General features: G+C 41.5%; 1 protein-coding gene across 4 annotated transcripts; it reads right to left on the reverse strand.

The window, feature by feature from the left end:
- Positions 1 to 3856: 3856 nt before the first annotated feature.
- CACUL1 (CDK2 associated cullin domain 1) lies at positions 3857 to 57445 on the reverse strand. 4 transcript variants are annotated; one of them, XM_065672369.1, is made up of 9 exons: positions 56923 to 57392; positions 50435 to 50561; positions 45353 to 45455; positions 34736 to 34831; positions 28120 to 28222; positions 13756 to 13845; positions 10737 to 10875; positions 7380 to 7423; positions 3857 to 6835 (listed from the first exon to the last, which is right to left on the reverse strand). In XM_065672369.1, exons 1-9 carry the CDS (start codon positions 57215 to 57217, stop codon positions 6795 to 6797), a joined length of 1038 nt encoding a protein of 345 aa, XP_065528441.1. In that variant the 5' UTR covers positions 57218 to 57392; the 3' UTR covers positions 3857 to 6794. The 4 variants fall into 4 exon arrangements, with proteins under 4 accessions (XP_065528441.1, XP_065528437.1, XP_065528440.1 ...); XM_065672365.1 differs by lacking the exons at positions 3857 to 6835; positions 7380 to 7423 and adding an exon at positions 7430 to 8343 and having other exon boundaries at positions 56923 to 57445; XM_065672368.1 differs by lacking the exons at positions 3857 to 6835; positions 7380 to 7423; positions 34736 to 34831 and adding an exon at positions 7430 to 8343 and having other exon boundaries at positions 56923 to 57445.
- Positions 57446 to 72089: the final 14644 nt, after the last annotated feature.

Raw genomic sequence — 72089 nt, forward strand, 5'->3', positions numbered from 1 at the left:
ACCTATGTGCTGCTAAATGGTGAGCTATAAAGTATGAGTGATGAGGGCCTGTTTCAGCATTTACGGCATTGATACATGGCTTCAAATAACAAGAAATGCAGCTGAGTTACAGTAGGGCAGATCTTTCATCAAGCACATGGTGAGTGAGATCCTTTGATATGGATTTCCATGGGGTGTTCAGTGAGCTCGCTCATCGAAAGCTCTTCACAAAGCTACCATGAGGTAACAGAGCAGCTTTATCACATGTATAAATCATCACTGGAAAGCTACAGAGCAGGAACTGACAGTGCTCACAGCAGAGAGAGGTCACCACCAGAAGACCCAATTGCTGGGGTTACACTGGTTGTTGTGCTCATAAAAAGCCGAGAACAGTGAAGAACAGGGCTCATGTGCCATCATCCAAGGAGGGAATGAGGAGGATTGACTACAAAGAGCTACAGGACCGCACTGCACTGAGCGATGGGGTAAGAGATCCAGATTACAAATGCTTACATTGACTGACAAAATGACGCATTGGGAAAACACGACCCTAGTTTTGCTTTCACAAGGAGGAGTTACTATTACCCACAAATGACATCTCGGGATTGTAACACAACTCTAAGAAGTGCTAGTTTGATATACAGCAGTTATTAAGGCAAATTCAACACTGGGAATTATTAGCAAAGAAAGAATAAAACATGATTAAGCCAAAACATAAATGAGGTGAAGGATTTTGAGTGCAGTTTTTCAATTCACGATACATCCCTGGAGGGAAATGTAAAACAGAAGTATGCATGGAGAACTGCATTTTATTCTATGGGTCTCTCTCTCCCGTGGATCTGTACTCAGTAACTACAACATTCTCTGAAGTAGAAGATTGGAGCCATAACCAGAAAGTATATTATCTCTTGAGCACACATTCTGAAGCTGCAACTGAGGGAACAAATAGGATAATGAGATTATTTTGATTTCAAGCAGATAACCACCAGCTATGATGCATCTCTGTAATTTGAGGGAAATGGTTCTATAGGTCCAATGAAATTCTGCCTACGATTCATTCCAACAGACTAAAGCATCAAAACTGTATTCCTTGCACAACTCAGGCTATCCAAGCAGCCAGGAACAGCAGGCACCTGCTCAGTCAAGGCTCCATACCAAAGTCATTAAGGAAAAGAACAGATCAGGCCTGTTTCCCTTCTGCTCTCGTACAGGTAGGTCAGGTCCTGTCTGGCAAGTTCTGCTTCCAGCTCCTTTGTTGAGATGGTTCAAGTACCAGCAGGCCATGGCTGGTAACAGAGACCCATAAATGGAAGTCTTCAAGTATATCCATCTGGTGCTGTGTAGTGCCTGATGAAGAAATCTTTTGCTTCATGTTGCCCATACAGGCAATTTAAGTCAGGCACCTTAACAAACAAGCAATTTTAAGACTTGACATGTTTCAAATGTGAGTCATGTGTCACTGCTCAGCCATTCCTGCCATAGAAACAGATTATTACGAAGACAAGGCATGAATTTGCAGTCCACCAGCTAACCAACCCTACAGAATTGGCAGTGACTTTTGGGGTGTACACAGAGCAATTCACTTCAGCATGAACTCAACCAGATGGACCACCTCAGCTCTTTGGCTGTCTTGATACCTCTGCACCTCTTGTACTCCAAACAGGGGCTCTTAACCAGACAACACAGCTCATCCAAAGGGTACCATCTACCAACCATCTCAAGATACTCGTTTATGAACTGTTCTCTGTACATTCAATTTGCTGATAGATGGCAAATGGCACTAACAAATTACCTGCTGCCCTCTAATAGAAACCAGTGATGACCCAAGTCATCTCAGAAACTGTAACAGTTTTTCTTAAGGAATGATTAGTTGAAAAGCAATACTAAAGACACAATGAGTGTTATTACTAAATTCATTCTCTTATCATTAGGGGAGTCAACTTTCCTGTTCTATGCTAATCAGATCAGTTTGCAGAAGCTCAGAAAGAAGAACATTAACCAAGTGCATCCCAGGGACAGAGAGAGACAGCCAGGAGGGATTTCCGAGCACTCACTGCCTGTGAAATTTTGGAATCCCCTTAAACCAGTCATTCAAGTTAGGTCAAGACACATGGGTTTAATCCTTCCATTCCCTCTGGCAAAGTACAAAGCACTTTGTCAAGGAGCTTTCAACTGAGGCCAAATCAGCAAGTTTGTCTTGTTCTGCTAATGCAGTAATGCTGATGGATCTGTGCCTCCTGCCAAAAGGTAAGGCTTCCTCTCACATGTGATTCTGCTTCCCATTCAAAGCCAATATATTTTACTGCTGATAAAGATGAAATTTATTCTTCAACATTATTTTCCTAACAGGCATATGGGTATAAAAGCATCTTGTTGGGCCAGAATCACACCAATTTATGCTATAGAAAGTAACACCCTCTGGGACAAAATAACTTTCTCTGACCTGTAATTACTACAATGAACCTGCCAGAGTAAGTCCACTCCCGACTCATGCCTTCAGTGATTACCAATACCGGAGTTTGTAAGCTCACTGAAAATAGCATTGGTTACCCTAGACTAAATCCAGAATTACAGTCTCACCATGCTATAAGCATAGTGCACTCATGAATGACTGTACTGCACCACATTGTGCCCTGGAGACCAGCAGGCAAAAATCACACATAGATAACCCTTTAACATAGAGGAAAGAGCCTTCTCCTCTACCAGCCATAGAAAGCTCCAGAAGGAAAGACTCTACCTGCAAATTCTCCTCTATCTTACGTAGAAATAGGCTGAACAGGGCTGAGACCTAAAATTTCATTTCATAGATCAGACTCGATGCTGGTAATGTGGATGATGCAAGGCACGTATCTGTTATCACAGACCCCTGGGTCAGAGAAAGGGGGACACACAAAGCCTGACCATCTGTATTTTCCCTGCCTGGTGACAATGTCGGGAGCACAGTTTGCAGCTCAGTATTACACCATGCAAACATCTCCAAAAAGATGCAGAGATCTTTCATGTGTATTTAAAGGGTTCTAGTGGAGGTGCTCTAAGTGAAGGAAATTCAGAGCAGAAAAGCAAACACCACTGATGCAAGCAAATACTATCATTAATAAACTTAGAGCATTCAGCTGTGAATGCAATTTAAAATCAGTTGTCAACAGAAGACATCCCTCAAAAAAAAAAAAAAAAAAAAAAAAAAAAAAAAAGGAATTTTCAACTAAAGTGGCATCAGCACAGTGCCTATACCCATACCATCATAGTCCCAGCAGACCAGAAAGGCCAGGACATTAACTCAAGCAATGACCGTTCCTCCCTGGCTAGACCTTTTTGGTTGTGATCCTAAGGGTCTGCACTGTGAGCTCAACTAAGAACCCTCTGGCCACCTGGTGCATGTCAAGGCACAAAAAAAAAAGGCATCTTTATCTTCTCTCTACTAGAGCTGGGTTGAAGACAGGAGTCAAATTCAAGCAGCTGGTTCTTATTCTGTAGATCTACAGAATAGTCCTTTTGCTAGGGTCAGTGTACATGAAAAGCATTTCTCAGTCACTCGGAACACGGCCTTTGTAGGTTCTTTCCTTTTTGTAAACCTGTAGAACGTAAACAACCATTGTCAAGGAAAAATTAAAAGCGATGGATCTGGCTGATCATATTTCTGTCAAACAATAGGAATGAACACTTTTGCTTCAAAGTATTCATTCATAAATGCTTCCTCAGCAACTACACAAAGGCACCAAGGATATCCAACTGTGGGGGAACTGAATACTTACCTGGTTAAGACCCCTCCGGCTTTATCATTTGTGTCAAAGACCATCTTGACCAAATATTGACACTTGCCTACCATTACAGTAGGATGAATTCAAATATTTCAACTTCTCAAAATCAAGAAATGAAATTGATCTAAAAATATTTTAATGTAGCAAGTTTGGCTGTGGAACCAGTGCAACATGAAGACGACACCCATTGTATAACCAACTTTACTGCTTAATCTTAACAGAGTAAGCTACAAATGCAATGGATTTATCGCAAGTTATCTGGTTAAATTAAATACTGCAGTTAGGATCATGCTGTTGGTAATTGTGGCTTAACAGGACCAATGCTCAAGTCGGCCGAGTTAGTTTTACTGTAAGTAAAAGTTTACAGAGAAACAAAATGATTTAGTATCGTAAGCTGTATTCTGTTCCATGCTCAGTCACAATGAGAACGTCTTCAACAGATAAAACAGTATTTCAGCATTATGTTAATAATGCCAAAACATACAGGAATTTTAATGCCAAATTTACAACATAATACAGTGCTTAACAAACAGATTTCTCTGGTACGGTGGCCAAGTGAGAATGCTACAGAGGATTGAGGAATATGCAAACACTACTTATGGCGCACGAAGTGAACCACGCCAACAGGAATGCTTTATCTTTACTGTTCAAGAAGTTTGTGTCCCAAACATAATGCAATGTAAAATGAATGTTGAACCCTTGCCTCAGACAATGAAGCAAAAGCACATTATTTACAAACTTGACCCAGTAAAACCACTTTAAGAACAGAAAAAGATTGTGATCATTTGACAAAGACAACAGAGCTTGATTACTGTATTATATGAGCTAGAATGGTAATGAAGTTGTAAACAGGCTTTAACCAAGTCAGGTTAATGCATCTATTCTTTACTCAGGAATATCATGATTTCAGTAAACAGTGATTATTTTAAAGCTAAGGATGCTATCAGAGGTTTTATTTTTGTTTAAAGCCAAAACTGACAAAATCTGGAAGCTGGCAAATCATTTTGTTCCCTACAAGCCTTCATTAATTTATCCACTGTGTATTTTCAAAACCCCTGTTTGTATCTAATTCTGCTTCAACTTAAGTACCTGATAGCAAAGTTGAAGCTCTATCAACACTTGAAAAATCTCTACTGAGTGGTCTGGTTTTCCATTACTGGGCATGAAATTAGATTGCTGGCATTGTTCTACATAGAAAACACCACAACAAACATTCATTTTTCATTCTAAAAGAAAAGCTTCCTCAAAATTAAACAGTCCTTGCAAATATGCAAAGAAACACACAGGTAAATCAGATTAGAATCTGTCAAACACAGCAGCGTCCTTCTCATTCTTCCTCCCTGCCACCCTCCAAACTAGCGGCATTGCCAAAGCGGCTGATGTGAAACGGATTGAATTAAATTCATTTACATGACTCCTGGACACAAAACAAAAAGACATTTTGTCCCTGCAGCATCTATTTTTGTCTTTTGCCTGCATTTTGTAATGAACTCATGCAAGCATAAAGGGGGTTGGTGGGTGTCTGTGTGGTGTTGGTTTTGAACAGGCGTAAGAGTTGTGCAAGACAAAACTGAACAAAGTTTGTTTCACTTCAGAAAGACTTTATATTACTAACTCATTTCTCTTCAGAACTAAAGGTACTGAAAATAAATCCATAGTAATAACAAAAAAAACCCCAAATAACAGCAAACCCTGTAGTCAGACTGCTTTTTCAAGTATATGTCTCCCCTCATGAAAGAACTGCATTAGCCATACCACTGATTAAAACCCATGTCACAATCACTAGGATTTAGACCATCGGTCCAGATCTCCCAGAACTGGGCTCAGCTGGATCTCCAACTGAGTCTACACAAGACTGGAAGGAAGAGGCTGCATTACTCCACTCCTCAACTCCCTGATTCTGACTACACCCACCATCATACCCATTCACATTCCCAAAACAGAAGTGGCACAGGAGCCACAAAGTGGTCTTGGACTGGTACCATTGTTCGCAGATCAACCAGGTGCACATCTAGTTTGTGCTGACAAAGATGCACACTGCAGACCTACTAGACTGGAGAATTTTGTCCACAATGTCTCTACATAGCACAATATAAAACATGTCTTACTATTTCATTCAATCTGGAATTCACATCTCGATCTACTGCAATTATGGAAGCCAATGAAAAGTCAATGAGAGGGGTTCTACAAGAGTTGGTCCCAGCATTGAACACAAATACATATGAAAATTAAAAAGGGGACAAACTTTCAAGTCACTGTTAGCAAGGGTGACAGGTTCAACTTTTCTCCCTTCCTCATTAAATCCACCTCCCATTAATGCAAGAGAAAAGTGCAACTTTGCAGCATGTTTGTTCACATCAAGTTTTGACTCAAGAGCACATTTTGCAGTAAACAAAATATGGTATCTGAAGTTGCAAAGTGCACAAGCTGAAGGCACAGAGTACAAACACACAGGAAAAGAGATTCAAAATACCAAGTAACAAAAAAAAACAAAGAGAAAAGAAAAATCTGGAATGTTAAACTCCCTGACAGAAGATACATTTACATGGGACCAACTCTTAAAAGGTGACCATTTTTAAACTAACAAACAAATACTGTAAAATAATGAAACTTTATTATTAAGTAAAAGCTCCAGAAAATACCTTGAAGTTTAAAAACTAATACACTGACGTGTTAACTAGTTTTAAGAACGTCCTTAATATTAAGAAAAGAGTGCAAAAAAGATTCTTCCATTCTAACGCTTTTGGAAGCTGCTGATTTCGCTGCCCGTTTCCACTTTGAAAGGATCGTTTTTCAAGGTGCATTCCTCACAGAAAAAAATCACTGAACATGAACTTGTCGATAGGCTAGACCAAGGAAACATGTCTTTCAAAGTCATCCCAATTGTAGCAGCAACTGACATTTTATTACATAAAGAAGAAAGTCCAAAACTCTTCTTTGAGGCATAGCTCGTGTCAGAGCTCGAGTATCAGCAGTTGCCAAAGGAGGCTCCGGATACCACCTGCGCTCCTCCAGTGTCTGTTCTGGCTAGGAATAGAAGCTGATCCAGTATATTCACTATCTGTACCCCCTGGAGCTTGCACAAGTTGATGAGCCATCTGAAATTACATTAAAAGTTCAAGAAATTCTCTTGTATTAAAACTTCTACATTATGTCCTTTACCCCCCTTCCCCCAACAGCCCAAAACCCAGCACTGCTTGCAAAACACCAACAGTGTAAACGGAAGCTGGTATAACATATAAACATCCATTCATTCATTTAGGGTTGTAATAACAGTTCATCATAAAACTGTATGACATTTTATGGTAGGAAATAAAGCAAACAGCTGAAGGCACAGGAGAAAACTTGGTGGAAAGAATGCAGTAACTACAGATATTAATCCCCAGTCTCCAAGACTATTTAATGACAATCAGGACCCTGTACTTCAATCCCAACCTGGAATGTACAGGACTAGATTCTCTCCTGGACAAGTATTTAGTCATCGCAAAAGATGGGACTTTCACTACACCCAGATAGCTATACGTGGAGATGCAGTCCCTGATAGCTCACCACCCCTGAGAAGCCAGAAGCCCACCACTACCTGTATGCCCAGCCTCTCAGGGACTGCAACACACTGGAGGGCAGGGTTAGATGCATACTTACTGTACGTTAACTCTTCTCCAGCTCTCTTACGTGACTGGTCACCCCTAGGAAAGAAAGGGAAGAAAGGTATTTTTATGATGATGTGAACTAATTGAAGATGCTCCCGCTTGTAGCAAGGAGGGTTGGATAAGACCTTTAATGGCTCCTACCAACCCAAACCATTCAATGATTTTTAAAAAGGGAAATGAGTATGAAATACCTCAGCACAGCCATCAACTTTCACAGACTTCAGAATAAAAGTTCAAACATAGCAGCAATAACACATGACTACAGGATTCTCAATTTACTAGAACAGAAGCATAAGCTATATTTTTTTGATTTAAGTAGCTCATCCTTCCGTTAAAGTCTGTTTGATTTTATAGGATAATTTTGTACAAAATTAAGATGAGGAAAACTGCTCGTATGTAGGGTGGTCTTAAGTCACGCATAAAATTGTTTTCCTTGCTTCGAACTCCTTAACCGAACTTTATAGAGCTACGTGAAAAACTCTGCATCTATCACTATAGAAAGGTATGATGCTGCTGAAAACCCAACAGACTCTAAGCAAGTCTGAGCTGACAGTACTCCCTCTTCAAGGGGAAAATTTAAATAAGTAACTATAAAGTTGCATAAACACTGGTTGACGTTATTGGTACCAAAAACCCAAAGTCGAATTCCCATTGGAAAACATGGTTTCTTTCCTTTTATTCTTACGCACATGAACTCTTAGAAGCTGGAAAATACCTATCATCCTTGTGGTGATAGATATGCTATTGATGCTGTTAGAGAAGAGAGATTCTAATATATTTTCATCACAGTGGTTATAATGTCACATTTATCTGCTGGAAGTTGGCAGAAATTATTGTTTTTTTTCCAATAATATGAAATGTTCTTCCCTGAAGAAACTCTTAAGATGACTGACCTGCTGTGCATGCCTTGATTAAGGTCCTTCACAAGAGAAATACTGCCAAGCAACTGGCCTATCCTGCAACAATAGTATTTAATAGTGTTTATTACCTGACTATTTCAACTAGAACCTGACATGCCGTTAATACTGCAGAAGAGACCTCACTGTGTTGTGTTCCTCAAGGTTATTGCTTTACAGGGAAATGCAGCAGCAAAGACTTCACCATTTCTGGTGCAATTGGAGAAGAACAGATGATATTTCATACTAATCTAGAAGAGAATAGACTTGGCACAGTACTTGCTAAAAGAGAAAACAACCTTTTTTATGCATAAATATATACATCTATATGTGTAGGAATATAACCTCAGATCAATTTTGAGTTATAACTAAGTTATATTTATTTACAACACAGGAAGAAATTTATTTCAAGATGTAATACGCAAAGCAAAATGTGTTTTCAAATGCCACTGCAAAATGCCATGTAGCAAATATATTACCTGTGTTTCAGTTTTCTTTTACCTGTATTCTTTTAATGATGACAGACTCCAACACTTTATATGACCTCCATGTTTACCAGACGGCATTGACCCCTTGACAGTACAACCATATAAATATGCTGTGCAAAACATTCACCAGAAACTAAATGGCATCCATCAGTTATTCCACTGCAAAGGTTTAGTTTGCATTTTTATGTAATGCACTGGAAGCAGTTATGTAGAAACAGCAGCTGCACAAAAGCATGGGCTAGGGTGGGCCAATTTCCTAAACCTACAAGGCATACCAAAACTCTTCACATGTTCAATACCCATAAGATGCCATACTGCATAAAGCCTGAAGGAAGAGAACTTGTAGAAATTAGACTGTGCCAACAATATGTAGCACTGAAACCTTAACTAATACTTGGTTCATCCTTGTATGAATATCGTCAAGCCCTAATCTCTTCTCTGTCCCCACTTCACACACAGGACAGAAACAGTTTCCTATGGATTTGCAATAGTTCCAGTGCTAGAGAATTACTTTTCTGCACAAACCAGGGGTTTCTAAAGTATATTCTGAGGATCCCCCCAAGTCTGTAACAAGAGAGCACCACAGAGGCATCTAGCCTTTGCAGTGGTCAGTATCCTTCCTAGCCTTTTATACAGCATCTTCCTCACAGCACCAGCCAAAGAACTTCACAGCCAGGCTAACGAGCCTCTTTTATTTTCAGGTACCTAGGGAAAAATGTTTTTGAGACTGTTTTTTGTGGATATGGACTGTTACTCCTTGAAACTTGATTTTTAGTTCTCTATGAAGTGTGAAACTGGTGAAATGCAGTTGTAAGCAGAATATTAGAAGCCACCTACAGAATCAGTAATACTGAAAGACAAAACTAAAATGTTCCCTTTTTTGTTCTGTACATTGCATTTTTTTATCAGCATTATAGGCCAACTCAGTTTCCAAGTCTCAAACTTCTGTGTCTTGTGCCAGCTGCACTGCTCTTTTCAGCTCAAGCCCTTATGGCTTGTTGTCAGTGCCTTAACTCATGTGTGTACTTGCCAAAAACATCTTTTCCTCACCAGAAAACCTTACAAGGAGTGAGCCCACAATACCATTTGCATTTGGGTCAGTAGTAGAGTTTTGAAGCTCAATAATTTACCAAGCTTTGAAGAGAGAGAGATCGCCTTTGAGGAAACCTATATGAGAGTATGAAATCGAGGAGTATATCTTACACTAAATATACCCATGTCCAGTGGGTGTTCAAACTACAGGCCCAGATTCTCAGCATTGCACAGGTAACAAGAAAGATGAAGACTTATTCCCTTCATGCAGAAATGATCCTCTTGGGAACAGAGCACAATGGGTTCACCGGATTGTTAAGACTACTGCAAAAGTGGTCCACTGCTGTGGCAAAAGCACTGTGCTTCCATCTAGGCAGTTAAATAGAAGAGCACGAAGCAACAGGCACTGCCCACAGGGCACAATACAGGCCAGGAACATTTTCTGCTCTTTTGCTGCTTTTTCTTTCTCGCCCTCCCTAATTCAATACTTAGATGAGAAAAAGACTATTTAAAATAAACACCTTAACTATATAAATAGCTCTGTGAGTGGAATAAGGAGAAAGTCGACAACTGGCATTTTCAGAACCATCATGAAAAGTCAGTTTATAGAAAATAAAGAGCCGAAGTAAAGGCTGAACAAGGGCACAATCATACATTAGAAACAATCAAAACACAGAGAATTGTGTTTTGAATTTATGAACTATAAGCAATCTTTTTCATGCAAATATTTCAAGACTTCCAATCATCTTTCCGGTATCATCTGCAGGGTTGGCCATGCTCAAAAAGCATGGAAAATAAGGCCATTTTCAAATACTGAGTTGTGAAGGTTATTTATTAACTCTTGAATTATTTCTTCAGTATTTTTAGGTGTACCCATTTTTACCATTTCAGCACTGTCCAGCACAATTACTACTGAAGACTAATAACTATTACCTAGTAAATCCATTCTGCATAAGCTCTCTCTGAAGTTTCTGGTCTTGAGCAGCATATTCCTGAAGCTCAGATTCCACAGCAGGCGGTAGAATATTTGGGATGAACTTAGAAAACAAAGCTGGTGCCATCTGTACCCATTCTGTAAGAAAAGGGGAAGCAACAACAAAACATGTGGAAAAGATCTTTTGTGAAGACTTTACTCCTTGACAAATGTAACTTTGCTCTATTTTAAACACATTTTAGGATCTTGAGTTTAAACAAACAAATAGTCCACCCAAAAAACCCCAAACCAGCCCCAAACTCCACAGAAACCAAGCCTTAAAGCAGAACAAAGAATCCGATGTTTACATGTAGATAGAAGAATTACTGTTTGTCATCAACCTCATCATCAAATTGAAATTCAGTTCTTGATACATCTCACAGGTCCTGTTGAGTCTCTGCACTCACCTCCATACCAAGTTTGATTCTCAACTCACCTTGATAATCAGCTCATTTGTAACACTTTACTCTGCAAGTGTATTCACAGAGCTTACATCTCTCTTCCCTGAGCCTTCCTTCTAGAAATCACACTAATGTCACCATACAACCCTGCTTCTCCATCCCCCATTTCAAATGAATTAATGCAATTCTCTTCCCGATCTTCCAAGGCTTAGATGAACACTTTTCTAATCTTTATTATGTAATATTAACCTCTACTAGTTCAGCTTTAGCATAGAAATGTGATTTAATTTCACTATACTGAACATTGCCTTACAGGAGCAAGATAGTTTACCTTAAAGTTGCTTCAAGGCTGATTATAGGAAACACAGAATGAGTCAGGGATGAAAACTGGGTTTCTAGCAACTGTTCCGAGAAAAATAAATACTTCTTGAGTATTTCTGAAGCCTGCCTTCCCAGAGGTTATAGCAGTTACCTTAAACTCCATCTTTACTTGGAAAAAATGGATGCTTTTAAAAGCATTCACTAAGGCATATGACAAGTTTTCATCCAATTCCCACATATGTTTACATGGTCAATGCCAAACTTTACTCTTCACTCTAACTGACAAACTTAGAAAATCCTCATTATTAGTGTACAGGGGGTTTAAATAAAAACCAATGCACTAAATTCCCTCATCATAGAATCATTTAGGTCGGGAAAGACCTTTAAGATCATCGAGTCCAACCATTAACCCAGAACTGCCAAGTACACCACTAAGCCATGTCCTTAAGTGCCACATCTACACATCTTTTAAACACCTCCATGGATGGTGACTCAACCACTTCCCTGGGCAGCCTGTTCCAATGCTCCACAACCCTTTCAGTGATGAAATTTTTCCTAAATACCCAGTCTTTGGGTTCAGCCATCCAGACAGTTTTATCCAGGGAAGTGCACTCATCCAAACCATGAGCTGGCAGTTTCTGCAGGGGAATGCTGTGAGAAACAGCGTCAAAGGCTTTACTGATATCCAGGTAGCCAATATCCACAGCCTTTCTCTCATCCACTAAGCGAGTCACCTTGTTACAGGAGATCAGGTTAGTCAAGCAGGACCTGCCTTTCATAACCAATGCGGACTGGGCCTGATCACCTGGTTATCCTGCATATGCTGTGTGATGGCCCTTGAGATCTTCTGCTCCATGACCTTCCCCAGCACCAAGGTCAGGCTGTCAGGCCTGTAGCTCCCCAGATAAAATGAAAAGCAAAACCAAACCAACAAACCCCCCCAAATTCTACAGACATGAAGCAGCATTCTTCATTTAATGAAATACAGGAAAAAGGTACCATGTAGAATGTGTTACCTACTAAAGACTTAATGCTACTGAATCATTTAGCCAAGCTAATAAACTGACTTGGAATTCACAATATGAAATACTGTGGTAGAATATTTCATGCCACTACCAGATCATTATGGGTGAGGTGAAAAGAGTATTTCAGACTAAATCCAAGTGGGTCAACCAGCAGCCTGAGCACCTGCCCAGGCTCCAGTGTTTTCTGATGCAGGCATCACATGCTGGAGCTAGAATTAGAAGACAGTCTTTTCTGGCAACATTTGAAATCTAACAGCCTGTCAAGTACTTTCTGCCTGAAGAGAAAACAAGAGAAAGCCCATGGCCACCAGCCACATCACAGCATCACTTTTCCTTTTGCTCTTTACACTGCCTAAGCAGACACTTCCTAACGCTGCTCTAATACTTCAGCACATCACTGACCACATTTTTCTGCTTTACTTCTCCAGTTATCTGCTTGCCAGACCCATAATACATCCAATGGAGCAAGTCCCACAGAATGAGTAGAAAAGCATGGCCTCAGAGAAACTGTTGCCCCGACTGTTTCAGAATTCGTCCTCAAGAACCAGCACCACCAGAGAAAGAACAGCCTTTTACATCAAGAAGCCTATCCTGTGCTCTTTTGGTTGGAATGACATTAAAGTTCCTTATTTTCTCACAGGCTGAGAAGCCTGAGGAGCAAGTAACCAGAGAAATTATGTATTGTTTAAACAATAGCTTAAAGTCAGCCACTTGGGTCTTCCTACCAGCTGTGGAAAGCAGGCAAGCTGTAGGAACAATCTTTATACTTAAGTATCTTACAGACATAAGACAACTATTCAAAATCTGATTATGTGCGTGGTACCAACTCAAACCAGTATCTGTTGTGTTGTGAAGTAGACAACACAACAGTGATCATCTGAAATGGAAAACTGGGAAATCACAAGTCCATCACCTATAAGAAAACCACACTGAGCTCCTTTCAAAAGAATTATACTTATCTGTACACCCTTCTTTTCTTTGGTGCTGAACAGTTCACAAAAATAAAATCAGTATTGCCTTAAAAATGATGGTACAATGTTACTTTTGCTGTTGTAAAAATAATCCTTGCTTACTGAAAGAGCTTTATCCATGCAATTTGTAAATGGAGGGTCTACCCCATTCCTGGCTTGCTGCATACAAGAACTAGAGCTTTTTATAAAGCTTTCCCATCTTCATTTCTATTTTTATATCAACTAAAGTGTAAGAGACTTGTGGAAGCTTTCCTTCTTTACCTGGTCGTAGTGTATACAGGCCTTTCACAATATTTGCCATGGTTGAAGGAGTTATTTGAAACGGCGTTGACTGAGCTTCCAAAAGTAAAGCTGAAATGAAATTAAGATAATTAACAGGTTTTCTAATTAACAGATACAGGCTCTCACATATACATTTTTATATCAAAAGTAGTTGTGCTTTGTTATCTGATGTCCTCACAAAGAAAACAGGTATATGAGTGATAATGCTCAAAAGTAATACAACATCACGTTTAATAGACATATTCTGCTCAAATTATAGATGATGAAAATGGGAAATAACTTGGTTTTCATCCATTTTCAGACAGGCAGCAGGAGTCATGAGGAAAAACCAAGCAAGTGATGGCTCTAAGTATTCAGATGCAGAACTCAAGTAAACAATTTATTTTTAGAAGCACTCCCATACTGTGTGCCGAACACCTGGAGAGCCACAAATCCTTGCTTTACAGTACTTCGAATCTTGTACAGAAAACTAAGGATGGTTTGAAGTCTATAAATGAAGTACAAGCAATGTAAAAAAATATGTAAAGATCAAATAAGATAAGTGGTTCTTTTAAACACAAGTGAGTATTTTTATTTCATTCTTGGTATCTTCTGTAGTAAACATCGCAATAATTGCATTTTCCTCTTGTGGAAAAACCTGGCAATAGCACATTCACCATTTATATTACAATATACAGGCCTTTACCCTGCCTCGTAATTTATAAGGCTTAAGAGGTTTAAACTTATATCTGAATTATAGAAACACCATGGAGAAAGAAAAGAAATAAGTTAGGTTTAAACCAACTGCTGCCTCTCAGTTCTTATTCCTCTACAAAAGAGTTAAGCAATAAATACACCTTTCTGTACCCATTAGATAGAGGAGAAATGACTCTTACAACTCTACCTAAAGGGCATTATCTCTGTGCTTACATTGTACAGACTCTGCTTTTTAAGTTTCAGAGCATCTCCAGATCTAGCTGCAGCATTTGCCACTATAGTACCATAAAATGGAAAACAGTGTCAGAAAGAGAAGCACATGCTACTGAAGATTTAAGTGGCTCACGTAATAGGGAGATTTAAAAAAAAAAAAAAAAAGTACTTTTTCTACTCTCCAAGTAATCAAAGTTGTTATATTTAACTGTTGCAGATGACTTTATTTTACAAAGAACCATCTTACAAGCGCTTGCTCATTTCAGCTGAAGCCTTGAGGGGGCAAGAACCTGTGATTTGTTTTGTAGTGACTTATTTACAGCCTATTTCCTAAAGACATTTTTCAAACAGCCTCTTGGCAACCAAGACAGTTGCAAATCACAGAATTAAGAAGGAGATAATGCTTTATAAGGAAGCTAGGCAACAGTAACAGACAATCCAAAGAACGTGTGGGTATATATATATTTAATCAGACCATAGCTACTTTAGCCTAAGCTTCACCAACAGATTTGCACTGTCCAGAGAACTGCAAATTTGTTCTTCAGATAGAGACATCAAATTATATCCCTAAAATATGTATAACCAATTATTTAAAACAAAATAAGCCCAGGAATTAACAATGACATAGAAAGCACAAAGTCCAGAGATTACTTGAACATTTAGTAAGAAAATTAAAGTAGCATAGCTTCTTGAATTTAATCCTCACAAACAGAAAATTGTGCTCTCACTAGTGCCCAAGTTATAACTAGCAAGAGCAATTAAAAAATATTTCAGAAGCTACTTTATGTAACTTTGTATATAAAGGACATATTGTGGGAGAAAATGATGCTGCTGAGAGTTTTCTTCCCTTCCAGGTAATGGAAACCCCCCCCACCAGTGGTCCCTTAACATGATCAAGGTGTTGACCAACTGCATCATCTGTAGAAGCAATAGTTTAAGAGGATAGTCCACGTCTTGAGTATAGTTTATCATTACAAACATATAATATTACTTGTCACCTTTGTTAAGGTAATATTCACTAATGAAGCTCATTTCAATTGTGAACCTTTGAGGTCATGTGAACAGATATATTTGCAATATAAAGCATGTATAGTAAGCAGCCACTTGTTTCTGTTCTAGATTATCGGTCACACTACCTGTCTTTAGAAAGGGATTTCATGATTAAAATCAGTGGAAGAATTCACCTGGAGATCATCACATGCTACAACACAAATTGAAGTCACTCCCTGATTACAGCCAAATACAAGCACGATGGCATTATATTCAACAACAGTATAACAAAGTAATGGCATACATTTCCTGTTTCTCAATAAAGGAAAGTGAAAGAATATGCTATTCATTAAATCACAATCCAGCCTACACTTTCTCCAAAAGCTAGATATCAATATCTGATACAAATAACACTGCTGTAGGATATGTCTTTTCAGAATGATTTCCATAAGAATGAGTAAGACTCTTCTCTTTGGATAGATCAAAAAAAAAAAAAATCTCAGTTCAGGTTTATAGACAAAGATGTAAATGGATGGAAGACGTAAAACTTTGCCTTCAGTTTTGCAATGAAACCTACCTAAAGGTTCAATCCTGGATTACTTCTTAAATGAGGGTCACTTAAACAACTGTGCCAGCCATGCTGAAGTTATCCTGTTGTTATTTTACAGTCTCACAAACGACCTCCACATATTAAGGCTTTGGCTCTTGTTTTATTAAGAGTAATTAAGACAAAACAGAAGTTGCACTGACTCCTCCCTACTCTCAGAAGCTCCAATAAAACAACCTCAGATGACTGATGGCTGTACCGACGCTATGATACTGACCACCTCCCCAGTGCTTGTGAACTAATACTGCATTTCCCAGACTAAGTAACCAATATGCTAAGAAGTTAATTAACCTGAAAACAGTCTTGAAAACAACTTATGGCAGAATCAAAGAAAAGGCTGGGTTCCCAAGATGAAATGTTTTGATTCCGAAACACACAAGATGCTTTGAAATACTGTTGAAACTGTAAGACACAATACCTAGAACAACCTCAGGATTATTTTGAGTTACAGGGGATCAACTATACTGGAGTAAGTGAGGCATGAACCTGCAGCACTTCAGGTACTCCACAGTAACTGAGTTACTCCATTATTACACAGTAACGCTGGAGAAGCTTGTCCCTCAATGAAGGTTTAAGCTACTTCCTAATTATGGGGGGGGGTACGGGGGGCAAGATCTGGGACTCCAGTAATTCCAGGAATAGCAGATGACATCTCAAGTTCAAAAATCACTAGTTCATAACTCAAGGTTCTCTTGAAGAAATTAAGAGTTAACTACCCTAAAAATCCTTTTCTATCCTTCAGCATTCCTTTAAAACAGATTTATTTTGCTTGACAGAAAACTGAAACTTTTGCATGTTAGCACGCAAGATTTTTCCCTCCCTTTCCAGTAATTTAATAGAACTTCAAAGTAAGATATTTTAACAAATTATACATAAGCATGGCTTAGGCAGATGTGTTCAAAGCTGTAATTATTCAGGGATGCACTTAAAGTTTATTCCAATTAAAAGCAACTCCAACAGCTTCCACAACTAAGGTGTTAGTCAGCTGCTGCTTTCCAGTCTTCAGCTGAAGCAGAACTGATTGCTTAATGAAGCTGCAAAGTAGAATGAATGTATTCTGGAGATCTTTATCCCATTGTACAAACTGTGCTCTTTAGTACTTAATTCCAGTAAACAATACTTGTATTATTTTGCAGAACAACAACTTTAACATTTCCACAGAATTTAAATCCTTACACAACCATAAGTAAGATATACCTGAGCTTTCCAGTACCCAAAGGGGCCAACAAGAAAGCTGGAAAGGGATGCTTTACAAGGGCAGGTAGTGACAGAACAAGAGGAATGGCTTTAACCTGCCTGAGGGGAGACTGAGATGAGCTCTTAGGCAGAAGCTCTTCCCTGTGAGGGTGCTGAGGCGCTGGCACAGGGTGCCCAGAGAAGCTGTGGCTGCCCCATCCCTGGCAGTGCTCAAGGCCAGGTTGGACACAGGGGCTTGGAGCAAGCTGCTTCAGTGGAAGGGGTCCCTGCCTGTGGCAGGGGTTGGAACTGGATGAGCTTTAAGGTCCCTTCTACCCAAACAGTTCTATGATTCTATGACATACAAGGATATGCAGTGTAATGATGAAAGTGTCCCCAGTGCACAGCCAATACAAACCCAAACAGCCCAGGCTCACCTGGCAGTTCTGCCCTTTAGGAATATCATCAGATCACACACATTCAAATCTATAATTGAATAAATTACCTTTCTCTCAACCAAACTGCATAAGGTCCATCTGACCACACCTTGAACATGGTTCCTGTATCCCAACCTTTACTCCCAAATCCAGCCTGTGCAAAGCACTTGATTAAAAGCCACACACCAACAGCTAATAGGAAGGGAACCACTATGGCTGGCATCCAAAATGCGGCTGTAGTTTTATGTTACTGTTCTGTGTTGAGGTTTTAGGGGAGGCTGGCTGGGTTTGTTCTGGGCTTATTTTGGAGGGGGGTATCATTATTTGGAGTTTTGGATTTGTTGCTTTATTATTTATCTGCTGCCTATTTTATTATTAGAAGTACTGATCACTTTTCATTACTTTAACTGAGATACAATTTGTACATGTTAACTTCAACAGCCTTTTACATGAAAGCCAAACTTTCCTCTGGCTTAACCCTTACATTTGCAGTAACAAACTGCTCACAATTCCACATTTTTCTTTTCCTTTAAATAGAACTAAAAATAGATTTTTAGTACCTGAAGTTCTTCAAAAGTTTGTAATGAATTAAAATGTGGATTAGAAGAAAAAAAAGACCTAAACGTATTTATTACTAAGCATTTGCCAGTAAGAATTTCACAGAGCCACAGATTATGTTTAAAATATTCACTGCATAGCCCAAAAGCTTTAAGTATCTAATGAAAATGCTACAAAATAAAAATTCCAAAGTTTTTTATCACATGGAAAATATCCAGTGTTGTTAGAAAAATAAATATGAAAAGCAAAGCTATAAATGCAGACATACATACTTTTGGATTTCTATAGTTGGAAAATAAGGTGATATTCTTCCGTTTGCTATTTTATGTTAAGGCTTATTGAAATTGGAACATTATTCCTACTTTTTTACCAAGGCACCAGATTAAACATGAGTCATTACTTCAGACTGTATTTTCCAATGAGAAAATGGTGCTGCAACTTAACATGAAACAAGGAAAAATAAGAGATGCAACTTTGGCTTTTTAAAATAGCCTAGTTCTTGGGTGAAAAGCTTAGTTCAGTGATAAAACTGTGTGTAGATTATCACAGAACAGTTAGGGTTGGAAAGGACCTTAAGATCATCAAGTTCCAACCCCCCTGCCACAGGCAGGGACACCTCACACTAAACCATGTCACCCAAGGCTCTGTCCAGGCTGGCCTTGAACACTGCCAGGGATGGAGCATTCACAGCTTCCTTGGGCAAGTGTTACTCAAGGAATTTAAGCATATTCTCTCATACTTAGTAACAATACATACTGTTTCCAATATGGTTACAATACAATTACTTAGTCCTTAGCTGACAAATTACAACCAGCACTTCAATAATAGTGCTATCACCCTTAAACTGGTCAAGCTTGCCATTCTTGATCAGGTCTGCAGAGCACAGACAATTTAAGAAAGATTAATAGCTACACAAGCTATATCCCACATAGCCCTTGAGTGTGTGGGGAACTGCTGAGGTCTAAGAATAGACTGACATTGATGTGACAATTCAGTGTTTCAAAGGGAGAGGAATGGTCGATGCAGATTCCCAGCTGAGTCCCCATATGCTGGAAAAGGACTGGAACATCATGCACTTGATTTTCACTATCGGTTATCTGTGTCTACCAATATTTGGAAGGAAGATAGGAAGGAAGGAAAGGAAGGAAAACATTTTTTAGGGTTAAAACTGGGACCCTGAAGTGGAGGCAATAACATTAACCTATTTGCCTACATAGAATAAGACAGAAATTAAACACAATCCCGTAGATGCATAAAAATCTTTTATAAGTAATTTTAACAAAGAACTCTACAATAAATGCATCCCTTCCCTACATCTAAAAGAAGGACCCTTTATGCTACAAAACCCTCTTTCTCCCCTTCCCCAAACATTTAATGTCTCAAGCTGGTATTTCAATAGCTTTATAGCTGTGGAAAAAAGAGTAAAACAGCTTTTTGTTATAGAGAAATTCTAACAGAACTCACTCCCATTTAGTCTGGTACAAATACACTGGAATCAGTCAGAATTTCCTAGGGCTCTGATACCTTGCTTCACTTCTAAGGCCCTCAGGAAGCAATCTCCTAATATTTTACCTATCCAGACACATAGGCTGATTCTAAAGACAGAGAGCAAGGCACTGCATGTGAGAGAGAGCAAGTAATTCTGCCTTTTAAACTATTTTATTCTTTTAGAAGAGATTGGTGGTTTTCTTTTTCTGTATCATTCTTAGAAGCAAGAAACACCTTTATGAAGGTAAAGTAAGGTTATGCAGATTTTTTTCCCCATACTGATTTTGCACACTTGAAGGAAGAAAAACAAGCAAAGCAGTGTCTAGGGGCTGAGTAACACCCCGTGTATTACAGAAGGAAAGAGCCTCAGCAATCAAATGGGACTTTTTGATTAACAACATACTGCTTCTGCCATCACAGCAGTCACTCTGCGTCTCAAAGAAAAAAGGAATGGTGATTTCAAATGCTTAAGGGCAGATTCTCTATTAATGCTTTAGTCCAGATTCGAAATGTGCTTTTGAAGCAAATTCACTGATCATCCCCATTTATAGCTCCTCGGTTGGTACGACAGAGCTGCCTTGGAGCATATCAACTTCATTCCTTTTGGGCAAGATTAAGCCAGATGTGCTCAAACTCCTAACTGGCATTCTGTCCACAGGACCAGACATTAGCAAGTGTGAAATAAAACTCTCCCAAATGCATGTAAAGGTGAATACTGGGTCCTCAACAACATATAGGTGTTTCGTCTTGTGTTCCCTTTACACCACACCACTTATTAATGTAGATATAGCCTAAACCATGCAAGGAAAACTTTGGCTCTTCCTACAGGACAAATACCTTCCAAGATACAAACCCATGGTCACCAAACTTCAGCTGCACCAAAGGTATAATAATGCTGTATGCATTTCTGTCAAGACCAAGACACAGGGACACTGACTTTGGATCCAACACAGTACAGCTATTAAAGAACAAGTTCATTTATGAAGCTAACTGCTATTTCCTCATGAAACGTAAGCATTGGATCAATAAGGTAGTAAGAAGCACAAAGAACAACTTCTTGAATGTAAATGCAGAAGAGCAGCATACAGAAAGGGTAAGGGCAATGCCTTCTTTAAGCAGCTGAAAGAGTGTTTTCTGCCTTGGCAGGGAATTTTCTCTGCAGTTTGTGCATCAGGGCAGTAACAGGTTACTTCTCACACACAGATTATTTGAGATAGATGTCAAAATAGAGGGGAGGAAAAAGAAACACCAGCTCAAGCAGGGAAAAAGTCAATCCAATCCATCTTTGTCTTGTCTATCTCTGCCAAAGGGTGAGGCAAAGCAAGTGAATAACAAACCCAACACATCAAAAGAAACCCTGTGTTCTTTATTGTAGCTGCACAACCAGGCCATAAACCTAGCATCTATCACAGCCTTTTGCACTGCTGCTCTTCGGGTAGTCACGAGAGCTAGATAAGGAATTTATTAACAATAGGCACTATGTCTTAGCAGTACAGCGCCAAAGTGATAAGGGTCCCTTGCTCCACTGACATCAGCTGGTTTCTGGAAGTCAACACAGCAAAACACATCAGCTAAACAACACATTAGCTCTCCTGCTTACCCACTGTAGAAGCAACAGGAAACATGCTGCTCGGTACATTTATCAACTCTAACAGCTATAACTAGATTCATTCTCTATAATTTTGTATTAGATCTGTACCTGCTGCAAGCAACAAGGACAGCTGGACAATTTCATCCTTAGGAAGCTGTTATCAGCCTTTTCCAGCTTTCAAGTTAACTTTTCTGGTCCTTTTCAGAAAGCACAGTGGAAATTCCTCTCCTGACATCTGTCTTACATAAGACACTTCAGAGAAAAGTTTTTCCCAGTAAGCTATTAGAAACTGCTTATGTAAGGAAATAGGCTATGAGTCCTCCTTCTCCTCCAGGCTTTTTATAATGAATTTTTTCTTGGAAAACCATGAGAACTGGTATTTTTGGTGAATGGAACAGGAAGGGATTCTACAGGTACACTGTGAACAAAAGACAGACTAGGGACAAGGTAGAACCCCTCCAGAAGCCATTGGAAGAACTGGATACCCTGGATTTGGAGAAGGTTGAGGTTCTTAATGACTTCTTTGCCTCAGTCTTCACTGGAAAATGCTCTGACCACACCACCCAACTCTTGGAAGGCAGATGCAGGGACTGTGAGAATGAAGACCTCACTGTAGGAGAGGATCTGGTTCGAAACTATCTTAAAATCCTGAATGTGCACAAGCCCATGGGACCTGAAATCCATCTGCGGGTCCTGGAGGAGCTGGCGAATGAAGTTGCTAAGCCACTGGCCATCGTATTTGAAAATCATGGCTGTCGGGTGAAGTTCCCAACGACTGGAAAAAGGGAAATATAACCCCCATTTTCAAGAAGGGGAAAATGGAAGACCCAGGGAATTACAGACCAGTCAGTCTCACCTCTGTGCCTGGCAAAATCTTGGAGCACATTCTTCTGGACAGCATGCTAAGGCACATGAAAAACAACAAGGTGCTTGGTGACAGCCAGCATGGCTTCACTAAGGGGAAATCCTGCCTGACCAATTTGGTGGCCTTCTATGATGGGGCTACAGAATTGACGGATAAGGGTAAAGCAGTTGATGTCATCTACCTGGACTTGTGCAAAGCATTTGACACTGTCCCACACGACATCCTTCTCTCTAAATTGGAGAGACATCAATTCGATAGGTGGACCACTCGGTGGATAAAGAACTGGCTGGATGGCCGCACGCAAAGAGTTGTGGTCAATGGCTCGATGTCCGCTGGAGACCGGTAACGAGTGGTGTCCCTCAGGGATCGGTGTTGGGACTGGCCTTGTTTAACATCTTCGTCGCTGACATGGACAGTGGGATTGAGTGTGCCCTCAGCAAGTTTGCCGATGACACCAAGCTGTGTGGTCCAGTTGATATGCTGGAGGGAAGGGATGCCATCCAGAGGGACCTTGACACGCTTGTGAGGTGGGCTGATGCCAACCTTATGAAGTTCAACCATGACAAGTGCAAGGTCCTACACCTGGGTCGGAGCAATCCCAGGCACAGCTACAGGTTGAGCAGAGAAGAGATTCAGAGCGGCCCTGCGGACAAGGACTTGGGGGTGCTGGGCGATGAGAAAATGAACATGAGCCAGCTGCAGTGTGCACTCGCAGCCCAGAAAGCCAACCATATCCTGGGCTGCATCAAAAGGAGCGTGACCAGCAGGTCGAAGGAGGTGATCCTGCCTCTCTACTCTGCTCTTGTGAGACCTCACCTGGAGCATTGTGTGCAATTCTGGTGTCCTCAACATAAAAAGGACATGGAACTGCTGGAACAAGTCCAGAAGAGGCCACAAGTCTGATCAGGGACTGGAGCACCTCCCGTATGAAGGCAGGCTGAGGAAGTTGGGGCTGTTCAGCCTGGAGAAGAGAAGGCTGCGTGGAGACCTCATAGCAGCCTTCCAGTATCTGAAGGGGGCCTGTAGGGATGCTGGGGAGGGACTCTTCATCAGGGACTGTAGTGACAGGACAAGGGGTAACGGGTTAAAACTTAAACAGGGGAAGTTTAGATTGGATCTAAGGAGGAAATTCTTTCCTGTTAGGGTGGTGAGGCACTGGAATGGGTTGCCCAGGGAGGCTGTGAATGCTCCATCTCTGGCAGTGCTCAAGGCCACACGGGACAGAGCCATGGGTGGCATGGTTTAGTTGGAGACGTCCCTGCGCATGGCAGGGGGGGTGGAACTTGATTATCTTAAGGTCCTTTTCAACCCTAACTATTCTATTGAATTCTATGAATATAAATAATACATTTTTACACTGGGTTTTAGCTCTGAACTCACACAAGCACTGACATGGAAAGCTACACTCAACAGTTGCCTACATGCTATTAAGAATCTACAGACAGATAACCAACTGCTCTGTATGCTCAGGTTTCAGTAGCTGATTCTGTACTTATCTTGATATACATCACACACAAAAATCTGAGACATTCAGCAGCTGAAACCTAATGCTTTAATCCTCAACGATCATTCTGCCTACACTTCATATTTTCGAGCCTATACTCTAGTTCTGAATCAGTAAGTTTCAGGGAATTGCCTCATTCACAGGTGTCACGGTTTAAACCCAACCACAAACCTCGTTCACTCACTCCCCCCCACTTATTGCCCTCCCCCTGCTCCTGGAGGGACAGAGAGGAGAATCGAAAAGAATGCAACTCCCACAGGTTGAGATAAGAACAGTTTAGTAACTAAGGTATAACACAAATCACTACTGCTACCACCAATAATAATAATGCTAAAGGAAACAACAAGGGAAGAGAATACAACACCTCAACACCAGCCGACCAATAACTCACCCCACTCCCTCCAGCCAAGTACCGACCGATACCTCATCCAACCCTGCAGTCCCTCGCCCTTCCTGGTAACTCCCCGTTACATCCTGGGCACGCCGTGCTGTGGTATGGAATACCTCTTTGGTCAGTTTGGGTCAGGTGTCCTGTCTCTGCTTCCTCCCAGCTTTCCCTCCTCCCTGGCAGAGCATGAGGCTCAGAAAGTCCTTGGTCAGACCAAACGTTTGAGCAGCAACTGAAAACATCATCGTTATCAGCGCTGTTCCCAGGCCAAAAAATGAAAACATAGCACTGCACTAGCTACTAAGAAAGAGAAAAATGACTGCTACTGCTGAACCCAGGACAACAGGCCATGTTCTCACCATGGATCCTGATAACAATGTTCAGACTCATGAAGTCTTGGTCCCTCTTTATTGCATAGCATTTTCACCATGGCCTGAAAGATTTCCTTTCTTCTGGGAAAAAAGGACCTGTTTTATGATCTCTTCCTGACACAGCAGATCAAAGATGGGGACACAGGAAACTCAGGTCTAAGCTACCAGAAAAGACAGTGGCTGCATAAGAAGAAAAAATCCCATGTATATCTGAATTTTCCTGCTTATAAATCATCTCATGCAGGACTCCAGCAGGAACAAAGGTAACATTCTCCACCACCCCTTCCCTAGTGACAAGGGGGTATTATCTGCACCTTCCCCCCATCCTATTTCTGAATCTTCTTGTAAATAAGATGCTGTATCTTTCCTTCTTACATTCAGTTAAGTAATTCTGCACATAGCAACTTCTCCCAAGCCATTTAACACCGCAGCCTTATCTGCAAGAGCCAGCTTTGGCTTTGTAAGGAAAATAACCAGGTTATATTCACTTAGTTCAAATGTATCCACTTTAATTTCAAGAGCATTGACTCAATAAGTATGTGTGAATGTAAAAGTGTTTCACAAACACAACTGTGTATATGGATCTGTGTATTATTTCTTTTTATGTATTAACTGCTCATAAGTGCTCTAGATAAAAGAGCATTGTGGAGGTTTTTTAATAAACATTTCCTCTATCAAATAAATGGAGCCAAATCGGTGTTTAGGCAGGCAAAATTTGTTCAAGTAAAGCTCACTTAAGCAATATTTCTTCTGTAGGTAATGAATTCACACCTCAATCACTCTATTTCTGCAACTAAGTGCTCAGGTAAGTGCTCCCACCACAGAGACCATTTTACCAGGAGTTCATTTTGCATCTTCCTGTACTCAACCACACAGCATGGGGACTTGGGCTGTCTCAACGAGTGGGAGTTTGAGCAAGATCAAACACTAAGGAAGAGATCTCTGCTGCACTGCTTCTCTGACTTTATTTATCCCCATCTTTTGAAGTAGAGCAGGAACTTTTTCTTTCAGAAAAAGAACCTGAAATGTACTCACAGTCCTCCCTGAACACAACTTCAAATACAAATGCCAGCTTGCAGGCTCTGACAGAAAGACAAGATACTACAAACAAATCTTCCTTTGTTCAAAAAACACAGCAACAAATTTCAAGAGCAAAAGCAGATGCTATTCTTGTCCTCTGAGTCCAGCCCACAAACAGATTAAACCTATTTTGTTGTTTGCTTTTCAAAATAGAGGCAAGGCATGCTGCTTCTCACTCAAGTGGCAGCTGCAGCATCTATAAAACAGCCCCTGGATTCCATTTCTCTATATAGATCACAATTTCAGTGACTTTCATTTCCTAAGCATACCCACTCTAAACCTTATTCCTCCCCTCCCCATAATATAAAAATCTATTTTCTGTTGAACTAAATCTATATAAAATGTCAGGAAACAGCACCACACACTGACAATGTGGCAGTAATTAACAAACACTGACTTGCATGCTATTTTCACATAGCCCTCACACTTCCGAAGATTAAGGTAATATTCTTTCCTATTATGACCTGAATTACAGCAAGCGAGAAAGAACAGCCAAGAATGGCAGAAAATAATACAAGTTTTTCAGCACCTCTACAGGACAATAATAGAGAGGGACCATGTGCTACATGTCCTTAATAATTTCCCAGGGAACTGATAGCAAGCTTAGAATTTTCTTTATGCATACTTTAACTCAATTTAAAAACCCCATTATCCAAGACTTAAGCAAGTCAGGTCATGGTCAGGAGTTTATACACACCCATATGTATCAATCACCTTACTTAGTAAGATAAAAACCTAAATAACTTAGTTTTAATAAGCTGATGGTAAGACTCAAATGAAACCCAAGGAAATTGCTCATTAAATAACAGACCCCCATACACAGCAACCCCACTGATGATAGCTTACTTTTCCAATTATTTTCCTTCTGCAACTACAACAGAGCTGGATAGAAGTATTTCAGATTTCATGCACACACAACCACAGGTATTTCCTTTCAATAGTTCCACCTATAATTACTATTTGATTTTCATACTTATGTTCTAAAGACGTGACCAGCATGACCTTTCCTTTGTCACTGAAAAAACCCAAATCACATTAATGTTTTCATTGCCTGAAAAATGCATATACTTAGAATTAAATGTACTTAATTTTACGGCAGGATCAGCTGAGTTTTCCATGATCTTGTTGCAGCAATAATCTTACCAGATTTCATGATACTCTTTGGCACACAATAAAACATCAGTCCCATGGGTGGGCATTCCTCATTGTCCTGCTACTTCCAAAGTAATCTGATCTGCTACATGGCTAACGGCTCTTCTTAGTGATTTTTTTCCAAATAGGAACAACAAGATGGCATCAAAGCTGATCATCTCACATCATTCCAGGCTACCAGGCTCCTTGACCTGAGGGTAGGCACCTTGTTCACCCACTCTTCTCCAAGAAGGCCAAAACACACTGACCCTAAGAAGCTTAACAAAGCTCCTCTCCTCCAGCTCTTCACTGGAGAGAGAAAGGCATTGATACCCAAAAGTAAAGACAAAAGAAGGAATATACTTCACTCATCGTCCACCCTTTGGTCTCTGTTTAGCATACAGATAACTGCTTCAGAGCAAAGAGGAGGGGACCAGCTAGATGGAAACAGAGATGCTGCAGCAGGGGTGGGTTACAAACGGGAGTACACTAGGCTAGGTACTGAACTCAGCCCAGGACACAGGAACTATCCAGCTGCACAAAGCATCTACAATTGCAATTCTCTCAGCCCTGCTGCTCAACTGCTCACCGCTTTCTCAACTCCATGTGTGATTATCTCCACCTTTGCTAACTGCCCTTTCAAGGGACTAACCAGGCCACTACCTAGGTCCTTAAGCTCACACAACCACATAGAGAGCATGTTGTAAGCTAACTCAGCAGTCCACCACAGGGGTTACCCACAGGAGCACTTAACAGGAAGTTTCATCACTTGAAACATATTCTATTTGCATTAACCCATTAGCTTCACAGAGAAAGTGCTGCCAGCAGTATGCACTTCACTAACTGGCAGGGAGTACTCGAGTACATCATGTCAGTAACGCCAGTGGTGTCACAATTCTCTGACCACATCACATTCTTAACGATACCTGTCAATATTTTGATGCTGAAATTAAAGAGTAACAGCATAAGCAACAGCACAATAAAACATTTGTTGTCATCATCAGAAATCCTAAGGGAAAACGAAGATTTGTTCCCCCAGATACCCAACAAAACCCTGACTTCATACAAGGTCATTCTCTGAAAAAGCACGCCACATTTTTTCATGTGGATGACCTAAAAAGGAATTTGTATTTAAGTTTACTAACCATTCGTCATTTTCTTCCTATTTGCTGTAGATTTCTGCAATATCTGAAAGCACTGTGGTTTTCCAGACTCCCATTGTAAGAAAAATTCAATAGGTTTACTTACGCATTAGGTTGTAAATGTGCTTTTCTGCAACATGTTCCGTAAACAGCTTTATAAGGTCATCTTTTAAGTCTCTGTTAAGCTTGGTTTCTATGTAAAATTTATTCTGGAAAATAAGACAGAAGTTTCCAAGTTTGTTTTTCATAACAGCAAATAAATTACACTTACTTATCCAGAAATAAAAATAGAATTTAAAGCTGCAGAATATTTGACCTGTAAAGTGCTTCCTCAGTGACTGTATTCATACTAAATAGAACATTCCTGTACAATAAAAACACCCCCAGGTATTTAAAATTAAGAATGTAAGTGGTACTACTGGTAACAAGCATGCTTACAGACAGGGATGCGCGCCCCCCCCCCCCCATCTACACATGTATCTCCATACTGATCCAGACTGGGGAGTTTGTAGGAAAAAACACTTCATTTTAGAACTTTATAAATGCTCTAACTCCAAAATAGGGTTGGAAATAATGTTTGCAACAAAACAAAGCATTTTTTACCAGTATCTAAAAGCAACTAAGCCATCAAAATAGGTATGTTACAATAACAAATCACCAGTACAACTATTCACTTCTGTCTGGTTCATTGCTAATCCCAGAGAATAGCTGGTCAGAATTCATCAACTGTGGCAATAAGCGACACATACAGATCTTTACAAAACTGAACTACATTGGAATTTTTAGGATTCAATTACCTCAACCCATTCAGCATTAATAATAAATTCACCTTTTCAACTACATTGGAATTTTTAGGATTCCATTACCTCAACCCACTCAGCATTAATAATAAATTCACCTTTTCAACCTTCAAAGGAAATTCTATTCTTGAGTTCCTTGAGGACCTCTATAACTAATGTACTATTTAGTGTTATTCCTCAGTTCCCAGCCTGCAATTAATAGTAAGAGTTCTTGTCTGTTATTTTATTCATAGGTGGGTTTGAAATGCTGGGAAAAATAATTGTTTCAAGATAAATCTCCCATTGTCACAACATTAACATGGAAGTAGAACAACTGAAATCATCTGGACACCATGTGTAAAAGAGTTCAATAGATACTGTAATGGAAAATCAACTTAATGAAAAATAATGCACTGAAGCACTTAACAGATTTACTAGAGGAAGGGACCTCTTAAGGGAGAAAGGTTTTTCCACACTTTAAATCAAGTTGTTCTCCTGTTCACAAACACATTTAGCATAATTGGAACAAGCCCTTGGAACACTATTAGAGAAATCCCGAAATTTCTTTTTGTGAAACCCATTTTCTTGGCCATTACAAAACTGTACACATAACATAAACTGACCACGCAGAAACCACTTACATTTTCAAGGCAAGTATTCAGCAGCATTTACCTTTAATGAAAACTGAACCTACTGGAACAAAAGCAATGTGAGGGCTGAATACCTGCCCCTACTGAAGTTTAGGTTTGTTGCAGTAATGGGTAACAATCGAGACTTTTTTAAAGATATAGTAGCTTCCTACTGACAGTTCCCTCCCTACCAGCAGAGGTGTTATCAAAGGCTATTACTGAGTTGTTTTCCCCCTCACCTTGACCTGTTCTTTGAGCAGAGGTTGAGAGAAAGGCTGTAGTATTTTTGGTCAATGGTGAATTGCCATTGCAAGAGAAATTCACAGCAAGTGAAGATACACATCATAGAATCATAGAATAGTTAGGGTTGGAAAGCACCTTAAGATCATCCAGTTCCAACCCTCTGCAGCAGGCAGGGATGCCTCACACCAGACCATGTCACCCAAGGCTCTGTCCAACCTAGCCTTCATCTCAGAAGCATTAAGCTACACACCATACTACAGTCTTTCATCAGACCTAGCTTCCTAAACCATTTCCACCTTGAGCTTCCTGACCACATGCTACCATGTACCTACCGGTGCCACACACAGGAGTGACCAGAGCATCTCAGCACAGGTCTACTGACATGAACCAAACCTGACAATGCCAGACTACTGATTTTCATGAGTAGTTAGCTTAAGGAAAGAGCTTACTCTGGTCCCTTCCCAGGCTAATGACTTTTTTACATGAAAATCAGTTGGCAACAAGTGCAAACTGTGATGCTTCCTTTTGTTCAATTGAAAAGCCTATGCCTTAAGTTTCATAACTAGAAAAGCAACAAAAATCCCCAGCAGCTTCAAGCAGAAGAGTTACAACAGAGTGCTTAACATGGAACAACTGTAAAATATTCTTCACGTTTGCTCACTTGGAAGCACCTTTCCAAAAAGATGTTACACTTGTATGAATGAAAAATCATCTAACCTCAGTACTTTGCTTCCAATGCACAGGGCTGAAAGGAGATAGCAGAAGAGTTGTCAGCTTTCCTGTTCTCTTTAGTGGAGATGTCACTACCTAGGCTGTACCAGTATTTCTTTAAGTGTATTAAGTCACCTACAGGTCTAACTGACAGGAGAAGGTAAGCAGGTATCAGTAACTGAGAAAGTCAGAGACGATATAAGCTTTTTTCCACAAAACACCATATCACATAAGGCAGATGTTAAAAAATGCAGTTGTGTTAATATTAAGAGATCAATAAATACTTGAAAGAGAAAAAACAATGTATAAGAACACTTAACTCATCCACATGTATATATACACACACATATATTTGTGTATACAGACACACATGAAATGCCCTCTAGATAATAAGCAACAAAGTGATACCACCCAGTAAGAATAGTAGTATTTTAAAGGTAATGAAAACATTCTTAACTATTCTAAAACCACAGTGCTCACAAACATTAGGCTCATTTAAAACCACAAGATCATAGGTTTTCAGCTCCATCTCCAAGTATAATTAACAACTGAGAACCTATTAGAAAAACAAGTACCTCATCTAAAAGCTGATTTTAATTTTTCCTGAAGTGGAAATACGATTTTTATCCATTCATGTGTGCAGCATGCTGGGATAGGTGCAATCTGTGAGCATGCAGAATAACCTCATTTAGATTTACAAAGCAAACACTTATCCACTAGGAATCATTCTTATGAATAAAGCCCCATGTGCCGAACTGCTTCTAGTTTAATTTGCTTTATTTGCAGTTACACCCTGGAGCTTCTGAAGGACCTGAAGCATTTTGAAGGGACAAAAGTGCTTCGAGTCTCCATGCTTTCTTGAGAAGTCCACTGTGTTCAGCCTCAGAAGAGAAGGCTGCGTGAAGACCTCAGAGCAGCCTTCCAGTATCTGAAGGGGGCCTATAGGGATGCTGGGGAGAGACTCTTCATTAGGGACTGTAGTGACAGGACAAGGGGTAAAGGGCTCAAACTTACAGGGGAAGTTTAGATTGGATATAAGGAGGAAATTATTTACTGTTAGGGTGGTGAGGCACTGGAATGGGTTGCCCAGGGAGGTTGTGAATGCTCCATCCCTGGTGGTGTTCAAGGCCAGACTGGACGAAGCCTTGGGTGAGGTGATTTAGTGTGAGGTGTCCCTGCCCATGGCAGGGGGGTTGGAACTGGATGATCTTAGGGTCCTTTCCAACCCTAACTATTCTATGATTTGGGTGTCCTCAACATAAGACCGGAAAAATCCATCACCACATGAAAACATAAACCCATTGGTGTGACTTGCAGAAAAAGGAAACAGAAAACTCCCTCAACTGCGAAGTCAGCCCTCTCAACCATCACTCAGGATTTGAAACACACCTTGGTCACCATATACAAGCAGGTTAACAAAACACCTTTCCTGTATTCCCACCATTCACACACATGAATATGGTTTGGTACCCATCAGGAAGAAGAACAGTGCAGGTGTTGACATCAAAACACAGAAATAAGCCTAAGGAAAAATTCTTGGTCTTTTTTGGCCACCAAGGGACAAAACCATGTTTCAGTTGTACAAAAAAACCCTTTAGCTTTCCCTCAGCTTCATTCATTTTAAATTTTTAAACGCATATTAAAAGTTTTCCTAAGCAGCAGCATAATCATCCTTTCAGAACTAAGTTTATCAGTGCAACTCAACAGCCTTGGAAACTCCTGATTACTGCAATCACACATCAGTACTGAAAAAGGAAATCCCTGCATCTCTGCTAAAGAGGCAGAGCCCAACAACTTAGTCCTCTTCACTTAAAAAGACACTGAAAATAACTATTAAATAACTGCAAAGCTGCAATTTGTACTGTAGGATAATCAGACTTTTACCTCTTGCAATTGTTTTTTAATTCTATTTTCTTGTCTGAATAAAGGAAACTGCTGAAAGAAAACTTGATTAGACCCTAAAATATAAAATTGCAAGAGTAGCTGTACATAAAAGTACTTCCAAACACATACAAAAAAAAACCTGAACGCTTTTCATCCTGACTTCCCCAAGTATATTTTCCATATCATGTACAGCACTGATTAATAAATTATTTTAGAGAACAAGTATGACACTTAATTTGACATCACTCTTCAAAATTAGCTATATATCTGAGCCAGCTCAGTATTGCATACGGCAGCAAAAGGGACTAATATGTAAGTCACCACCTTTACTTCAAAAGGGCTTTTAAGAAAGATGGGGACAGGCACTGCAGCAGTGCCTGTTGTGATAGGACATGGGGTAATGGTTTTAAGCTGAAAAAGGGTAGTTTTAAACTAGATAAGAAATTCTTTACAATGAGACATTGGCACAGCTGCCCAGAGAAGCAGCAGATGCCCCATCCCTGAAAACATCCAAGGCCAGCTTGGACAGGACTCTGAGCAGCCTAATCGTTGAAGATGTGTCTCCTCATTGCAGGGGAAGTTGGACTAGATGACCTTTACAGGTCCTTTCCCACCCAAACCATTTATGGTAACTCTCAGGCCTAACTTGAATTAAGTCAGGCCAGGATGGACAGGGCTTGGAGCAACCTGCTCTAGTGGAAGGTATTCCTGCCCATGGTGCAGGGGTTGGAACTGGATGAGCTTAAAGGTCTCTTCCAACCCAAACCAATTCATCGATTGTATGAAATGGAAAAGTGTTTGCAGAAACAGAATTTTACTGCTAGAAGAATTCACTAGTCATGCTTTAAAGAAGCTTCTCCTTTAAGTCAAGAGAGTACTTTCTCTTTTCTTCATTCTGAAATAAAATATAAAACCTCTATTCATTTTACAGGGCTGTTTATTACCCATTAACTATTTTTTACAATGTTTAGATATCAGACTCAAACTCTAAAAATGAAAGGATGAGATACAGACTCCTCATTTGAAGATACAAACATGATATCACAACTGTGCACAAAGAAGGATACAGAAATCCATTCAGCAATTATACCTTGCCTAGTCATATAAATATAGCTTATAATGATAAAACCTGTCTGATTATGTCTATCATGAACATTGTCTAGATGATTGTTACACAGTCTTAATTGTTAAAGATAGATTTTGACCTCTGTGATGGAACAGCTTATCTCCATTTGTAAATGGATATTAAATTATGAGACCTCTTAAACACCTGCCTGCAATAAACAAGTTAAGCACACATGGGTGAATAAATGGCTAGAATATAAAAATATCTGAATGCAACAGAGGGGAAAACAGTCTCTTCCTAGTTTTTCTCCAGGATTTTATAACAGGAACAAGGAGAAAAATACAAAATCAGCACCAGGGACACAGCTCTTTGCTTACAAGTAAAGCTGTGGCAACTGCATTTCATTCTGTATTAACGAGAGAAAAGAGCAATTAGAAGACATCCAGTTCAAGGCAGCCAAATTCCCCTTTTAATGCAATAAACCTGCATGGCTGCACTATGCCAAAAGACTGTAGCAAGTTACCCGGTTTCAGACACTTTCTGTGAGACAGTATATCCTTCTAATAGATAATGTTTCCCAAACTTTGGGAAGCTGCCAATGAGAATAATTTCAAAGAGTTTGAGATTTATTTAATCTAAATCAGTTTAAATACTTCCTTTTCTTTTAAAAAAGTTTCTCTCCCAACAAATATTTCCTTTCTTTCTCTTACTTCTAAGTGTTGCCAATGCAAGGATGGTTTCCAGGAGAAGGGCAAAATTCAAGCTTAAGTTATTCACTACATTAAAAAAAGGCAATAAAAGTCTTCACACTTTGGCAAAAATTATGCAAACCATAAAGTTCTTGAAACACGTAGAAGACACTGAATTACAAATTCAGCATGACAAACATAGCCAATGGTTTCTGAACCTCTGTGAGTAATGCCTGACAGTGCTATGAACTTAACTTTGTCTTCCCCCAGTCAAGACTCTAAATTGCTTTATCAAGTGACACACATTTCCAAGAGACATTTCTTTCTGTTTTGTCTGAATCTATGCAATTTAAAAGCAAGAGACAATCATCTTTGCAACCCGCCCAAAGTACTAAGCCAACACAGAAACAAGCCACTAAACTATCTCAAATAATGACCTAACTATTTGGACAGCTTTTTTTCCAAACAAAATAAAAACCATTCCCCTCACTCCTAGGAAAGAAATATTAGGGCAGAAAGCAACTGCAAAATGCTACATTTAAAAGCACAGCTCCCCTTTCTTCTCCCCACAATCGGTACTGTTATGCAGGCAGCAAAAGCAGGCATGAGTCATAAGCGCTACAAGTTACAAATCATTACAGCTGCATTTTATTCTTTTCAGTTTCAGTCAATATCTTGTGTATGGACATACTTTATTTGAAAAGAATTTTCTAAAACTTACCATATATATGAAAAGAGGCACAATGCTCTGCAATGCTCCCATATACTGTCCAAGAGCTACGTTAAATCTTTCAATATAGAGATCTGGAGGGCTGGCCTGCAAGAAACCGTAAAAGTCAGGTTGTAATTTGAACAAGAGAAAGATCTGGAACAGCATGGGCTATGCTTTCATAGCAAACTCAAAACACTACAAAGTATTTGATACACTAAGTCCACACAAAGCAAGCCACACATCATTCCAGAGTTTCTGCTAGAACTCCCTCCAGCAAAACAGGTTTCTTCAGCAACTGATTTTTGCCTAGGACTATATGTCAGTGCCCAGCAAAAGGTCCATCCTATAGGAAATACAGTATTCCTGTAACAAACTAGCAGTTAGCATATTCAAATAAAAGCACTTATTAAAGACCAGACCTTTGTTTTGAAATATCTATCACTCCTAGAACCCATAAGCAATATGCAACAAGTGCTGCAGTGTGTGTTCCTAACCCCTGGGGGCTTCTACCCCAAGACAGCTGGGTGGCATTAAGCTGCTGCTTTGCATCTGAAGTGGCAAGTGGCACATCCTCCAGCTCCAGGGAATGCTGTTCCTCATAGAAAACACGTATATTTTTTGGTTGGGTCACTTAAGGCAAGACAAGTATTCAGGGAGCTGACCTGGAGGGACTATGAAGCAATGTCTTCAGACAGAGCTCTGCAACTGGCATCCTGCACTCCAGATGAGGCTCTCTAACATCTACTGCAGCCCTGCAAAACACAGCATTACCCTGTGGCCCCAAGCAAAACTCTGCTACATAAAACCTGAATGTGCTAACTTTATAATAGTGCTTGTAGAGCCCACATCGACAGCACTGCTATTTTCTGTGTACAATACCATCTTTCCCAAAGGAAGAGCTAAGGGAGCTAAAAGGATCTGTTCTGCAGCAAACTAAGTTGAAGTGAGAAGGGAACCAGACAAATGGGAAACACAAGCCACTGTTTCTTTCATAAATACTTATTTGGAGGGATGCAGGGTTGCTGTGTAAAGAGCATTCAGGAGTGCACTTACATGCCCAGGGATAGGAGCGGAGCTGGGGTAACATGTTCCTCACATTGTGCTCTGCCTCTGGCCCAACTCCTGCTTCCCCTGTTACAGTCTTTTCAGAGGACTGTGGGCAGCTGCCTACATTTCTACTGTTCATACACGTACACACACCTACACACTCGCAAGGACAAAGCATTGCTTGCTAATGAGAAATAAAACTTCTTTTCCCTCACACCACTTTCCTCTTTGACAGTGCCAAGCCAGAGGAGGATGGAGAAAGCAGAAGTGACTGGGACTTTGCAATGCAACAAAACAAGCTCAAAGATTTTCCCAAGCCAAAGCATCCGTGGTGTGAGAAACACCCCAGGCTAGCTGCACCTCCACCACCTTATAGGAATTTAAAGCTCTTATCTCTATGAAGCTGATTTTTCATCCTTCACATGGACATTCACCAGGGCCCCGAAAGAACAGGTAAAATTTATGCTGACTTTCTGCTCTGTTAACTATTCTAAATTGATCAAAGGTTTCTTCCCTTTAAACTAGCTTCTTTTGCCTCCCTCCTTAATATGCTTAATGAACACATGGGTAATTTTTCACAGCAAACACCGATACAGTGCAAACGTTTCAGAAAGGAAAGCAAAACTGGCAAAGGAATAAAGAGTGTTATCCCATATGCGGTTGCTAAATATTATATATGGCTATTCCTCATTTTGATCAGAAGTTTTTAATCTTACTGCAGAAAGAGCTCTCAGGGGTGGGCAAACAAATTTTAGTTCAAAATGCCAACAATGTATAAAAGTGGCTATGAACTCCAAGGATTCCCTTTAACATACAGTTACATATATAATTTGTTGCAAATAACATGCAGTGAAATACGCATTTCTAAGCAGTATGTATTCCTGCTTCACTCCTTTTTAACCTCAACTTTAAATATGGTTAAACTCCGGTTTGTAAAGCTGGTATACAGCTTCTAAGATCAAAGAAAAAGGTACGTTCTGCCTCAAAGAACAAAGAAAAGAGACAAAAGGAGACCATAGCCTGACATAGGGCACCACTCTTCTCACTGACATTTTGCACTTTTCGTTAACAAAATAGAGAGACAGAAGTTGTCTGGATGCTGCATGATTTAATCCCATGAACTGATTCTAGGCAACAATACAGAGCCAGGCTGCCACTCTTTTTACAGGGGACATTAAGGATTGATATCTTTTTCCTCCACTGAGGATGAAACCTCTGCTAGCTCACCTCACAAAGCCTATGTCACACTGGGAGACACTAAGAGGCATAACAACTGCACACCTCAAAACAACCTTTAACAGAGGATACCTGGAAGATCTTCACCACCACCACATTGCAACCAAGTGCAATGCTCTAGATAAGGACAAAAAAAAAAGCTAAGTCCTCACAGCTTAAGGGTAAGCATTTACTGGCTTCAGGCAAGTATCAGGCCTTGGTCTTAAACTCTGGAATGCAAAATCATGGTGTTAACTGCTTTACCAGCATGAGATGAAGCCTTTCAGTTGAATTCTCCTGGTAACATTTCATGTCAAGTCTCAACAGCCAAGACATTAATAGCAAAGCACGTACTACCTAACCCTGCTTAATTCAGAAAGAAGCTTGACAATCAAACTCTCTTCAGCTATCACTTGGCTTGTAAACTAACAAAAACCCCAAGCCAATGAGAAATCAATACTAGTATTTCCACAGCTCTCCTATGAATGATCATGGGCTGTTTTCTGTTCATTACGGTGTTACTGTATGGCTGCTCAAACTGCCAGACCAAAATCAATTACTTTGAGCACAGGAACTTCCTCCATATCTCTATAGTCACATTAATAAAATAGTAACTGCAGCGGGAGTGGCTTTATATAAGCTACTGAATTTTCAATTATGAATTTTATAAGCTAAAATGCAGCACCTGGCACCAAATGTATGAGTAAATAGATGTTGCTAAGATTTTCTATTAACTGGCTATCATTAAAGTAGATCTGGACTTTAAAAACTGTATTTATTCTGCTATAGCTATTAAAAAAGAAACCACTTAGGCTGACATTTTTCACTCTTGGTCTGAGTCCAGAAAACAGAACACACACATTCAGCTGTTTTAATTACAGGGGTGGGATAGGAAGAATTAAGCATGACATTTAAGTCTTGCAACCCTCCAGAAAATATTACATCTTTAAATCCACTCCTATCTTACCTAAGGGATATAATACAGAAGGTATTCAAAGAAAGAAAAATACACCTCTAGTCTAAGGTTTTCCAGGAAGTAAGAGGACTCCTGGTTGCTTCGCTCCCATCCTGAATCCTATTAAACTGTCAATTCAGTTGCTTTGGGTTTTTTTAAGACACTCTAGACAGGCAGACAGCTTAAATCCGCTCCTACATCTGCTCTCACCTACCACTCATAGGCTTAAGAATAGTTTTCTAGTAGCAACTATACAGTGTGTCTGTCCATGGGAGCACTGAACATTTGGTCAGGTTTCTCAAACTGTGATGCCGTTGCATTTACTTAACACCTTCAGCCTGGTTTTGAGTCAACTACTTCTTAGCATAAAATACTATGGCTGCTATTAAAAACTGATGTTAAAGACGTCATCTAAAGTCATGCTAAAGACATCCTTACACACCACAGCAAACATCTCAGCACCAAGAGAAATGAGAAGAAACAAAACACATTTGAGAAAGGGTAACATGCAAGACAGACATCTTCAAACAGAACAAGCAATCAGAGAGCCAGTATACTAAATTACCTTTCCCTGACTTGAAATCTAACATCTAGGCATTACAATGAACTTGTGGGCAACAAACTGCATACATGAAAAAGATGTGGGTTTTTCAGTTTGAATATCATTAGCTGAACATACAAATGAAACCATAAGACATGGTGCTGGCTCAAGACAACTCAGAAGTGGCTCACAAGAAAGAAACAGTGACGACAGTTCTTTGCTTGAGGAACACAAAGTTAATCTGTTTATGAATAGTCGTCTGGCACAATCAGCAATATATTTGGCAAAGCTTTCATTCCTACACTGAATGGGCAGCTCCATTTTCCTGGGAACATGCTCACTGCCAAGATACCAGCACGCATGCTGCAGCATCTCTCCCATGCGTGCCAAGTGAAAAGGGAGAATGACTCCATAAATTTACCTGCTATTCATGCAAGTGGTCTGAATCTTTTAAACCACTTTCTGTTCTTTCCCAAGAAAATGTAATTTGTTCACTTTGCCTTGCAGACAATTTATGTGATGCTCACATTTACCTCACAAGACAAGGAGACTATTAAAACTTTTTACAAAGACCAGAAATAAAGCCAAAGTACAAGTCATTCAGAGACAGACAGTCTTCCTAACCACATCTGCACTCAAAGCTGTTCAAAGCTCAACAGCATCATGACACACTCTGGTGTAACTGTCTTCAAGTAGAGGGGGCACATATAGGGCATGCTTCTGTTTCCATTCTACGTATCTATAAAACAAAAAAAACATTGTATCTAAGGACCGTCACAACTTTGTTTAGTATCAAGAAAACTTCCGAAGCTTTGCTACCCAGTAAATACATACTTGTTTGTGCTATATTTACTTGTATCTTTCTGTATCAGGGTCTGCAGGACCCAGTGTAGTGTGTCAAGGAATTCAAAATGACTTCAGCAATACAAGCCTTTTCAAAAAGCAGCAGGCAAGGAGGTTCTTCTCAGGTTAGCTTGCTCATGACAACGTCAATTTTAATAGCAAGTCTGGCAATAGAGTGACTTCTACCTCAACTCAAAAACCATCTTTTTGATGTCCACACATGAACAAGCACACATTTCTGACACTTCTGGCTTTTACAGTCTGAGTTTTAATACAGATCATTCATTTGATCTGATTCAATTCAGTGATTCACAGAAGCAAAGGCTTGTTTCACACACGATTAAGCAATCTTCCCCCAGCAAAACAGATGGATAAATGCGTACAGCACTTGATGTTTGATGGGGCTTTTTTTTTCTTTTAAATATTATGGACTCCAAAAACAGCCAGTCTGAGTCTCCTCTATAAAAAAAAAGGACTGTTGATACTAACAGATCATAAAGTTGACCCCAATGGACTTTAAGAAATGCTAGCAATTTAACATATTGAGTAAGAAAAGAGATAGGAAACGCAAGTACTCAATTTTCCTTTTCCACCTCTATTTCTGATCTTTTCTATAGGTAGAACATAGGGGAGGCAGTTTTGTTTTCTATATAATTGCTTTAAGAAACTACTGCAACTATGGAAATTATTTCAGGAAATCAACTAAGTCCAAATTAAGGTGAATTTGAGTGTCATTATAAGAGAGAAGACATGAATCCAGAAGAAGATTCACTAGTCCTCATTTAGCTAGCAAGTCAGGTGATACCCATACAAACACTGTAGTGTAAGAATGGGCTTCTTCACATGGATGGAGTATATCCCCTGGCTCCCATAAGTAGATTACTAAAGTCTAATCATAACTTCATTAGCAATCTGATTTACTGAGATCACACAAAAACCAGCCACAGATGATGTTCCATCTTACAGACTGGCTTAACCGTTTCACTACAATACAGCACTATGTAAAGGTACTGTAATCAGTGTACCTTGGAAAGAAAGCAAAATATATCTACAACACAATCTGGGGTAAAATTACCTGAAAATATAAACATCAAAAACTGCTATGAGATGGTACCCAGTAGATAAGTCTGCCCATAGCCAGAAGTTCAGTTTTACATTCCCTCAAAGCAATACTTGGATGCACTTTCATACCACCCTGACTATATGCAAAGCTCCCAAGGTAAATGCGACAAGTGACTTAAGCTTCATGTTTTTACTCCTGTAATCAGGAGAAATACTGGAAGTTACACAACTGTTTCTAAAAGACGAGTAAGAAAGTTCAGAACCTCATCTGAAGTTTGGAGTAAGGCCTTTGTATTTATCATGTTCGTGCTTCAGAAAGAGTTGGGGCAGGAAATAAGACTCCTCATCACTGGATGGCAAAACTCCATATAATCACAGGGAACAAATGAAATGTGAGACAGAAAAGGAGAAAAAGGCAAGAAAGGAACAGATTGTCTATAACAGATAATGCTGACACTCTTTAAGAAGAGATGGCAACAGTGATGTGATACAAGGCATCAGTTCCCAGAGATTTGGCAGACCCCAAAACATGGCTTTTATAGGAACCTGACACCAAGGCATATTCTCCCAAGGAAATAATAGGTGAGAAGATATTTTCCTGCCCTGCAATGACCGGTTTGAGAGCTGATGAGACAGAAGGCTGAGAAGTTTAGTATGAGGCAGGAAAGATTTCTGGCATCGCACAGCGAAGACCCTAACCCTACAGGTCCTTGAGGCCACACAGCAACTATGCAAATTATCTACCAACACAAGTGACTGCTCAGTTCAGTCATGTTCATTATAAAAAAAACTTATTATTCATACCAAAAAAAAACCCTCCAAAACCACATAAATAGCAAACAATAGATTGCTTTTTCCTCTTTCCTCTAAATAAAATCAGGGTACAACACGACTTTGCAGCTCAGTTCTCTCCTAAAGGAATTACTGTGATTATTCTAACTAAAATGAAAATATTCACTGCACTTGCACAAAAAAGCTCCTTCTGCCATGGGCATTCTCACTGTCAATGCTTAAAATACCTTCAGTGTCTTTTGCTGAGGAGATATGTAATGGTCAAAGTACTTGATTTTACATGACTTTATCAGAGTGCATAAGTTTAGCCACAAACACAACTGCCTAACACAAATACAGTTTTATTCATTTTACAGAGAGATCTATGTAATTCAAAAGCATATGTGCCTATGTATCCGCCCTACCTCGTACATCTCAATGACTCAGCACTTAGCCACAAAATCAGCTGTCGTTATTTTAAACCACAACATAATGGGCTATGGCCATTACCAGTAAAGTGTCCAAATAAAGTATGTTGGAAAAATCATCTGTATACAACAGGCTTCACAGGCCTCAAGACAACAGGAAACATTTGTGCACTTGTGTTTTCTGCCGCCACCTTTTTGTTAAGCACACAAAATCCAAAATTCTGATCAACTCAAAAATCAGCGAAATTTCATTCTCAGTTACTGGAACCTCCCCATGACAAAGCTCAGTCTTTATTAATACAGAGAAGCTCATCCGGACATCAAGTGCAAGAAAGGAAAGCGATTCTGGCTCAGTTTCTCCAGAACTGAAACACCCTGAAGACAGGACCATTTGCTTATACACATAGTAAGGAGGGAGCTAGGAATATCTTGGGATATAGGAGGCCCCATATCAAAGAGCTGACAGTCTGATGACAAGCAATTAATCTCTATCTCAGCAGGCAACGGTCACTGCTTTTCACCCCATGTCTAATATGCAGGGAATAGATGAGCCCACCCATATTTTCATAATGCCCCTGCCACCACCAAAAAGTACATTTTTTGAAGGTGGAAATCTATGAAGCAGACCCTGAGGAATTCAGGTGGTGACAAACACCATAAATAGGGAGTTTCTGCAACGAATGCAACACAGAAAGATTAACTCCAGAAAGGCTGGAACCCTGCAAGAGCAAGTCTGAACAGTCCTCGGAGATGCTCCCACTTTTACTATTTAGTATCTGACACATTTATTGCTTTTGCTGCTGATGAGTGGTTCTTGGAGGATACAGCTTGCTCTGGCATGTTGGTTACATGCAGATATTCTGCCATCCACCCGCCATTAAACTGTTGCACCTCTATGCAAAGAAGTTGCTTGGCTTGTTCAGAATAAGACACTGCATTTGCCTGCCGCTTCAGTTTTCATGATCATCTGCACAAACCAACACTCCTGCTTATAATGGGCTACATTTGCATCTCTGCATGTAAAACAAAATGAAAAATAAAAGTTATCTTGCATCAAATCACACCTTGCCAATTAAACAGAACTCTCTCTCCATTAGACTGAATATTGCTGGCAGGTGGAATGAGTCTGTGTCAGAGAAAGCAAAGCACCACATATTGTGCATTGAAAGGATTCACATATACAGGGTTTTTTAATTTGTTTGCCTGTGTAAACCAAAAACTTTTAGGGGACCAGCATTAACAAAGTCATTTGCTGTTGTTGCTAAAGATCTCATACTGCATTTTCAACCTAAACCCCAAGTGACTGTCACCAAAATGTATTGAGATCAAAGAAGTATCAGGATAATAAAGTATATTGTAGTAATTTCTTAAGAGTAAATTTCACAGCCCATTGCTAAAACAGTTTCTCTATAGGACCATTTTCTAAGCCACAGGAGTTTGACTTCAAGCAGTTCAAAAAGATGGATTTATCATCCAAAACCAAAGTCATGTTCTCGTCAGACAAAACTGATGTAACACACTCAAAGATGGTATCATATCACAGTCTTCTTGTAACCTGCCACAAGGTGTGTCTAACCTACGTAAGGAAACTTTTGCAAGACGAAGATTGCATTGAACAGCTCTCAATTATTCTTTCAGAGGCTGACATTCAGAAGGCAGCCTTGGTTTTAGGCATGGACTGGATGGGAACCTAGCTGAGGGTTGACTTCCTCTCATGATAGAGAGACATAACAAAGCACTTTTTTTATCAAAGTGTATTAGTAGAGTATACATGTTTATGTTCATTGTGACTTTTTGTCCAAAGAGGCAGGAAAACATGAGGGTGAAGCTGTTCTATGACCTTTACACTTGGCTGCACGAGGGCCAATGCTCCCGGTGTGGACAACAGCGAGATCATAAGAAACTGCACAGCCCCATGAGTAAACAGCTACAGATATGGCATAAAGCCAGTTGTTTTCCTAAGGCTATAAAGGCAGGACCCTCTTGTGGCCAAATCCAGAGCCTCACCTGTGCGTGGATGCACCATGGAGGAATTTTCGCAGCTACCTGAGACTCCCGGCATTGGCTGCAACAGGGCTTCCCAGCTTGAAGTGTGGGCCTGGATAATGCTTCAGTGGTATTTGGTGATATGTTTCTTCTCAGTCTCTGTTCGTTCTCTCTCTATGCTGTAACGATCTGATGCATTGCTAACTCTCCTCTGTACTTTACTCTCAATATGTATCTCTCTGATTTGCTTCCTTGTACATATTTACTGTATATATAGAGATACATACCAAATTTGCATTTGTGTGCTTGTTTGCTTTGGTATGCTTGTTTAATAAACTGTGCATAAGATACAGTTAGTGTGTGGTCATTTTGTGGTGTACCCTGCCTGTCAGCAGAACAAGGCAGAAGCATTTAGTGCATATATGTGTCAAATCAAACACTAAAAGCAGCTGCCTCAGTCAGCTTTGAAACCTCAGAGGAAACAATCAAGGACTACCACAGAGTAAAGCCATGGGATGTGTATCAAAGAACTGGCCAAATCTGTACAGCTGCAATGATTTGTAGTTCTCACAAGCTGAAGAAAAATGTACAGGTTGCACCAGCTCAGCAGAAGCAAGGGAAGGCTTTGTTTTAAATACTACATCCATCTACTCTGACCATTTCTTACAGAACAGTGAAGCTGTCATTCCCCAAGGAAAAAAGGAATTCTAAAAGAGAATAGCAACAAAGAACCTACTTCAAGATGACCTACATAATTCATAGTCAAAGACTGCTCCCAAAATTGCCCATTGAATGCAAGGAGGTTAGTTTTCTTTATAAGAAAAGCAACAAGAGGAAAAGAGTGAAATGAGAAGTAAATCAGAGTACTCACAGTGCTATGTATTTTCATGGGAATGCATGTTTAGCCAGAAGTACCTAAAGCAGTTAAAAGTAGTAAAACTGCTTCTGACTAACAGATGTTAGTTATCAGTTCTCAGAATCACTGAAGGAGCTGCTGCAGTTTAGGGTTCCTTTAAACGTGCATCTCTATTTGATGCACTGCAAGTCAGTTGTGGAAGTGACAAGAGCTGCAGGGTAATAAAATAGCATTGGTGCTACAGCAGTGACAATTTCAAGAATATGTTTGGATATTCTAGCCCAAAAGGAATTCAACAAAGAACACACATGAAAACAAACATGGATGCACAAATAAGATGCAGAAAAGGATAGGAATATACAAACTGTATTAGGACTGCTGTAAACCACTGACATCTAGAGATAGGCAAGAAAAATGCAGAATAAACTGTAGGACAAAACTTTCATATGCAATAATTCCTAATTCATGTTTCACAATTCATATCTAACTCACTTCATTTTTTTCTCCTTTGGATTTTCCCTTTTGTGCCACTTGTGATGCACAAGGACCATAAACAGCTTAGACAGATTAACAGCAATGGCAGACATCATGTCACGTGCTCAGATCACGTTTGACTAAAGCATTTACAGCTTAGACAATAATGTAGATTTCCCATTCCCTAGCCTTTGATTCTGTATGATATATTCATGTTTGGCCACTGCTCTCGTCACGGTTCTGATCTCTAAGGCTGGTCAGTGCCATGCAATTGGATCTAACAGCTGGTATTCTGTCTGACAGCCAGTTAGTGAATGAAGCAGCCCACAATTTAGTAAGCTAGTGTAAATCAGTCTTAATGGCAATCCCCTCCATGGGCCATCTCCATGCTGCTTGGATATAATCACAGATCCCAGGAAAGACATAATTAGATTGTGCAGCTTCTTACCTGCAGCTCCTTTGAGACTCTCTCTAAGTGGTTAGTTATCTTTTTTATTAGGTCACTATACATCTGTTCCGAATGCTGCTGGCATACACACTTATACACACAACTGCAGAAACAAATATAGGAACAAACAATGAACTTACAACAGTTTGCAATGAAGGGTAACAGACTTCAAAATACTTTGTTCAAGTCCCAGTTTAGAGGATAATAAACTTAACTGAAGGAGTGGTGAACAACCCTAGGCTTGGAATGAGCTCCAGCAGACTCTTAAGTCTGACCTGGAGGCCCCAGTGTGTCCACCCCATTCCCTCTCCCTGACCTCACTTTAACTTACAGTGAGATCTCTTAACAGTGCACTTCAAAACAGCCAGGATAATTCTGTCAACAGCAGACTCCTAATTCTGGCTTTTGTCTCTCCTATGTGAGTGAAGTTTCCATTAAAATAAGCAGGTTTAATGATTATATGCATATCTTAGGGTGAAGCCCTTATTAAAAGAAGGGCAACACTGACAGTCATGAATGCACCAAAACTGTGCTAGTGGTTTAAAAACAAAACGTTCTAAAATTACAGACCCAAGCATGTTACTCTATCCTTTGATACTTAAATTCTAAGAAAACCCCACATTTTCATAATAAACAAAGATGTACAGAAAGAGCAACAAAACTTGAATTCTACATTCCAGCTTGGCTGTGTTAACTCTGGTCTTCAGCGTCACCTTTGTTTTTAAGGACATTTTATTGCTTTCATACTTCAATACCACAGATCTACAAAATAAGGCTATGTATTGAAAACATATTTACAACAGTTGTAAAACAAATACATATATTGCTTTCAGCAAGAAGTTACATTAAGGTAGTCATCATCAACATAGGGGCTAACACCATCATCATCTATACTAAGCAGCTTTTACTTCTCTTGAGAGCTTTCATTCTTTGAAGTCAGCATTCTGGAAGCTAGCTGCCAAAATTCAGGAGGCACAAGGAAGACTTGATGTGGTGTCTTGGGCAAAGCAAATCACCTCCCCATGCCTCGGTCCTGCTCCCCTCTCCCTTCATCCCTTTGTATGGAATAGGGTGACAGTGAGCAATTTAAACCAGAGACCGCTCCTCAAGACACGCACAAAGTATTTCTGGCAAGGTCCAGATCCCAGACTTCAATTTTGCAGGTTTTGAATAGCACTAAAAGCCTAAAGTTGTGGTACAGCCACACTGTGTCTCTGCAGGGGAATAATAGCATTCCAATTCTACACTGAGAAGGACAATGACAAACAAACTGCAAGGATGGGATTAAAATAACTATAGGCTATTGGAGTTTTCCCATGCAAGTGAGAGATTAGGCACCAAGTCCAAGACTTCAGGGGCCAAGACAGCACTCTCATTCATAAGCGCCACTCTCAAAAGTCTTCTGAAGGAAGGTTTTAACATGTGAATTATCAGTAACTCTTAGAAATGTGTATTTATTCCCTTTGACAACTTCAAAAGGGCCCCAAAACACAGCAAAGTCTGCTTATTTGGCAAACCATGCTATTTCTTAAAGAACTGTTCTGGGTTCAGCAGTAGCAGTCATTTTTCTCCTTCTTAGTAGCTAGTGCAGTGCTATGTTTTCATTTTTTGGCCTGGGAACAGTGCTGATAACGCCGATGTTTTCAGTTGCTGCTCAAATGTTTGGTCTGGCCAAGGACTTTCTGAGCCTCCTGGTCTGCCAGGGAGGAGGGGAGGCCGGGAGGAAGCAGAGACAGGACACCTGACCCAAACTGACCAAAGAGGTATTCCATACCACAGCACGTCATGCCCAGGATGTAACGGGGAGTTACCCGGAAGGGCTAAGGACTGCAGGGTGGGAAAAGGTATCGGCTGGTGCTTGGCTAGGGGGAGTGGGGCGAGTTATTGGTTGGCTGGTGTTGAGATGTTGTATTCTTTCCTCTTGTTATTTCCTTTATCATTATTATTACTGGTGGTAGCAGCAGTGATTTGTGTTATACCTTAGTTACTAAACTGTTCTTATCTCAACCCATGGGAGTTGCATTCTTTTCGATTCTCCTCTCCGTCCCTCCAGGAGCAGGGGGAGAGCAAAAGGGGGGGAAGTGAGCAAACGAGGTTTGTGGTTGGGTTTAAACCACGACAAGAACAAAAGACACCTCCCACCTCTCCTACTATTATACATTAAAAATAATTGAATAGCCATAGTTTGATGTTATTTAAATAACGAAGTTATTTAAATAACTTGTCCTGCTTCTTTCACATGAAGTCTACGAACAGCAGATCCTAGTTTGGAACAGGCAAGTACAAGACATTTGGATATGATGTAGTAACAGCAAAAATATCAATTTCATTTGTATCAAAGAGAGACACTGATAAGAAAAGCCAGACTGATTTTTGTGATAACTTACAAACCAGACAGCTAAGTAACAACAGCAAATGGTTATATGTTTGCTGCATAACTAACCAGTATATATATAGCCACTTCCACAACTGACTATATGTCTGCTTAGTGTTACATACACTACAGCTATACCTACTTCTGCAATGCGTTCTGTAGTCAAGCACCAGTCTTCATATGAGCGTGCAGAATGTGTTTACATTTTATTTGAACACTTCTATTTAGAGGTTCCTTCCCCATTTTAAGATCCTGTTTTCAGTTCCTGATCGTGGGCTGTTTCTGTGAATCATCCTTGCCCTGCTATTGCCCAAAAGAAGTCACCAGCTTGTGACATTAAAAGGTAAATATTTAGAGAGGGATGAAGATCCGAGATCTGCAAGTTGTCTTGAAGAACTCAGATCTAAATGCATTGTACCTGGGAGATGGTAACAGTTGCCAGAACTACAACTTAGCTGTTTACATCTTCCTCACCTCAAAGTTTCCTTCACATCTCTCTGTCAATATAATTAGCCCTTCTAATAGGGAGTGACTCTGCACAGGCAGGCTTTGGACTTACAAGATAAAAGCAGTCACTAATCACACTTTGCCACCTTAGGGGTAAACTGATCCATAGTACATATCTACATACACACCTTTGAAGTTGCCTCCTAGCTTTCACTGCTATGGAGTAGATACCTACAGTTATCACTGATTATGGCAAATGCAGTAGTTGGGTATCTAATAATGTATTTTGAGTCTGCATTGATTCCTTTAGTCAGCACAAGAACAATCAGAAAAAGCACTGTATTTTCAGCTCAGTATCACTGTAAAAAAAATATGAGAGATGTAACTGTTTGAACCACTTCAGAAACATCCCATTTTCCAGACTAAATAACTGGCCTAGGGAAACAGAGGATCAAAACCCCAAGTCTGCAACAGACTCTCTATAACACTCCAAGCAAGCACTCTCATTAAATTCAATAAAAATCAGTTTTCCTTCTCTTCTCAATCTATCTTGTCTAGATTGTCAGTCAAGCAAAGGAAATGTCTAAAAATAATAGAAAACCAAAATAATCAATCTCCTGATTGGAAGAGGCTGTGTCAGAGTAATTACAACCATAGACATCATTTGTAATAGAAATTGATAAAGCTACTGTGTCAGTTTAACACTAAAATGCAAAATATCTTTTGGTTTGGTAAACTACATGCAACAGACATCTGTGCATCGTTACAATACTGCATCAAGTGTTACCCTGCTGTAAAAGGGTTATCTAGGAGAAACGTAAAACCCATTACTCCTTCAATACATAAAACTTCTGAGGAGTAAAAAGGTGAGAAAGATGAACTCGTCATCTTAAACCATAACCAGGTATAGATCTACTCCAGGTATTAAAACCATTAATCCTGCACACCTACTCTATCAGAGATGACTGTCAAGATGGCTTATTTCTAACTGATGACTGTTTGCACATTGGGGATTTTAAGCCAGGAAAAGGACTTTGATTACTTACACTAAAGCTGCAAAATGTCTCTCAATTCAAATGACCATCTCAATTATTTATACACATAAATGCCTGAGTCCTGATAACAGCAGTTCCAAAAGTTTGGAGAGGAAAGAGGAAGTTTTAAACTGGAATTAAGATGGAAGACTGAATACCTGCCATTCTTACACCTAGTTCCCTAATCAAAGTTTCAACCTGGAGAGCCAAAGTGGCTAAAAGCAAGTGGGCAGGAAATGATAGAGCTGGAAGCCTCTAAACCCAGCAATCAGTGACTGAGCTGCTGTTATTTCATAGAGTGTAACACTGGATTAAAGAAAACCAAAGACAGCAATGCTATTAGCTGTGCTGCTGGCAAGGGCAAGTAGTTTTAAGGGCATCTTGGCCAGTAAATGCAGCAGTAGCCACCCAGTTTCCATTCTATTTACCAACACGCCGGATACAAGTCACCTACAGAACAAAAAAATCTCTATTTTAGTCCATCTCAAATAAATGCCAAGTCTCTAAAGTATCTAGCAGTTTGGTTTGGAGCAGTAGTGTGGTTTTGAAGAAAATCTCCTACCATCCCCATTACTTGCACATTAGCTTAGTCTGCAGGCCAGCTCTAGTGTGTGACTAGATTCTTTTTAAAGCAAAGTAAACTGCAGCTCCAGGCCATGTACAACTCAAACAGTCTCCAAACAAGAATGGAGATATAAAGGACTGAAGCTTGTGTTAGTCCTTCAGACAGCCTCCCACTGCACATGCAGCCAGATGGCTGGATAAGGGAGAAATGAGACTAAAGCTACCCTGGTGCAACACACACAGATGACAGCTGATGTGGATGGACCTTGACACCAGTAGCTTCTATTTACCTGTGCTGCACCAAATTAGTCCCTATTAGACATGACAAAGAAGCCTCTTGAAACATGAAGTCAAACCCCTACTATGCCAGTCTCTTCTTCCCCTTTGAGGAAAGGGACATTGAGACTTTAATGTATTACACTAAGCAACTGTGGTGGAGACTGATATTAATGTTTTCAGCACTGTAATTGTTTAGCATTTATTCCTCTTAACATTGGATGTTGAGATATGCATCTTTCATTCACTCATTCCAACCATTTAAATGATGTGCTTCACAAAACCTCCCAACTTCCCTCCTCATAAATACAAATATGACATATGTGCAGGCTGCAAAATAAAGCATTTAATCTTAAATTAAAGAGTAACAAACTTAGATTTCCTTACCTGTATATTTGTTCATAGGAGATAGGGATGTAGTCACCAGGACTCTGAGTTAGAAGCTGATCTATGGCACTGTCCAACTTTGGCCAATATGTGCTCTTATAGTCTTCAATTGTTATAACATTCATTACTACAAGAAAAAGACAAAACTACATTTAGTAACTCCAGCTAAAAGCAGCAAGTAAATGCTTTGCAATTTCTCATCACACCAATAAGTTGGCCAAATAAACTGGGAACCATTGACTTCCATTAAGATAACCTCATCTAAAACTAAAGCCCCAACTTGAAGCTGTACGTTTTTATTTAGAGAGAATAAAGTAAAATTAGAAAATCTGCCAAATCAGTGCTTGGCTATTTCTTAAGGGTGCAAACAGCATGGAAAAAGAAACTCCTTGGGAGTTTTAGCATGACAAATACAGCAGTATAGAAAAACAGCTCAGTAGTTAGTTCAAATTAATAAATTCTGCAGCTTTGTAGGAGTCCACAATCAACAATCAGCACTGGATCCTCACATGCAAGAGAACAAGCTTGGGCCAAGTCTGGCAGTTTTTGAAATACTCCTTCCCAGCAGATGTATGAATTTTACAAGTCTCAGGTGGGACCAGCAGCTTCCTTGGCCTAAAAGCTGATGCAATTTCCTCTGCCTTCAAATGCAGTTAGGCTCCTGGGCAAATTTTTTGGATCTGTATTACAGTTCCCCCTCTGGCAGGCACAGTTACACTCCTTTTTCGGATCAGAATCAACACAGTGAAGAATAGGAGGCATTCAAATTAGCATCCCCATCCCTCCCCAGTTTTCCTCCTCAGCTTCTCAACTGCACCCTCTTGCCAAGCTACCCCACATGCCTTCAATCAGAGAAGAGTTTTAACCTGTTTCTTTCAGGGGAGGATTTCTGAACTAACCACACACAGCTCAGTTCCAAAGGCAGCCATGGTAGAAGGGTTAACACCTTCCCCGCAGAGACTACTTGCAGGACTATCTTGCTGGCTTGTCACAGCACTATAGCTTCACACCACCCACTCAAAGCAGAGCCCTCCATAACTAGGAGCACAGGGTATCCTTCATATCAGAACTATCCAAGCCAGGGAATCTGAAGACATTTCTTCACTGAAACTCCCCACATGGGTTTGGGCTACATGGAACAGAGAATAAAGACAGTTCCTATCCCAAACAATCCAGTTTAGACACCACACTGAAAAAGAATACTTAAACAGATCTGCATTTTAAATACATGTGTAGATGTAAAATCACTGCACAGTTTGAGGAGCAAGATTTCTGAGCTGCTGTTTTCACAAGGGGTTGAAAGGAGCAGAGTGAGTCACTTTTAGCAGCATTATGAAGAACAATTCTAGGGAAATACAGCCAAAAGTATGATAAGAATATAAAAAAAAAAAGAAAAAAAGTGGAATAAAGACAGGTATGAGACATGGAATTGTATGAATGCTACCTGTAAGAACAGGTGTTACATATTCCTGGTGTGCTTTTTTAGGGTATTTTATCCAGAAACCTTGCTTAGTGAAGAATGTTAGTGCAGCACTCCTAGTCCCCTCTTCACCCAACTAGCCACTGTTTCACTCTTGCTTCATACCTGTTACAGGAGCTCTAGCTAACCTAATTGTCTGAGCAGTGAACTGGTCTCCACTACCAAGTCCTACAGGATGCTGTCCCAATGCTCCAGCCTGCAATTTGAAAGTGCAATCCCATTTCCTAACAACTTGACAAAGGTTACAGGTGTGTGTACACAACCACCAGGATGTAAGTTAACATGTGCAGCAAGTCAGCTCCACAATGTAAAAGCATCCATCCGGGCAGAACAGCACAGCACCTGCCTGACAGTGAATTCACTCCTTTATCTGTTTCACAATGACTTGCTTGAGTTCTCGTCCTTTACAGAGCTCAGGCCCCAAGCAGCTTCACATAAAGCTATAGCTTTACTATTCATGCCTAGACTCAGCAGCAAATCTGAAAAGGTGGGTTCCCACAGAAGTGCTCTGTTTCACAGAAAACACTGAAGTCAGCATACATATTAGACCAAGTCTTGATTTAAGATTTTAATGTATAATCACACCCACATCTGGCTTAACATATGAAATGAGCTCTATTCATTTGAAAAAAGTAGTCAAGAATTGAGAACATGCAAAATAATTTTTAACAGGCTGTTGAGATAGCAATTTGGGGTTTTTACAGTATGGAAAAAGAAAGAAGCAGCAGAAAGGAATGTCTGCCCATTTGAAGTGCTGCACAGGTACAGAACAAAATGCTTTCACAAACAGCCCCAGGAGACTTGAATAGGAACCACTGATGAGTTCAAAGTAATATTCTAGAAAAGCTTTATTTTTATTCTGAAGACTCTCACAAGCAATATTTTATTTCCACACTTCAGTTATAAACTAAGCCAACCATAATATTTATATAGTTAAGCATCCAAGGCTATATACTGATCACTATCTGGCTCTGGGCAATCCCAAGGACAAACACAGGCTGCGGAAGAACATACTGAGAGCAGCCCTGAGGAGAAGGACCTGTGGGTGTTGGTTGACCAGAAGCTCACCATGATCTGTCAGTGCATGCCTGCAGCCCAGAACTCCCCCATGTGTGGGGCTGCACTCCCAGAGTGCAAGCAGCAGTCGAGGGAGGGGATCCTGCCCCTCTGCTGTGCTTTGGGGAAAAATACTTCCCTCCCCACCCACCCCCACCCCCCCCCCGCAGTCCTGATCCAGCTCTGGGGCAACAGCACAAGAGGGACGTGGAGCTGTTGGAGCGAGTCCAGAGGAGGCCACAGAGACGCTGCGAGGGCTGGAGCAGCTCTGCTCTGGAGCCAGGCTGAGAGAGCTGGGCTGGGTCAGCCTGGAGACGAGAAGGCTCCTTAAGGGCAGACCTTAGAACAGCTCCAGTGCCTAAAGGGGCTACAGGAAACCTGGAGAGGGGCTTGGGACAAGGGCCTGTAGGGACAGGACAAGGGGAATGGCTTGAACCTGCCCGAGGGGAGACGGAGATGAGCTCTTAGGCAGAAGCTCTTCCCTGTGAGGGTGCTGAGGCGCTGGCACAGGGTACCCAGAGAAGCTGTGGCTGCCCCATCCCTGGCAGTGCTCAAGGCCAGGTTGGACACAGGGGCTTGGAGCAAGCTGCTCCAGTGAAAGGTGTCCCTGCCCGTGGCAGGGGTTGGAACTGGATAAGCTTTAACGTCCCTTCCAGCACAAACCAGTTTGGGTTTCTATGATTCATAGATGCATCAGGCAATGAAAAATTAGGAAGCAGGACCACTCAAAAGGACACTCTCAGGTACCGTTTATAACGCACACACACACGCACACACAAAGTGAAGATGACTTAAAGCAGAGCCTCCAACTGCAAACTCTGCAAGAACCTCAAGAGCAGGAAAAAATCACACAAATCCTCACAAAGAAAAGACAGACTGCCCTTCTAGGAACTTATTTGATTTTCTACTTTCCTATCTTTTCAGGATGTCATTCTTCAATGCTTATCCCTACATTAGGTATTTGAGACTTAGAAGGATTACTTCAATAGCCTCTTTCCAGATCTCAAGGAAAGGGTGATATTAAAGGGTGACTTTCATGTCATTGAGATTTAATGTTTCTGGGAAGAGACACAGACATTTTGTAACAAAGCATGCTAGAATGCATGACTTTATCCAACTACAGCAAGTTTGGGGTGGGGCTGGTACAGAAATCAGTTTGAGCGAAGGGAAAGCTACTGTTTTCCAGGAAATTATAGACCTCACAAGTGAAGCTTAAGAAGCAACTGCTGCTTTTCCATATACAGGAAAGTTCAAAAGAAAAACTGCTTAAATCAAATGCAGCAGTGAAAACATTTAAGTGAAAAAGAATATGCATGAGCTTCATATCATAACCTAGATATTTCAGTATCATAGCTATAATGGAAACATAGCCTGCTGCAAGCTACCAAATTCTTTGATATCAACTTCAACCAGAAGAACAGCAAAACCCACTTAAATTTTATGAAAAACAAAACCAGAAGGTCCAAGAATAGGTATAGTCTCCCCTTGAAATTGATGGGGAAAAAAAACTTAAACATACACAGATGCTGGAACAGCAATAGGCACAGGATACGAAGAATAAAACCAAAAATCACTGATACTGTTGGTTTTGTTATTTAGATGAGAAAGCTGTCTGAAAAGCCACTCAAACCCCCTACTACCCCTACATACAAAACACATCTTCCTTTTAAAACCAGGATTTTAACAGGTTTACACCTAACCTTCTGCCTCCATCGCTCTGCCAGCTAAATCAGACCAAAAAAGGCCCACCAGATGCTTTAGTCTGCAACTGTGAACATGAACAAAACTAACACACTGCAAGTAACTACATGTTGGAACCCAAGCATTGCTGGAGGAAAGAATCAGGAGGGAGAGACCTATCTGAATATCAGAGGGGCTCCAACTGACCATAGCATCGCTGGAAATCACACACTACCCCCATTTTTGAAGGTCACCTGTAGGATAACCTAAGACTAAGCCTCTGCATCCTGAAGCAAGGAAGACACAAGTACTTGCTCGTTTAACTGCAAGAAGTTTGTCATGCAGCAGTGAACAGACAACTTCCCTACAAAGCTCAAGACTGACAATCAGCTTCTCTGTGCATGTTCTGCCATTGCCAAGACAGAGCAGGCAGGAGGGGTCTAGAACACACCTGTCTCCCTTTTCTTTGTGCAGTTACAACAAAAGTAATCTTCCTCCTTTTTTCTATTGTTAAAAAAATAAGGAGAGCAGATTAAGGGATCCCCTGCCAGAGGCAGGGATTAGTAGAGTCAGCATGCCCCATCCATGGCAGTGTTCAAGGCCAGGTTGGACAGGGATTGGAACAAACTGCTCTAGTGGAAGGTGTCCCTGCCCGTGGTGGGGAGTTGGAACTGGATGAGCTTTAAAGTCCCTTCCAATGCAAACCAGTCTGAGATTCTGTGCTTATCCCAACTCAGCTCCTGCACGTTCTCAGACCAAGCTTCTTCACTGGAGTTGTTCTGTTCATATATACATTCCATCAAAACCATCCACAACACAGGGGTGTAAAAGTTCTAATGGACTTCACTCAGAGTTTCCCATTTTATGGGAATTTCAGTTTTCTTTAAAACAACACTTAACCTCAGTAAGACAGATGTTGTGTTCGGATATGAATGATGGAGAAGTGAAAACAAGAACTCAAAACCTACACCATAAGCCAAATCATACACAGCCACTTCTCCCCTTGCTCTGACATAAAACTGCAGATCAACTGGAAAGTCACCTTCCCGTTTGGTGACAATCCAGTTTGAAAACATTCTTACCCTGAAAGAGAAGGAAAAACTACGACTCTCCATTTCTGCATTGGGAATTCAAGAGCTTAGCTCAGCAAAGCCAAACCATTTCAACTGTCTCAATTGTTTAAGAGCCACCCCAAGGTACCTGGAGCCCTGACAAGGCAGGCAGAGAGCCAGAGAGCTCATGGAGTCTCGAAGCCTCCACTTCAAAGCAGTCAGCCTTGGCAACGTGGCTAGAGCCAGGAAATCCAGGCTACCAGAAAAGCAGGGACCCAGAGGCCTGAACTTTGAGCTTCTGGTCAGCAGTGAAGCTGAGCTGCTGGACAGACGAGCTGGCACTTGGGAAAGAGGGGTGAAACAAGGTGAAAAGGAAAACAAGGTGTTCCCCATCCAAATTTCATCATGGCAGTTACACGGTTACACTTCCAGGAATACTGCAAACTAACCAGCCCAAGTTTTCCAACAGCCATTAGAGAAAAGGGCATATTTTGCCCAGAGGGGTGACTTCTGCAAACGAAAGTCAAATTGAAACAAACAGCAAAAAAAATCTTCTCTTCCCTCACCCTCAGCAAAACAACAGGGGAAAAAATGCCATTTCTGTGAAAAGCTACATACAAAAGATGTTTTGGAACTGTTTCTTAGGGAGGTAAATTCATCTCCAAGCTGTTCACACCAGGCCTCTGCAGACACACGTCCCCTCCAGAGGCCAGCACGCCCCATCCCGGGGCTCTGCACACATTGCCATCTGCTGTCGGCAACCACAAACAGGTTCCAAACGCACCTTTGGGGTTTTTCAGGTGGAGAAAAAAAAGTCCTTAGGAAAACAGGACCCGAACCAAAAGCTTCAGGAAAAGCAACCGTGCCTCTGTAAAGGTGAACACCTGCCTACTACACTCGCTCTCCCAGTTCTACCGCCAGACCTACCACGTCACCTCGCCATGACAGCGAAGAACTTGGGGTGTGTGCGAGAAAGGCTATTTCCTCCTTCCAAGGCGCCTTAACCCATCCGATTTCGCTTCGGGAAGCCTCTGGGGCCAAGACCCACGCCAGGACCCGCCGCAGGACAGACCTGAGCAGAGCCACATGCGCGGGAGAAGCGAGCAGGGGCCAGCGGGGCCAGCGCAGGCCGGGAGCGGGTGAAGCCCGCGGGGCCGCCCGGGGCGAGACCCCGCCGTGCGCCCCAGAGCGCCGGGGAGATGGGCAGGGCGGTCACTCACGGAACTTGGAGGTCGAGGCGTTGATGTTGATGGCAGCGGCGATGGCTCCGGCTCCCCCCTTGCACGAGGCGGCCCCCGGATCGCAGCCCTGCAGCACGCCGTTGGCCTCGGAGAGCTCGGTCCCGGCCGCGGTCCCGGCGGCGGCCTCGCGTAAGAAGCGGTCACCGACCTGCCCTGCGGCGGAGCCCAGCAGGTGCCGGCCGTAGCCGCCGGCGCCCCAGTTGTTGTGGTTCTGGTCGTCCATCATAGGCTCGCCGCCGCCGCCACCCTCCTCCTCCATGCTCTCCTCCTCCATAGCGCTGCCGGCGCGGCGGGAGCGGGGCGGGGAAGGGCGGGGATCACCGCCCGCCGCCCATGGGGCCGCGCTCCGCCCGGCGGGGCTCACCGCGGCACGGCTCCGGGCACGGCCCGCGGCCCACACAGCCACCTCCGGCGGCGCTGCGCGACACTTTGCGGCAAACGGAACACGGCGGGAGAAGAGGAAGGTCTCGCCGCGGGCGATGCTGGGGAGTGTAGTCCGCAGGTGGTGAGCCGCGATTGGCTGGCGCGCGGGAGTAGGCGGAGCCCCGCGCGTTGCATTGTGGGAGGGCGCGGGGGGGTGGTGGGTGTGAGGTGGTGGGGGTGTCCTGGAGTGCGAATCGGGATGAGAGTGGGAATGGGGCTGGGTTGGGATGGGGTTGGGATGGGGCTCCTTTTCCTAGTGTACGCCAAACCCGATGGTTAAACTTAACTCTAAAAGCGGGTGCTCCGGCAGCTTCCGCCTTCGCGTTCCCCTTGGAGCTGCGGGAGCCGCCCCTGCACTTGCTGTAAGCCCGGGGCTGCATCCCCCTCTAGCGGGGAGCGCTCCACGGGCTGCGGGCGGGGGAAGAGCCGGTGCCACGGCAGCAAACCGGGTTAGAGAAACACCTAACACGGGCCCGCGTGTTCACGGGCCCTCCTGCTCTGCCTCTGTCATCTCCTGCTGTGCGGGTGCTGAGGCGCTGGCACAGGGTGCCCAGAGAAGCTGTGGCTGCCCCATCCCTGGCAGTGCTCAAGGCCAGGTTGGACACAGGGGCTTGGAGCAAGCTGCTCCAGTGGAAGGGGTCCCTGCCCGTGGCAGGGGTTGGAGCTGGATGAGCTTTAAGGTCATTTCCAATCCAAACCATTCTAAGATTCTGTAAAGTGCCTGCACAATGCTGCTGTTTGCTCCCTTCTGCTAACAGAGGAAAAGCCTGCACAAACAATACACAAAACCATTTACCTTGTCAGTGAACAATGCAACAGTTACGAACTAGTATTGTCTAGTTGCCTTCAAGTATTTCATGTTTAATTTACAATTGGCTATTGTGATGGAAGAACAGAAATGAGGATTTTACTGAAATCGCCACTGTTTGGGGTTTTGCTCTTCTTGCCAAACACCCCTGAAAATGCAGATAAAAACAGAGGTGCCAAGCCTGCTTTCCAAAGCATCTCATGAAAAGGAAGAAACATGCTATTTGTTTTCCAAATATAAGCATCAATTTCTATTTTAGCATGAGGCAAAGTTGTCCTATTTTATAAAAGCAGAAGACAGTGCTGGTCTCGCTGCACTGTGGAACAGCTCAACCTTGAGGTGCTTTGATAAAAGCCAGCCGTGGAAAGAATTTGTCCCCGTTGTGGTTTTCTCTTATATATTTGTACTAATAGTGGTTTTCCCAGCTGCGAAAGATTTCACTGTGAATACCCATGGTCTGTTCAAACTGATACCCAGCCCTCTTCATTTTCTCTTTTGGTGAACACCAGGAGAGACCAAAAGCTGATCTGGCACATCATGCATAGACCTGAGATCGTGGACTCAGCACATTCACACACCTGCTTTGGCTGCTGATTTACTTCTGTCTACACCTTAAGCGTGGCTGGAAATGGGACAGAAAGGACCTTTTTGCTCACTTGCATTTTGCTCTCTGCATTGACTGAGTGGGATGTGTAATACAATGCAAATATCTGTAGAGACATAATGGATATTAAACATGGAAAGCTAAAGCAGCAAACCATTTTTAGCTTAGGGAAGTGTTGCAATTTTCTGGTAATCACAAAGAAGGCTAAATGCGTATCTTTATAAGTGCGTATCTTCACTGCTTCGAGAAAGGCATGTTTGTGTTCTCAACCTGCAGAGCAACTCCCTCATACCCTCCTACTCAGCCGCTTCCACTGATCCCAGGAATGGGTCTTGTGTTCTTTGCCAGTATTGAAAAACACCGTGACCTGAGGAGGAGACAGGAACTTACCCTTATCAGCATAGCTTTGTCTTGGTCTTAATAATTTAGAAAGTGCTTATGTTAACATCTGAGAGCAGTGGAGAAGGAAGACAAACCCAGCATTTTTCAGTGCTAGGATTTCCCATTCTCTGTTTCATACTCTTGCTGCACACACCTATTCTTGTTACCATCTCTGTAGCTTACAGACCAGCTGGAGTTTTGCTTGGGGTTGGTTTTTTTACCCTGCTCTTTAAAGGGTTTCTTCCCAATCACTTTTACAATGGTCCTTGCACTGTGGCTGCACTTACTGCACTTCCTTGTGGCAGGAATCCAAAAAAGCTTAGGAAATACTTCACTGTGGAGTTCTCTACAGAGCCTCCTCTGTTGCCTTGTGCAACAAGCTAGCTCATCTTACAAATCAAACAAGAAGCTCTTTCTTGCCTCCCATAAGGCAAATGACAAGCTGCAACAGTCATCTATGGCTCATGCTATTTAAACACATGACTGCATGCTGATAAAGGCGCTATCAAATGCCTCATCATTAAAGCAGCACTTGTTTTTGCATGCACTTCAGAGTCTTCCCCGCGCCATTTCCTTTTTTCCTCGTCAGCATGTGAAAATTTGATTCAGGCTTCAAACACCGTCTTGACAAAATCCCATTTTGCAATACCACAGCTATAATTAGTTTCAGTATTAGTTGAGAATACCACATACAAATGCAATTCTGACAAGACCTGAGTATCCACACATCTCCATAAAATCCCTGGAGACCTGAGACTTCTTTACTGTGACCAGCTCATCAGTAAGCTCTGATACTTTCACCAAGGTAGCATGCATATGTCACATTTTCATTGCAGACTCCTGGATCCGTATCTGATTACCAAACAGGTATCAGAAGCATTCATTGCTCATTACATCTTCATGATATTTACACTTTTTTTTGGCTCAGCACTTTTGATAACCAGGTCACAGCCACAAGCTTTACTCCAAATTAAAAGGGAAGATCAAGGTTTTCTAATAGTACCTACGGAAACTGTGAACCAACAAAGCAGTATTTTCAACACAGAAATGAGGCAACAAGGGAGCTTTTCGTTCCAGGCTCTCCAAAGCAGGCTGTGTCACCTGCTTCTGCTGGATGTTTCCCTCTTGTCTGAGCTTCATTTTATATCAACATTTGTATCAATCAGAAAAGGGGTATTTTCTTTTTCCTTAGCCGTGTTTCTAAAGCAGAATGATTGGGTACTCCACCACCACTGTTGCTGTGCTCTGCGCCACAGCTGGGTGTTATGTATGGAGCAGTTAAATGACAGATGAGACCTGTTGGGAAAAGACGTGCATAATATGTTATGGTTTATTTCCTGCTATTGGTAATAAACATTATGACATGGATACAATTCTTCTTATTTAAAACAGACATTTTTCCTTATTTCCCAAGTGCCCAGTCTACTGGAGTCAATAGGAAAGCTTCCATTGATTTCAATGGGATTTTAATCAAGCCCTAACACAGCATGTAAAAAGCGTCCCAGATTTATAGCTCTGGTTCTAAAAGCCAAATGAAAAAAGAAATAATTCTGACAAGAAAGAAATATGAATGCTAAGCAGAGCCTTAAACAGCAGTCTGTCAGGAGGAGCAGGAAACATCGCTCTTTCAACGGCAAATAAGACAGCCCCTTGCAGAATAGTGCTGGGGAGCAGATAAACTGAAAGGGAGGTTCAAGTACTTGTTACTTTTGAGACATATTTTGACAGTCTCTGAGAGATGGCTTGCTTGAGCTCAGAGACCCGATAGCCCCTCTGGCGTCTGGCAATCTGTGGCACACCCCATATCCCTTCCAAGAGCAGCTATCGCTTAGGGCAAGAGGATTAGTGTCAAGTTTTCATGAAAATGTGCCAGTTATGTTATGGAGAGACCACCCTTTGTGTTTCTCCACTATATCTGTGAACACAGACTCTGTGCACGCTGTCTTACTATATTACGATCTCTTAGTTGGTCTCTCCATGGAAAGAAAAAAACACAAAAACCAGTTTATGTGCTGAGTCCTTGGGAACTAAAGGCTGTTGGCACGTTTTGTCAGCAGTATCGATTTCTGACTTCAGAAGAAGGAAGCACAGCGCAAGCAGAAATCAGCTGCCTGAAGAGGAGCAGTCCCTGCCACCTGCAGCTGTGGCTGCCCCATCCCTGGCAGTGCTCAAAGCCAGGTTGGATGGGGCTTGGAGCAAGCTGCTCTAGTGGAAGGTGTCCCTGCCTGTGGCAGGGGTTGGAACTGGGTGAGCTTTAAGGTCCCTTCCAACCCAAACCAGTCTGGGATTCTATGAGTCTATGAAACAGTGTATTTTGAACATAGGAAATTCCATTTACGCCCCAACAAGGCAGCAGGAGCATGCTCTTTCCAGGTTCCTCTGGGGCAGTAGAGAAGCTCACACTCACCACCCAGCCAGAGAACAGTGCCATAAATGTAAGCTGCTGATCAAAACCAAACACAAGCACTCCAGAGATGTTTGCCCTTTCTCCTGCACTGTGCAGACATACAGGTATGCTGCTGCTGTGCAGGGCACAATAGGAATACTTAGTCAAATCAGATCATATTCTACTGAAACTAACTAAAGAGTCATATGAGAGACACCACAGACTGCCCGCTGTAACCCCTGGGTGCATAGGCAAAAACTCAGTTGGATAACTTGCATTTTGGGTAAATGGGGAATTTTTACACCAGGTTCAAGCAGACACTCACTTCTATCTTTTAGCAAGTAAAGCTGTGCTCCTCCTCTCCAGCCTCACAAAGAGAGCAGGACCCACAACTGTGTGAAGCTGTTTATAATGAAAATACATTTTCAAACCAGCTCTCTTTTCTCTGCCAAATACACCATCGGCAACATATTAAGAACACAGTGACTGCAGTAGCATACCCACTGACAGTCTTCCAACTTCTTCAGTAGTGGTCACATTCCCTTCACCATCTGTGCCCTGAGTGCACTAATTGGCCATAATTAACATGACCAACCTCACCCAGGACCCCCACTCATAAACCTTTTGCCCAGGAGCTCCACTGAAGTGCAGAGCTTGAGGTTCACCCCTTGCCTCTGCTATGTTGTGTATGTCCTATTACCTCTCTCCACCAGGTCCCTGCATGTTACTCTCCTTCATCAATTATTAAACAGGATTATTTCAAGGTCCGTGTCACTCTGTTCCTGGCTGTGGGGATAACTCAGTATTTGCCCACTGGAACAGGCAGAATAGACACTCCTGCACAGCCGTGTTCCCTGGGTCAGAGCCACACCTGAACCTACACTGGGCACACTGTTATGTCTGTCAGGCACATAAAGCATTGCCCTAACCTGAGACCTGACGTTAGCAGGACGGGTGGCGTGTATCATTTTACACCATGTATATTTTGCTCGTGTGGGTTTGCCTTTGCTTTTAAGACACCAATACAAAACACAATTATTATAATTAAACTGCAAGCATTTTCGTGGCATGTGTTGCAGGTTAATCCTTTCAGCTATGGGCATGACCAGGCTATTCCATCCCATCAGCCAATATCAAAAGGAACCCACATTTAAATTGTAAAATAGATTGGCTGGTATTCATTAATAACCTCATTTGGGTTGTTTCTTGAACCTTTGGTAGGCCAGCCCAATATGCCTGGACAACACCAGGCCAGTGCAGTTTCAGTCTCTGAAACTGTGCTCAGCACTTTACAAAACCAGCCTCTTGCCTCCAGCACACATGAAGAATCTGGAGTGCAATCAGTGTGCGTGCTCCACAAAATATGAACACAATTGAAGACAATTCCTTACCACCAGGGAAAGCTTCAAGCATCTGAAAGTCCAGGATGCACACAGGCAGCCAGCCAAGCTTCTTACCTGGAGCATGCACCAACTTCTGGGCAGTTACAGAGAAGATGAGGTTCTGGATGTATCTGAGCTACCCATGGAGTAAAGACCATGCCAGAAGGTCACATATGTTTGGCCATTGTACGACACCACCAAAGGGAACGCTCTATCAGACAGGCTGAACCATCACCATGGGTCTGGGTCTGGCCATGCTGCTCCTGGGAAAGGGCCCTCATAGGCAAAATGATGCCACTTCCACATAGCTTTCTTCAATCCTATGGCCATCAGCCCTAATGCCAGATGTTGCTCTCAGGGGTTCTCCATTGGGGGTCCCCACCAGGACTGGCTCCATCCGCACACCACTGGTACTCTGCAGCTCGGCCAGCAACAGTGTGGTCTCACCGGGAGTGAAGTGGATACATCTGGCTTCCCAATGGATTTAGGTTCTTCAGAGATGCCTGATGCATTTAATGCAGTAAAAAGCTTCAGAGGCTGTTTCAGTGATGCTATCTTTACAGCCCATCATTAGATGTCAGCCCCCTGCCCTGGGACCATGGGGCTGGGCAGGTGATCAGCCGCATGGGCACGTCCAGCGACACGTGCTTATAGGGTGGCATTTGGAAATAAACACAAAAGCCGTGGTTTTATTAATGCAAAAGGAAGAAGCAAAACAGCATGTAAATATTCTGCTGTTTCATCATGTTTTCTCATTTGACTTGCTCCATTATCTCCTGGTAATCTTCCGCTGAGCCTCCGCCTCCGCTCGGGTGTGCATCTATTGTAAGCTCTCTAAAAGCGCCCCATTTATCAAACAAGTGCCTCTTGACTAAAAGCAAAAAGGAAACTGTAGGCTCCTCAGAGCAGATTTTGTTTGTGGTGTCATTAAGTATTTCATTTCTTTCTCACAATGTATTCAGAGAATATGTGGGAGCCCATGAAAACTTTGGTTCCAGTGAAAGAAGGGTTCATAATAGAATACATTAAGTTATATTTTCAGAGAATCTGCCAAAGCTTTTGTGCTTTAATTTTTGATTCAGGTTCCCCCTTTCCACTCCTTGAGCTGAGAATGCAAATGCCAAGATGCATTTGGTATAAAAGCACAACAATTTTAGTCATTAAAAAATAAAAGTGAAAAGGATTTTGATATTAACTGATGCCAAGAGAATTTTCTCAGTAGTGAGGAACTGTTTTAAAAGGAGCATTAGCAATATATTTAAGTATAAAATGTAGGAAATATCTGGGAGTTTTTCCTAATAGAAGGACTAATTTTCATTCCCCCTGGACTTCCCCAGGGAAGCATAACAGCAGCATCATGCTGGTTGCTGAGAGCCATCAATGTAATAAACCGCTCTGGTTTGTTTCTTCCAAAATGAAAGTATAAACCCCAGCATGAACAGTGATGGGCAGATCACCCTGTGAAGCCAACTGTCGTTCGCCTAGAGGTGGAGCCAGTCATCTGCAGGGCTGAACGCCGAGCCACGGCATTTTCTGAGCAAGAATGCCAGAAAACTGGACAAAAAATATATTGCAAGCCGTGTATTTGCTTCAATAATGGCTCTATGTGTGTGGTACGTCTTCACCAGTAGTGAGCAGTGGGTGGCTGGGAGGTTTAGAATACATTTATGATAGCCACAAGGGAATTTTTCAGGGCAAAATCTGGGAAGGGAGACTGGGGAGGGAAGAAAGAATCATTTCACAAGCGAAAACGATATATAAATGGGGAGAGAACAAGTAGCACTTCCCTTACAGAGTAATGCTTTGCTGCCCTTTCACGTAGAGCCCTGCTACTGATGACTGTCTTGCACCTAGCAGGTGTTAGGCAGCACTTCTCTTGCTGTTTCAAAACCAGGCCTTTCTAGGACAGTTTAATCAGATGGTAGGGAAGCTTTCTCTGTCACATCTTGCATTTGCTTTCACAGCTAAGGCATTCTGCAAAATCATTTGCACAGCATGTATCTGGCTGGTGTGAGCCACCAGCATGCAGCAACAGAAGAACTGGCGCCCAGTCTTTGTTTTGTGTTAGATACTGGATATCAACTTCCTCGTCCTCGGTATTTTCTCAGAAAATGGAAACATAGGATCCGTAGTTCCTCCTGCTGGAAGATAATGCATGAATTCACCAGGCCTTGAATTTGAACTGGAGCACTATCTATGTACAAGAGGAAATACTGGTCCATTAAAACCTTTCTTTCCAGTAACCTGTCACGGTGGGGAAGGCTTTGATGACAGTCTATCACATGGCTTCTTGGTCTGCTTTCAATTCCATCCTTAAAGGAAGACCCACCCATGTACTCTGTGGGACCCAGTGCCGCTTCCCGCTTCCCATTCTGCATTGTCCAGCCATCTAGTTGACACCTGCTTTGACCTACTCCAAAATCTCAGCTGGTCAAACTAACGTCCCCTCTAATGTCTCCTAACCCTAACCCCTTTACCCTCAGGGATAAAAGACTTAGAAAATACAAGAAGCTTTGCAGACAAACTTTAACACAGAAATAACAAGTGCAAGAGATTTTAAAGTGGTGTTAGTCAAGGACCAAAGACACACAGACGCCAGCCTCTAGCCCTCATGATTACTGCTCTTCCCAGCACAGCAAGTGGCCTTACCTTAATCAAACTTCACAATCAGTGCTCCAGCCTCATCCTCCTCATTCTGCCCAGAGCCTTGGCATCACTCACCACCCACAATCTTGTCTTGCGGCTTCTTTTCTCAGTACTCTCTAATTTTCCTCCTACTTCAAATTATTTCTTCCCTTCAGTCCCTCTTTACCCACCCAGGTTGTGTTTGTGTCCCTGGCATAACATTCTCACCTCCTCCTTTCCTTTCCGGCAGTAATACAACCCCAGCATATCAAAAACTATAAGCTCAACTTCAAAGAGAGCTTTTAATTTCCCTCCAGACTCCCTACCTTATCTTCTTCCTTTACCTCTTAGGCACAGTCCCATCATCCCACCTGGGTGCTGCCCTGGCTTGGGCCTTCATGCCCCTCATTCTGCCTTTCTTAGAGCCTGGTTCAAGTAGCACCCTCCCTTATCCATGCAAAGATGCGAGTCTCCTGAACAGGTTCTCTCTCTCCTGAGTTACAGTGACCTTTTTTTTCACTTCCCCTCAACAAATACAGTCACGTCCCCTTTATCCATCAAACCAACCATGTTACTAAACCATCTCAGACCCCTCTTGAGTTTCTGGACCCCCTTCTCCATCGCATCAAACAGAAGCTTCATTTTCAAGGTTTTTTATGATCCAGTTCTCGGCTTTCATTATCAGGAAACCCACTCTGTCCTTCAGTCCATTCAGGATAAAAGCCCTTATCTCCCACTTGTTAAAGCACTCACTCAGGCACCTTTGTGCTTTTTCCCAGGCAGCTGTAAGTATCTGTGAAACTATCCTCATTATCCTTAAGATTCTCCTTTGACATTAAGCCAATAAAATCCTTACGTGTTTGGCTGCCAGCATGCCGAAACCCTCCCAGCTAACAGCGGCTCATGTGTCCTTCTGCCTCCCTCCCTGTCTGTATCCATTCATTACTTCTTGTCTGACAGTGAGATCTCTGGCTTTGAAGGACACACACTGCCTTTCTCCTTCACAGCCCCCACCACTACGAGGTCTCGATCTCTGACCAGATGCTGCATTACAACAGTAGGGGAGTAAATCAATCTGTAGTATTATCCCACCAAAATTATGCTTCAGGCTGTTTCTCACTGATAGCATACTTGTCCCACATTCGCCACAGAGTGCAGGAATTCAGGTGCAAATGGCACAGATAACATAGCAGAATACAAGGAAACAATGAACCAACGAGAACATCGATGAACATTGTTGGAGACTAATTCTGACTTCATATCAGAATGAAGTTAAAAATAAGTATGGAATTTCCCAATAGCACATCAGCAGAAAAGCGATAAGAACATGCAAAAGCATTCCTGGGAGGTCTTTAGATGTACAATGTTCTAAATTCACACCTTTGCTTCTGTCAGCTATTTATGTCTAATGGCTGGTAGACCTTATCAGGCAATGGGAATAGAAGGGAAGGCTATTAAAGGATTCTAAAACTCTAGCACCCTAAATGTCATCTTCAGACATTGCAAAAATATCAGATCCCATCCTGTTTTGTGGTTTTCCCGTGGTAATAAGTAGCATGAAGATAGGCTGAGAAAGTTGGGGCTGTTCAGCTTGGAGAAGGCTGCGTGGAGACCTCAGAGCAGCCTTCCAGTACCTGAAGGGGGCCTATAGGGATGCTGGGGAGGGACTCTCCGTCAGGGACTGTAGTGGCAGGACAAGGGGTAACGGGTTAAAACTTAAACAGGGGAAGTTTAAATAATAAGGAAGAAATTCTTTCCTGTTAGGGTGGTGAGGCACTGGAATGGGTTGCCCAGGAAGGCTGTGAATGCTCCATCCCTGGCAGCGTTCAAGGCCAGGTTGGACAGAGCCTTGGGTGACATGGTTTAGTGTGAGGTGTCCCTGCCCATGGCAGGGGGCTAGGAACTGGATGATCTTAAGGTCCTTTCCAACCCTAACTATTCTATGATTCTATGATTATGCTTCAGGATGATTGTGTTCTCTGCTCTTGCCACTCCTTCTTCTTCCTTCTCTGCTTCAGAACTGGTGCACCAGGACAGATTTTATTCCTAAGTCAGAGACTTACCCACTTGGCTTCGTAGGTGTGTCTTTTGAAGTCAAAGCAGAATTCAAACAAAATACTCGTTCATATTCATATTGTGTTTTCCTGTTAGACAATTTCTAAGCCATAAATCTTTTCTGGGGCAACTTTTGCTGCAGAATTATAATGGCAGCAGAACTAGCATAGCATTCCTGATGCTTTACACTGCAAACACGAGCAGCTTGACATATGCCTAAGTCTAGAACAGAGGAACTAAGCTTTTAAATAGCTTAATTCATTGGTGCAATTTCTTTGCTATATGTCAGCTGAAAATGTCACCCAGGATCAAAATCATAACGGAGATGCTACAAATCAACAAAGTGAGTGGAAAACAACACAGGTGGAAATATAAACAAAATAAACTTTATTTACAGTGAATTAAGGGACATGGGACAATAACAAACAAATCACTTCTCTTTATGTGTATTCATTAGTGTGGCTTAAGGCATTTTACTCCAAAACTCACTGCTGCATTGCATACTTAAGAAAAGCACAGGGACTACTTACTGATACAGCAAGGAATCTCAGCTGGATCTAACCACTTTTCATGTTGTTTTCTTCACGCATCCTCTGTTGAGCTGCGATGAGAATTACCATATTGTCAGTGAGCTTTTATGTGCTGCTTTATGAAAGAAGTTAACTTCTATGTGAAAAAGACCACCCACAAATAAATATATCACTATGGAGGAACCGGTTACATTAGAAAAAAATCAAATTAAATACTAAGTAATCTGTTACATAAATAAAAATAAATAAAAGTAGCCTGTCACGTGTTACCTTTACAGACAGAAAATTACTTTAAGTTCTCTTTAAATGTTTCATCTGCAGGTGCAATAGGTAAAGCAAAGCCCCTATGACAAAAATAAAGGGAATTAGGTCAGCCGCTGGACTCATCCATCAGTGTAAATGCAGCACATCTCCAGCTCATACAATTCCAAGATCATTTAAAGTGATTGTTTTCAAGTCAATCTTCCATCGCCCACCTTTGTTTTTGCCAGAGGCCAGAAATAGCACCTCATGATTTATCCTCTATGTCAAGCTTTGCAGCAGCTTCCCCCTTCTGAGCCACTGAACTCGGTTTACTGCATCTGCTTTCAATATACACACTGGAACCACATTTTCTCTGTTGCACTCACCTGTCAAATATGGTTTAAGAGAACACGCTTCAGATAATGATAAGAAATGCTACATCCACAAGACTACTCCTGCACTTACAATTCAGTGTGTTCATGAACTGTCTTGAAGTGCTTACAGAACTTCATCAATCTTCAACGCAATGCAGTGAACTAATGAGCTGCTAATTTGTGGGTTGGAAGCCAGAGACAAGTTGGCTGAGATATTTTGAGCTGGACCCAAACATTCCAAATTTCTGTCCCAAAAAATGCTGAGACCATTCATGATCTTTTTCCGATCCCCCTGTATTGAAACCAGGCTGGGTCACTGCATTTAACCAAGTTCCCAGTGCCAGGTCAGGGTGTGAATCGCCAGCACGTGCTGGTTCTGTGAAGACAAGTCTCAGCATGAAAAGCTTTTGTCCCTCTCCATCTTGACCTTTACTCTAACCAGAATTAAAACTTGAGTACATGGGTCAAAAGCAAATTCCCGTTGGGCAGATGCCTATTCTGGGCAATCAGGAGGAGGATTGTACCATGGCTTGTGCTGGCCATTCAGCATAGATGTAGCATCCTTCCTTTTATGAAAGATGATTATAAGATCCCAGTGTACCGGGGCTGCTGTGCACAAGTTCTTCCTTCTTTGCAACTTGCCAGAAAGTCTTTTGGGTGTTTCACATTGCCATCATGAAATTTAGCCTGATCCAATCAGAATAACCCTGGTGAAAGGAACCACAACACTCTTACCATTTATTATCTGTTTTAGGAGTCTACCTGGAAACACATGCCCAGTCCCAAATCCCTGTACCAGGCTCTAAAGAAGAGAGTAATCTAGCAACAAATCTCTGCTCTGCATAATTCACTGAGCAGATTTTGGATGGGATAAAAAGAAAAACCCAGACAATGGGCAAGTCTCCTGAAGTCAAACCTCACCAAACCAGGTTATTTATCCATGTCTACACCCTGAGTGCTCCGAAGCTACAGATTCACAATTCCTATATGAATGTGCACAGTAGGATTCAAGTAAATGGCAACTGGCACATGGCAGTTTGAATCCCTTTATGTCGGTATCTGCTTCTTCATCTTTCAAAAAGTAAAAGCAGCAGCTGGTCTGAGCTGGAATGCAACCAGCTTGATGTTGAAAAGAAGAATTCCCTTTAAGAGGTTAGTATCCAACCTCAGCTTTGTTCAGCACCACCTCCTGAATAGCAAGAATTGCGTTTGAAAGGTATGTTCTTTTGAGCAGCTTCTGAATAGGGAAAAAACTATAGGACACTGCACCTCTTTACAAAGAAAGGATGTGCTCTCCTCCATTTGCTGATCCAATGCTCAAAGAGCACAGAAATCACCTCCTGTGGGTGCCAGGCCTTGAGAACAAAACACAAAAAGAAAAATGGATGTTCTGGTAACTATGGAGAGGCTAAAAAAACCCCAACACTTTTCTAGGTCACTGGAAAGAGGCACAACACAGCAAATGTTTTCTATTGCCTCTCCACTCCCCTCTCTGCTCCCCCCAAAACATTAACAGTTTTGTCATACACTGAAAGCTTCTCTCTCCTTCTTAACTCTTGAAAGAGAATATAATTGCTTTTTCCATATACCAGTAATGATAAGAGAGACCAAGATGCATTTTTACATAAAGCAATATGTCATTCATTAAAATTATTACTGTCTGAGTTGAGGAGTTTCTAGCAGAAATGCCATATTCTCAGAGCATGCATTGAAAGGAAGTCAGATAAATACAAGTTGCCTCCTCTTACATCAAACTCTAGTTTGCAGCTTAACAAAACCTCCCTTTCAAGTTCCCATAGGAGTTGTGGGTTTGTCAAAATACCAACCCAAATGTGGTATGTACGTATATTTGTGTGCATATAATATTCAAAATACTCATCCTACATCATTCCAAGTGTGATCAAATCAGTTCCTAGTGAAATATTTCATCTTTTATAATCCTTTGCATTCTAACTATATAGGTTTAAATTATTTTGAACTAAGTATATACCACTTGTTACCCTCCTGCAATCAGCCAATGTAAAGATACATTAGGCTTAAGGGATATGTTTTCAGCGGTGAAGGTTAAGTAATTAGGAGATGTGGCCAGTGAAGGAAGCAGCAGCTTCTCTGCAAGCATTGTCACCCAGTAAATCAGTGATACATTCTGGCTTATGATGTGATGGTTCTTTCTAAGTTTTAAAAGTTTCTAGAACTCTCTTCTGGTCATGCTCTCTCCATACCACTGATGCAGTGTGAGCAACAGACCTGCTGGACCCCAGCAGCATTCATTCCAAGAAACCTCATATCACATGAAATCCCAGGGCTCTCATGCAACAAAAATAATGCTGTGCCCTCGGTCAACATCAATTTGTTCTCTGTCAGTTCATTCCCTGCAAGGGCAGCACTGCCTGGCAGCAGAACCCAGGGCTGATCACACAGGGGTGCGAAGCTGGGAGATAAAAGTGAAACGTGCCCTGGTATTTTACAGCAGAGTGACATCCCTTTGCCTAGGACGCACCTAGCCATACAGCAAATGCACGACATCAATTGCTGATGTTATCAAAGGAAATAGCATTTCCAGCCACATGGGAAATATGTCAGCAAAACAAATGGATTCAAATAAACAGCGGCAGAAGGCGCATAGAAATATTGATTCATGGCTTTTTATCCTCTGTCCTTTTCAAATGGTCCCTTTCCAGCACTCAAGCTGCTGTGATAAATACCTCCTCCCCTTCCTGTATTCTCGACTACTGAGAATACACTTTATGTGATTTTCTGAGCAGGGAGGGGAAAAAACACATATAAAAAGGAAAAAGACACCTATACCTGTGAGTGATTCTGATTTCGAGCTGTTTAGTTGCCTTGCAGTGTCAGGCTTTGCTTTGAACATCTCCCTAATACAACAATGGCTGATTTGTATCAAGGTGCTTCTCAGTAAAGGCAAGGTATTTGAGAGAAACACTCACTTTAGTGTCATTAACAAAAGATGAGCAGCAGAAACGCATCAAAGGAAGCAAGATCAAAACCACTATAAAGGGAGCAACTGAAGCAACTGGGAAAGTCCTTCCCATTCAGACAGGTCACCTGTTAAAGTCCAACCTAAATCAAAAGTGAAAATGAGTCATCTGTGGCTTTGGAGAAATGAGGCAAGAGGTCTCTTGACTGGGTTTACATTTGATAGACAGATCACAGAAACAGTTGCTGTCAATTTTAGCAGAGGACAACGCAAAGATGTAGGTTTGGCTGATTCAGTCAAAATATCTGTAAAACAATTGCTGTGCTCATTTCTTTAATAAGCACCACTACCAGAAAGACACTTTTGCCACCTAACCATAAAAGCTCAGAAAAGATGT

This window comes from Lathamus discolor, chromosome 3 (assembly GCF_037157495.1).
Source record: "Lathamus discolor isolate bLatDis1 chromosome 3, bLatDis1.hap1, whole genome shotgun sequence".
Lineage (NCBI taxonomy): Eukaryota > Metazoa > Chordata > Aves > Psittaciformes > Psittacidae > Lathamus > Lathamus discolor.

Bases quoted from the DNA above. Each gene is read 5' to 3' on its own strand.
- CACUL1 (XM_065672365.1), bottom strand. From the start codon at position 57,217: ATGGAGGAGGAGAGCATGGAGGAGGAGGGTGGCGGCGGCGGCGAGCCT. The intron at 28,223-34,735 runs GTAAGTTTTAGA...CTTATTTTCCAG, and splicing joins TGCCTCTTTTCATATATATG to AATAAATTTTACATAGAAAC. The intron at 13,846-28,119 runs GTAAGTAAACCT...ATTTCATTTCAG, and splicing joins GCACATTTACAACCTAATGC to CTTTACTTTTGGAAGCTCAG.